The 72,089-nt window shown below is 44.6% G+C and overlaps 2 protein-coding genes across 2 annotated transcripts; both read right to left on the bottom strand.

Moving 5' to 3' along the window:
* Positions 1–35,386: 35,386 nt before the first annotated feature.
* On the bottom strand, positions 35,387–44,799 carry LOC106611567 (uncharacterized). The gene is made up of 7 exons (XM_045723611.2): positions 41,559–44,799; positions 40,863–41,150; positions 39,304–39,377; positions 38,852–39,076; positions 37,010–37,139; positions 36,754–36,907; positions 35,387–36,643 (listed from the first exon to the last, which is right to left on the bottom strand). Exons 1-7 carry the CDS (start codon positions 44,700–44,702, stop codon positions 36,402–36,404), a joined length of 4,257 nt encoding a protein of 1,418 aa, XP_045579567.2. The 5' UTR covers positions 44,703–44,799; the 3' UTR covers positions 35,387–36,401.
* Positions 44,800–47,131: 2,332 nt separating this feature from the next.
* LOC145880035 (kinesin-like protein KIF16B) lies at positions 47,132–65,508 on the bottom strand. The gene is made up of 6 exons (XM_082977703.1): positions 65,395–65,508; positions 64,496–64,547; positions 64,137–64,274; positions 62,361–62,443; positions 56,247–56,302; positions 47,132–47,308 (listed from the first exon to the last, which is right to left on the bottom strand). Exons 1-6 carry the CDS (start codon positions 65,470–65,472, stop codon positions 47,191–47,193), a joined length of 525 nt encoding a protein of 174 aa, XP_082833829.1. The 5' UTR covers positions 65,473–65,508; the 3' UTR covers positions 47,132–47,190.
* Positions 65,509–72,089: the final 6,581 nt, after the last annotated feature.

Below are 72,089 nucleotides of genomic sequence, written 5' to 3'. Positions count from 1 at the left end.
GGGTGCCTAAGCCAGCCGTCGGGCTTTCACGCCCTGGCTGGCTCAAGAGGTTTCCTTGCCTCGGTTGGCTTGGCGGCTTCCCATCCCACGTCACACTCCGCCGGATCTTCGGGCTCCTACTCTGCAGTGGGATCAACAGGCGTGTTGCCTCAGCCGGATCCTCGGGCTTCCACGCCCCACCCGGCTTGCTCAGCGCCCATGTACCGGACGGTTCGCCCAGGTGAGACACCGGGTGGCGCCCCAAGAGGGGGAGGTACCGTCACGTCTGCTCCCGCTCTTCCCTCCCCCTGGCGCTTGAGGGCGCTAGGTTGCCCTGCATCACGCACTCCTGCCATCCATCACGCACACCTGCCTTCCCTCGTCACGCACATCAGCGTTATTGGACTCACCTGGACTCACTTATCACCTGTTAATTTCCACCCCTATATTTGTCAGTTCCCCAGCTCTGTTCCCCGCTGCTGTATTGTATTATTTTTGGCTTTAATATTAGTTTGCTGACGCTGTTCCTGTCTTGTTCTATGTCCGTCTTTATTAAATGTTTTACTCCCCGTGCCTGCTTCATCTCTCCAGCGTCAATTCATGTGACAATTTTAAAGTAAACAAATTGACAACAGACTTTCAGCACGCTTATATGGAAGGACATTTAAATGTTTTTGCTTTTTTATTTAACCAGGCAAGTCAGTTAAGAACACATTCTTATTTTCAATGACACATAGGAACAGTGCCTTGTTCAGGGGCAGAACAACAGATTTTTACCTTGTCAGCTCGGGGATTCAATCTTGCAACCTTCCGGTTACTATTCCAACGCTCTAACCACTAGGCTACCTGCCACCCCATTCAACAAGCACAGCACGTACACAAATGACTGATGATTGGCGGAGAGAAATTGATGATAAAAAGATTGTGGGGTCTGTTTTGTTAGACTTCAGTGCGGCTTTTGACATTATCGATCATAGTCTGCTGCTGGAAAAATGTATGTGTTATGGCTTTACACCCCCTGCTATATTGTGGATAAAGAGTTACCTGTCTAACAGAACACAGAGGGTGTTCTTTAATGGAAGCCTATCCAACATAATCTAGGTAGAATCAGGAATTCCCCAGTGCAGCTTTCTAGGCCCCTTACTTTTTTAATTCTTTACTAATGACATGCCACTGGCTTTAAGTAAAGTGTGTCTATGTATGCGGATGACTCAACACTATACACGTCAGTTATTACAGCAACTGAAATGACTGCAAAACGTAACAAAGAGCTGAAGTTAGTTTCAGAATGGGTGGCAAAGAATAAGTTCGTCCGAAATATTTCAAAAACTAAAAGCATTGTATTTCGGACAAATCATTCACTAAACCCTAAACCTCACCTAAATCTTGTAATGAATGATGTGGAAACTGAGCAAGTTGAGGTGATTAAACTGCTTGGTGTAACCTTGGATTGCGAACTGTCATCAAAACATATTGATACAACAGTAGCTAAGATGGGGAGAAGTCTGTCCATAATAAAGAGCTGCTCTGCCTTCTTAACAGTACATTCAACAAGGCAGGTCCTACAGGTCCTGGTTTTGTCGCACCTTGACTACTGTTCAGTCGTGTGTTGTGAAATCTGTTGTGAATGTATTGTAATGTTTTTAAATTGTATAAACTGCCTTCATTTTGCTGGACCACAGGAAGAGTAGCTGCTGCTTTGGCGATCCATAATAAATACAGATACCTCCCATACGTATCTCTCACCCACTTCCACAATCCACAGTCTTTTCACAACTACCACACCATGGTTTTGTAAAGAACTCATTCTGGAATGATTATCATACAGAACAATCATTTATAGCTGTACAGATGTCCCATACATTCAGAATGTCCTATATACATCCCTCTACCACTCTCTCCTTTATTAATAGGCTGTTGAAGAGCATAATGGATTCTAAGTGCTTTAGGCCTCAGAAGACTGCCTGGCTCTGCTCTGCCCTTCCAGCCCTGATGTAAATTGCCTCCATACTTTTTAAGGATGTATCGTTATGTTAATACACCACCCCTCCACCCCTTCACCCCTCCACTCTGTGCCCTTTCAGTCTATCTATGTGTAAACACTATTATTCCATCCAATTGTCCTCTGCTTCTATTCAAGCCTGAGTGCCAAAAGAAAATGTCCTTTTTATGAAAATGTAATGGACATTTAATGGACCGTTTTCTTAGATGTTATCTAACTAATGGCATTACAGTAAACCACTGTAAAAGTAAGAGTCCATTCAAAACACACTCAATGTATGAATACCACTGGGCATACAGTACACTCAGTCTTCATTCAAAACAAAAATCATCCCACATAGAAATATGCACATTTGAAAAGTACGGGGTAGTTTAGTTCTTCTCACAAAACAATTTTCCATAATAGCTAATGTAAATACTACATTTTCAGTCTGCTGATGCCTAGAGAGCCTTATGGTGATATCACATTCCAATCCCCAGACATCACAGTCCCTTGGGCTTCAGAGAGCAGTGGCAGAAATGGCAGTGGTCCCTGAAGGACTCTCTCTCACGCACACAGACACATGCGCACACACTCTCTCTCCCCTCTTAAAGGCCCAGTGCAATGAAAAACGTGATTTTCCTGTTTTATATATTTTCCACACTATGAGGTTGGAATAATAATGTGAAAGTGTGAAACATATGGTAATGCCCTTTTAGTGTAAGAGCTGTTTGAAAAGGCCGCCAGCAATTTCTGCATGTTTTGGTGGGATGGAGTCTTGGCCTGCCTGGTGACATCATCATGTGGTAAATTAGTTAATAGACCAATAAGAAAGAGTTCCAAACCTCTGCCAATAAAAGCACATTTTCTGTTTTCTCCTCCCATCTCAGACCACTCTCAGACAGTCCTAGCTAAATTCTTGTTTGAGAAATTCCCCTTTGCTAAGAAGCTATTTTTGTTTATTTTTGACAATTTGAATTGAAAACAAATACAGTAAGGTACTTCATTGTTACCCAGAAATGATCTGATATTGAGATAAAGTCGGCTGCATTGGACCTTTAAGTATGTGCTAAGTAGCTCCAGCCAGTCACAGAGAGTCAACAGATGGTCTGACTGAATGCTGCCCTGCTCTGTCTCCTCCCCCAAGGCAGCAGCAGTCAAACGGAACCTGTGAAATCTGTCACAAACCATGGTGGCAAATGTCTCGCAGTTCCTACAAATGCTAATTCAACTCATGAGAGGTCCAACAAACGAGGAGGGTTGGAGGAAGTGTGGTCGACAGGGTTGGAGGGGACTCAGAGTTTATTCCAATTTAGAAAGGTACAAAACCATCCTTCTAAAAACGGCATTGAAATGTATCTGGCCTGAGGACAGACACAAATGAGCTGAGCTCAGAGGGATGTGGTGGTGGTGTGACATTCAGTGTGCCATTGTGACGTTCTCCTCAGAGACTACATTACATTAGAAGGGCGTAATAAAACCCTGCTCTGCTGGCTCACACTGGGTTCATTAGGGAAGAGTGCACAGAGCGGGAGAGAGAATGGTGCTTGCAACACCAAGTTAGTTGGTTCAATTCCTGGGACCACCTTACGAAAATATATGAAAGCACGCTTTCGGAACATACAATGACGCTTCTCATTTCTTCATTAGCACAGGCTGGACTCGCACTGTTACTCTGTCACGACATCACGCCAAAAATGAGCAATGTTTTTTAAGGCAGCAGTTGATGGATGAATCCTGTGAATAAAAACAGGTGAAGGAAGTCTAAATGTGTAAACACGGCATATCAAGCACACATCTCAACACGTTGTCTTCCCCTGACACTCAGATACTCACACACTCAGATACTCACACACTCAGACACTCACACACTCAGATACTCACACACTCAGATACTCACACACTCAGATACTCACACACTCAGATACTCACACACTCAGATACACACACACTCAGATACTCACACATTCAGATAATAACACACTCAGATACTCACACACTCAGACACTCACACACTCAGATACTCACACACTCAGACACTCACACACTCAGATACTCACACACTCAGACACTCACACACTCAGACACTCACACACTCAGATACTCACACACTCAGATACTCACACACTCAGATACTAACACACTCAGATACTCACACACTCAGATACTCACACACTCAGATACACACACACTCAGATACTCACACACTCAGATACTCACACACTCAGATACACACACACACACTCAGATACACACACACACTCAGATACTCACACACTCAGATACTCACACACTCAGATACTCACACACTCAGATACTCAAACACTCAGATACTCACACAGATACTCACACACTCAGATACTCACACACTCAGATACACACACACTCAGACACTCACACACTCAGATACACACACACTCAGATACTCACACACTCAGATACTCACACACTCAGATAGTCACACACTCAGATACTCACACACTCAGATACTCACACACTCAGATACTCACACACTCAGATACTCAATCACTCAGATACTCACACAGATACTCACACACTCAGATACTCACACACTCAGATACACACACACTCAGATACTCACACACTCAGACACTCACACACTCAGATACTCACACACTCAGATATTCACACACTCAGATACTCACACACTCAGATACACACACACTCAGACACTCACACACTCAGATACTCACACACTCAGATACACACACACTCAGATACTCAGACCCTCAGACACTCACACATTCAGACACTCAGATACTCACACACTCAGATACTCACACACTCAGATAAACACACACTCAGATACACACACTCAGATACTCACACACTCAGATACTCACACACTCAGATACTCACACACTCAGATACTCACACATTCAGACACTCACACACTCAGATACACACACACTCAGATACACACACACTCAGATACTCAAACACTCAGATACTCACACACTCAGATACACACACTCAGATACTCACACACTCAGATACTCACACACTCAGATACTCACACACTCAGATACTCACAAACTCAGATACTCACACAGTCAGATACACACACACACTCAGATACTCACACACTCAGATACTCAAACACTCAGATACTCACACACTCAGATACACACACTCAGATACTCACACACTCAGATACTCACACACTCAGATACTCAGACACTCAGATACTCACACACTCAGATACTCACACACTCAGATACTCACACACTCAGATACTCACACACTCAGATACACACACACTCAGACACTCACACACTCAGATACACACACACTCAGATACTCACACACTCAGATACTCACACACTCAGATACTCACACACTCAGATACTCACACACTCAGACACTCACACAATCAGATATTCACACCCTCAGATACACACACACTCAGATACTCACACACTCAGATACTCACACACTCAGATACTCACACACTCAGACACTCACACACTCAGATACTCACACACTCAGATACTCACACACTCAGATACTCACACACTCAGATACTCACACACTCAGATACACACAGACTCAGATACTCACACCCTCAGATACACACACACTCAGATACTCACACACTCAGATACTCACACACTCAGATACTCACACACTCAGACACTCACACACTCAGATACTCACACACTCAGATACTCACACACTCAGATACTCACACACTCAGATACTCACACACTCAGATACTAACACACTCAGATACTCACACACTCATATACTCACACACTCAGATACACACACACTCAGATACTCACACACTCAGATACACACACACACTCAGATACACACACACACTCAGATACTCACACACTCAGATACTCACACACTCAGATACTCACACACTCAGATACTCACACACTCAGATACTCACACACTCAGATACTCACACACTCAGATACTCACACACTCAGATACACACACACTCAGATACTCACACACTCAGATACTCACACACTCAGATACTCACACACTCAGATACTCACACACTCAGATACTCACACACTCAGATACTCACACACTCAGATACTCACACACTCAGATACACACACACTCAGATACTCACACACTCAGATACTCACACACTCAGATACTCACACACTCAGATACTCACACACTCAGATACTCACACACTCAGATACTCACACACTCAGATACTCACACACTCAGATACTCACACACTCAGATACTCACACACTCAGATACTCACACACTCAGATACTCACACACTCAGATACTCACACACTCAGATACTCACACACTCAGATACTCACACACTCAGATACTCACACACTCAGATACTCACACACTCAGATACTCACACACTCAGATACTCACACACTCAGACACTCACACACTCAGATACACACACACTCAGACACTCACACACTCAGATACTCACACACTCAGATACCACACACTCAGATACTCAGACCCTCAGACACTCACACATTCAGACACTCAGATACTCACACACTCAGATACTCACACACTCAGATAAACACACACTCAGATACACACACTCAGATACTCACATACTCAGATACTCACACACTCAGATACTCACACACTCAGATACTCACACATTCAGACACTCACACACTCAGATACACACACACTCAGATACTCACACACTCAGATACTCAAACACTCAGATACTCACACACTCAGATACACACACTCAGATACTCACACACTCAGATACTAAAACACTCAGATACTCAGACACTCAGATACTCACACACTCACACACTCAGATACTCACACACTCAGATACTCACACACTCAGATACTCACACACTCAGATACTCACACACTCAGATACACACACACTCAGATACTCACACACTCAGATACTCAAACACTCAGATACTCACACACTCAGATACACACACTCAGATACTCACACACTCAGATACTCACACACTCAGATACTCAGACACTCAGACACTCACACACTCACACACTCAGATACTCACACACTCAGATACTCACACACTCAGATACTCACACACTCAAATACTCACACACTCAGATACACACACACTAAGACACTCACACACTCAGATACACACACACTCAGATACTCACACACTCAGATACTCACACACTCAGATACTCACACAGATACTCACACACTCAGATACTCACACACTCAGATACTCACACACTCAGATACTCACACAGATACTCACACACTCAGATACTCACACACTCAGATACACACACACTCAGATACTAACACACTCAGACACTCACACACTCAGATACTCAAACACTCAGATACTCACACAGATACTCACACACTCATATACTCACACACTCAGTTACACACACACTCAGATACTCACACACTCAGACACTCACACACTCAGATACTCACACACTCAGATACTCACACACTCAGATACTCACACACTCAGATACACACACACTCAGACACTCACACACTCAGATACTCACACACTCAGATACACACACACTCAGATACTCAGAACCTCAGACACTCACAGATTCAGACACTCAGATACTCACACACTCAGATACTCACACACTCAGATAAACACACACTCAGATACACACACTCAGATACTCACACACTCAGATACTCACACACTCAGATACTCACACACTCAGATACTCACACATTCAGACACTCACACACTCAGATACACACACACTCAGATACTCACACACTCAGATACTCACACACTCACACACTCAGATACTCACACACTCAGACACTCACACACTCAGATACTCACACACTCAGATACTCACACACTCAGATACTCACACACTCAGATAAACACACACTCAGATACACACACTCAGATACTCACACACTCAGATACTCACAAACTCAGATACTCACACATTCAGACACTCACACAGATACTCACACACTCAGATACTCACACACTCAGACACTCACACACTCAGATACTCACACACTCAGATACTCACACACTCAGATACTCACACACTCAGATAAACACACACTCAGATACACACACTCAGATACTCACACACTCAGAACTCACACACTCAGATACTCACACATTCAGATACTCACACATTCAGACACTCACACAGATACTCACACACTCAGATACTCACACACTCAGATACTCACACACTCAGATACACACACACTCAGATACTCACACACTCAGACACTCACACACTCAGATACTCACACACTCAGATACTCACACACTCAGATACTCACACACTCAGATACACACACACTCAGATACTCACACACTCAGATACTCACACACTCAGATACTCACACACTCAGATACTCACACACTCAGATACTCACACACTCAGATACTCACACACTCAGATACTCAAACACTCAGACACTCACACACTCAGATACTCACACACTCAGATACTCACACACTCAGATACACACACACTCAGACACTCACACACTCAGATACACACACACTCAGACACTCACACACTCAGATACTCACACACTCAGATACTCACACACTCAGATACTCACACACTCAGATACTCACACACTCAGATACCACACACTCAGATACTCACACACTCAGATACTCACACACTCAGATACTCACACACTCAGATACTCACACACTCAGATACTCACACATTCTCACATCACTCAGATACTCACACACTCAGATACTCACACACTCAGATACTCACACACTCAGATACTCACACACTCAGATACTCAGATACTCACACACTCAGATACTCACACACTCAGATACTCACACACTCAGATACTCACACACTCAGATACTCACACACTCAGATACTCACACACTCAGATACTCACACACTCAGATACTCACACACTCAGATACACACACACTCAGATACTCACACACTCAGATACTCACACACTCAGATACTCACACACTCAGATACTCACACACTCAGATACTCACACACTCAGATACTCACACACTCAGATACTCACACACTCAGATACTCACACACTCAGATACTCGACACTCACACACTCAGATACTCACACACTCAGATACTCACACACTCAGATACTCACACACTCAGATACTCACACACTCAGATACTCACACACTCAGATACTCACACACTCAGATACTCACACACTCAGATACTCACACACTCAGATACTCACACACTCAGATACTCACACACTCAGATACTCACACACTCAGATACTCACACACTCAGATACTCACACACTCAGATACTCACACACTCAGATACTCACACACTCAGATACTCACACACTCAGATACTCACACACTCAGATACTCACACACTCAGATACTCACACACTCAGATACTCACACACTCAGATACACACACACTCAGATACTCACACTCACACACTCAGATACTCACACACTCAGATACTCACACACTCAGATACTCACACACTCAGATACTCACACACTCAGATACTCACACACTCAGATACTCACACACTCAGATACTCACACACTCAGATACTCACACACTCAGATACTCACACACTCAGATACTCACACACTCAGATACTCACACACTCAGATACTCACACACTCAGATACTCACACACTCAGATACTCACACACTCAGATACTCACACACTCAGATACTCACACACTCAGATACTCACACACTCAGATACTCACACACTCAGATACTCACACACTCAGATACACACACACTCAGATACTCACACACTCAGATACTCACACACTCAGATACTCACACACTCAGACACTCACACTCACACACTCAGATACTCACACACTCAGATACTCACACACTCAGATACTCACACACTCAGATACTCACACACTCAGATACTCACACACTCAGATACTCACACACTCAGATACTCACACACTCAGATACTCACACACTCAGATACTCACACACTCAGATACTCACACACTCAGACACTCACACACTCAGATACACACACACTCAGACACTCACACACTCAGATACTCACACACTCAGACACTCACACACTCAGACACTCACACATTCAGACACTCAGATACTCACACACTCAGATACTCACACACTCAGATAAACACACACTCAGATACACACACTCAGATACTCACACACTCAGATACTCACACACTCAGATACTCACACACTCAGATACTCACACACTCAGATACTCACACATTCAGACACTCACCCAGATACTCACACACTCAGATAAACACACACTCAGATACACACACTCAGATACTCACACACTCAGATACTCACACACTCAGATACACACACACTCAGATACTCACACATTCAGACGCTCACACACTCAGATACTCAGATATTCAGACACTCACACACTCAGATATTCAGACACTCACACACTCAGATATTCAGACACTCACATACTCAGATATTCAGACACTCACACACTCAGATACTCAGACACTCACACACTCAGATACTCATACACTCAGATACTCACACACTCAGATACTCACACACTCAGATACTCACACACTCAGATACTCACACACTCAGATACTCACACACTCAGATACTCACACACTCACACACTCAGATACTCACACACTCAGATACTCACACACTCAGATACTCACACACTCAGATACTCACACACTCAGATACTCACACACTCAGATACTCACACACTCAGATACTCACACACTCAGATACTCACACACTCAGATACACACACACTCAGATACTCACACACTCAGATACTCACACACTCAGATACACACACACTCAGATACTCACACACTCAGATACTCACACACTCAGACACTCACACACTCAGATACTCACACACTCAGATACTCACACACTCAGATACTCACACACTCAGATACTCACACACTCAGACACTCACACACTCAGATACTCACACACTCAGACACTCACACACTCAGATACTCACATTCTCACATACTCAGATACTCACACACTCAGATACTCACATACTCAGATACTCACACACTCAGATACTCACATTCTCACACAATCAGATACTCACACACTCAGATACTCACACACTCAGATACTCACACACTCAGACACTCACACACTCAGATACTCACACACTCAGATACTCACACACTCAGATACTCACACACTCAGATACTCACACACTCAGATACTCACACACTCAGATACTCACACACTCAGATACTCACACACTCAGATACTCACACACTCAGACACTCACACACTCAGATACTCACACACTCAGATACTCACACACTCAGATACTCACACACTCAGATACTCACACACTCAGATACTCACACTCACACACTCAGATACTCACACACTCAGATACTCACACACTCAGATACTCACACACTCAGATACTCACACACTCAGATACTCACACACTCAGATACTCACACACTCAGATACTCACACACTCAGATACTCACACACTCAGATACTCACACACTCAGATACTCACACACTCAGATACTCACACACTCAGATACTCACACACTCAGATACTCACACACTCAGATACTCACACACTCAGATACTCACACACTCAGATACTCACACACTCAGATACTCACACACTCAGATACTCACACACTCAGATACTCACACACTCAGATACTCACACACTCAGATACTCACACACTCAGATACTCACACACTCACACACTCAGATACTCACACACTCAGATACTCACACACTCAGATACTCACACACTCAGATACTCACACACTCAGATACTCACACACTCAGATACTCACACACTCAGATACTCACACACTCAGATACTCACACACTCAGATACTCACACACTCAGATACTCACACACTCAGATACTCACACACTCAGATACTCACACACTCAGACACTCACACACTCAGACACTCACATTCTCACACACTCAGATACTCACACACTCAGATACTCACACACTCAGATACTCACACACTCAGACACTCACACAATCAGATACTCACACACTCAGATACTCACACACTCAGATACTCACATTCTCACACACTCAGATACTCACACACTCAGATACTCACACACTCAGATACTCACACACTCAGACACTCACATACTCAGATACTCACACACTCAGATACTCACACACTCAGATACTCACACACTCAGATAAACACACACTCAGATACTCACACACTCAGATACTCACACACTCAGATACTCACACACTCAGACACTCACACACTCAGACACTCACACACTCAGATACTCACACACTCAGATACTCACACACTCAGATACTCACACACTCAGATACTCACACACTCAGACACTCACACACTCAGATACTCACACACTCAGACACTCACACACTCAGATACTCACATTCTCACATACTCAGATACTCACACACTCAGATACTCACATACTCAGATACTCACACACTCAGATACTCACATTCTCACACACTCAGATACTCACACACTCAGATACTCACACACTCAGATACTCACACACTCAGACACTCACATACTCAGATACTCACACACTCAGATACTCACACACTCAGATACTCACACACTCAGATACTCACACACTCAGATACTCACACACTCAGATACTCACACACTCAGATACTCACACACTTAGATACTCACACACTCAGATACACACACACTCAGATACACACACACTCAGATACTCACACACTCAGATACTCACACACTCAGATACTCACACACTCACACACTCAGTTACACACACACTCAGATACTCACACACACAGATACTCTGACACTCAGATACTCACACACTCAGATACTCACACACTCAGATACTCACACACTCACACACTCAGTTACACACACACTCAGATACTCACACACTCAGATACTCAGACACACACACACTCAGATACTCACACACACACATACTCAGACACTCACACACACACATTCACACACTCAGATACTCACACACACACATTCACACACTCAGATACTCACACACACAGATACTCCCACACTCACACACTCAGATACTCACACACTCGCCACTCACCACTCAGATACTCACACACTTAGATATTCACACACAGACACACTGAGATCAGACACTCACTCACACACTTAGACACTCAGACACTCAGACACTCACATTCTCACACACTCAGATACTCACACACTCAGATACTCACACACTTAGATATTCACACACGGACACACTGAGATCAGATACACACTCAGACACTCAGATACTCATACACTCACACACTGAGATCAGATACTCACACACACACTCAGACCATCACACACTCACACACAAGATACTCTGACACTCACACACTAAGACACAATATACTCAGACACAAGATACTCAGTCACTCATACATTTACACGCTAACACACTCACATCAGATACTCACACACTCACACACTCAGATACTCACACACTCAGATACTCACACACTCAGATACTCACACACTCAGATACATACACACTCAGATACTCAAACACTCAGATACTCACACTCAGATACTCACACACTCAGACACTCACACACTCAGATACTCACACACTCAGATACTCACACACTCAGATACACACACACTCAGACACTCACACACTCAGATACACACACACTCAGACACTCACACACTCAGATACTCACACACTCAGATACTCACACACTCAGACACTCACACATTCAGACACTCAGATACTCACACACTCAGATACTCACACACTCAGATAAACACACACTCAGATACACACACTCAGATACTCACACACTCAGATACTCACACACTCAGATACTCACACACTCAGACACTCACACATTCAGACACTCACCCAGATACTCACACACTCAGATACTCACACACTCAGATACTCACACACTCAGATACTCACACACTCAGATACTCACACACTCAGATACTCACACACTCAGATACTCACACACTCAGATACTCACATTCTCACACACTCAGATACTCACACACTCAGATACTCACACACTCAGATACTCACACACTCAGACACTCACACACTCAGATACTCACACACTCAGATACTCACACACTCAGATACTCACACACTCAGATACTCACACACTCAGATACTCACACACTCAGATACTCACACACTCAGATACTCACACACTCAGATACACACACACTCAGATACTCACACACTTAGATACTCACACACTCAGATACACACACACTCAGATACACACACACTCAGATACTCACACACTCAGATACTCACACACTCAGATACTCACACACTCACACACTCAGTTACACACACACTCAGATACTCACACACACAGATACTCTGACACTCAGATACTCACACACTCAGATACTCACACACTCAGATACTCACACACTCACACACTCAGTTACACACACACTCAGATACTCACACACTCACACACTCAGTTACACACACACACTCAGATACTCACACACACACATACTCAGACACTCACACACACACATTCACACACTCAGATACTCACACACACACATTCACACACTCAGATACTCACACACACAGATACTCCCACACTCACACACTCAGATACTCACACACTCACACACTCAGATACTCACACACTTAGATATTCACACACAGACACACTGAGATCAGACACTCACTCACACACTTAGACACTCAGACACTCAGACACTCACATTCTCACACACTCAGATACTCACACACTCAGATACTCACACACTTAGATATTCACACACGGACACACTGAGATCAGATACACACTCAGACACTCAGATACTCATACACTCACACACTGAGATCAGATACTCACACACACACTCAGACCATCACACACTCACACACAAGATACTCTGACACTCACACACTAAGACACAATATACTCAGACACAAGATACTCAGTCACTCATACATTTACACGCTAACACACTCACATCAGATACTCACACACTCACACACTCAGATACTCACACACTCAGATACTCACACACTCAGATACTCACACACTCAGATACATACACACTCAGATACTCAAACACTCAGATACTCACACTCAGATACTCACACACTCAGACACTCACACACTCAGATACTCACACACTCAGATACTCACACACTCAGATACACACAGTCTCACACAATCAGATACTCACACACTCAGATACTCACACACTCAGATACTCACACACTCAGACACTCACACACTCAGATACTCACACACTCAGATACTCACACACTCAGATACTCACACACTCAGATACTCACACACTCAGATACTCACACACTCAGATACTCACACACTCAGATACTCACACTCTTAGATATTCACACACTCAGATACTCACACACTCAGATACTCACACACTCAGATACTCACACACTCAGATACACACACACTCAGATACTCACACACTCACACACTCAGATACTCACACACTCAGATACACACACACTCAGATACTCACACACTCAGATACTCACACACTCAGATACAGAACCACTCAGATACTCACACACTCAGATACTCACACACTCAGATACTCACACACTCAGATACACACACACTCAGATACTCACACACTCAGATACTCACACACTCAGATACTCACACACTCAGACACTCACACACTCAGACACGCACATTCTCACACACTCAGATACTCACACACTCAGATACTCACACACTCAGATACTCACACACTCAGACACTCACACACTCAGATACTCACACACTCAGATAAACACACACTCAGATACTCACACACTCAGATACTCACACACTCAGATACTCACACACTCAGACACTCACATTCTCACACACTCAGATACTCACACACTCAGATACTCACACACTCAGATACTCACGCACTCAGACACTCACACACTCAGATACTCACACACTCAGATACTCACACACTCAGACACTCACATTCTCACACACTCAGATACTCACACACTCAGATACTCACACACTCAGATACTCACGCACTCAGACACTCACACAATCAGATACACACAAACTCAGACACTCACACACTCAGATACTCACACATTCAGACACTCACACACTCAGACACTCACACATTCAGACACTCAGATACTCACACACTCAGATACTCACACACTCAGATAAACAGACACTCAGATACACACACTCAGATACTCACACACTCAGATACTCACACACTCAGATACTCACACACTCAGATACTCACACACTCAGATACTCACACATTCAGACACTCACCCAGATACTCACACACTCAGATAAACACACACTCAGATACACACACTCAGATACTCACACACTCAGATACTCACACACTCAGATAAACACACATTCAGATACTCACACATTCAGACGCTCACACACTCAGAGACTCAGATATTCAGACACTCACACACTCAGATATTCAGACACTCACACACTCAGATATTCAGAAACTCACATACTCAGATATTCAGACACTCACACACTCAGATATTCAGACACTCACACACTCAGATACTCATATACTCAGATACTCACACACTCAGATACTCACACACTCAGATACTCACACACTCAGATACTCACACTCAGATACAGACACACTCAGATACTCACACACTCACACACTCAGATACTCACACACTCAGATACACACACACCCAGATACTCACACACTCAGATACTCACACACTCAGATACTCACACACTCAGATAAACACACACTCAGATACTCACACACTCAGATACTCACACACTCAGATAAACACACACTCAGATACTCACACACTCAGATACTCACACACTCAGATAAACACACACTCAGATACTCACACACTCAGATACTCACACACTCAGACACTCACACACTCAGATACTCACATTCTCACACACTCAGATACTCACACAATCAGATACTCACACACTCAGATACTCACACACTCAGACACTCACACACTCAGATACTCACACACTCAGACACTCACACACTCAGATACTCACATTCTCACATACTCAGATACTCACACACTCAGATACTCACATACTCAGATACTCACACACTCAGATACTCACATTCTCACACAATCAGATACTCACACACTCAGATACTCACACACTCAGATACTCACACACTCAGACACTCACATACTCAGATACTCACACACTCAGATACTCACACACTCAGATACTCACACACTCAGATACTCACACACTCAGATACACACACACTCAGATACACACACACTCAGATACTCACACACTCAGATACTCACACACTCAGACACTCACACACTCAGATACTCACATTCTCACATACTCAGATACTCACACACTCAGATACTCACATACTCAGATACTCACACACTCAGATACTCACATTCTCACACACTCAGATACTCACACACTCAGATACTCACACACTCAGATACTCACACACTCAGACACTCACACACTCAGATACTCACACACTCAGATACTCACACACTCAGATACTCACACACTCAGATACTCACACACTCAGATACTCACACACTTAGATACTCAGACACTCAGATTCTCACACACTTAGATATTCACACACTCAGATACTCACATACTCAGATACTCACACACTCAGATACTCACACACTTAGATACTCACACTCTTAGATATTCACACACTCAGATACTCACACACTCAGATACTCACACACTCAGATACTCACACACTCAGATACAGACACACTCAGATACTCACACACTCACACACTCAGATACTCACACACTCAGATACACACACACTCAGATACTCACACACTCAGATACTCACACACTCAGATACAGAACCACTCAGATACTCACACACTCAGATACTCACACACTCAGATACTCACACACTCAGATAAACACACACTCAGATACTCACACACTCAGATACTCACACACTCAGATACTCACACACTCAGACACTCACACACTCAGACACGCACATTCTCACACACTCAGATACTCACACACTCAGATACTCACACACTCAGATACTCACACACTCAGACACTCACACACTCAGATACTCACACACTCAGATAAACACACACTCAGATACTCACACACTCAGATACTCACACACTCAGATACTCACACACTCAGACACTCACATTCTCACACACTCAGATACTCACACACTCAGATACTCACACACTCAGATACTCACGCACTCAGACACTCACACAATCAGATACTCACACACTCAGATACTCACACACTCAGATACTCACATTCTCACACACTCAGATACTCACACACTCAGATACTCACACACTCAGATACTCACACACTCAGACACTCACATACTCAGACACTCACACACTCAGATACTCACACACTCAGATACTCACACACTCAGATAAACACACACTCAGATACTCACACACTCAGATACTCACACACTCAGATACTCACACACTCAGACACTCACACACTCAGACACTCACACACTCAGACACTCACACACTCAGATACTCACACACTCAGATACTCACACACTCAGATACTCACACACTCAGACACTCACACACTCAGATACTCACACACTCAGACACTCACACACTCAGATACTCACATTCTCACATACTCAGATACTCACACACTCAGATACTCACATACTCAGATACTCACACACTCAGATACTCACATTCTCACACACTCAGATACTCACACACTCAGATACTCACACACTCAGATACTCACACACTCAGACACTCACATACTCAGATACTCACACACTCAGATACTCACACACTCAGATACTCACACACTCAGATACTCACACACTCAGATACTCACACACTCAGATACACACACACTCAGATACTCACACACTTAGATACTCACACACTCAGATACACACACACTCAGATACACACACACTCAGATACTCACACACTCAGATACTCACACACTCAGATACTCACACACTCACACACTCAGTTACACACACACTCAGATACTCACACACACAGATACTCTGACACTCAGATACTCACACACTCAGATACTCACACACTCAGATACTCACACACTCACACACTCAGTTACACACACACTCAGATACTCACACACTCACACACTCAGTTACACACACACACTCAGATACTCACACACACACATACTCAGACACTCACACACACACATTCACACACTCAGATACTCACACACACACATTCACACACTCAGATACTCACACACACAGATACTCCCACACTCACACACTCAGATACTCACACACTCACACACTCACACACTCAGATACTCACACACTTAGATATTCACACACAGACACACTGAGATCAGACACTCACTCACACACTTAGACACTCAGACACTCAGACACTCACATTCTCACACACTCAGATACTCACACACTCAGATACTCACACACTTAGATATTCACACACGGACACACTGAGATCAGATACACACTCAGACACTCAGATACTCATACACTCACACACTGAGATCAGATACTCACACACACACTCAGACCATCACACACTCACACACAAGATACTCTGACACTCACACACTAAGACACAATATACTCAGACACAAGATACTCAGTCACTCATACATTTACACGCTAACACACTCACATCAGATACTCACACACTCACACACTCAGATACTCACACACTCAGATACTCACACACTCAGATACTCACACACTCAGATACATACACACTCAGATACTCAAACACTCAGATACTCACACTCAGATACTCACACACTCAGACACTCACACACTCAGATACTCACACACTCAGATACTCACACACTCAGATACACACACACTCAGACACTCACACACTCAGATACACACAAACTCAGACACTCACACACTCAGATACTCACACATTCAGACACTCACACACTCAGACACTCACACATTCAGACACTCAGATACTCACACACTCAGATACTCACACACTCAGATAAACAGACACTCAGATACACACACTCAGATACTCACACACTCAGATACTCACACACTCAGATACTCACACACTCAGATACTCACACATTCAGACACTCACCCAGATACTCACACACTCAGATAAACACACACTCAGATACCACACACTCAGATACTCACACACTCAGACACTCACACAATCAGATACTCACACACTCAGATACTCACACACTCAGATACTCACATTCTCACACACTCAGATACTCACACACTCAGATACTCACACACTCAGATACTCACACACTCAGACACTCACATACTCAGATACTCACACACTCAGATACTCACACACTCAGATACTCACACACTCAGATACTCACAAACTCAGATACTCACACACTCAGATACTCACACACTCAGATACTCACACACTCAGATACACACACACTCAGATACTCACACACTTAGATACTCACACACTCAGATACACACACACTCAGATACACACACACTCAGATACTCACACACTCAGATACTCACACACTCAGATACTCACACACTCACACACTCAGTTACACACACACTCAGATACTCACACACACAGATACTCTGACACTCAGATACTCACACACTCAGATACTCACACACTCAGATACTCACACACTCACACACTCAGTTACACACACACTCAGATACTCACACACTCACACACTCAGTTACACACACACACTCAGATACTCACACACACACATACTCAGACACTCACACACACACATTCACACACTCAGATACTCACACACACACATTCACACACTCAGATACTCATACACACAGATACTCCCACACTCACACACTCAGATACTCACACACTCACACACTCAGATACTCACACACTTAGATATTCACACACAGACACACTGAGATCAGACACTCACTCACACACTTAGACACTCAGACACTCAGACACTCACATTCTCACACACTCAGATACTCACACACTCAGATACTCACACACTTAGATATTCACACACGGACACACTGAGATCAGATACACACTCAGACACTCAGATACTCATACACTCACACACTGAGATCAGATACTCACACACACACTCAGACCCTCACACACTCACACACAAGATACTCTGACACTCACACACTAAGACACAATATAGTCAGACACAAGATACTCAGTCACTCATACATTTACACGCTAACACACTCACATCAGATACTCACACACTCACACACTCAGATACTCACACACTCAGATACTCACACACTCAGATACTCACACACTCAGATACATACACACTCAGATACTCAAACACTCAGATACTCACACTCAGATACTCACACACTCAGACACTCACACACTCAGATACTCACACACTCAGATACTCACACACTCAGATACACACACACTCAGACACTCACACACTCAGATACACACAAACTCAGACACTCACACACTCAGATACTCACACATTCAGACACTCACACACTCAGACACTCACACATTCAGACACTCAGATACTCACACACTCAGATACTCACACACTCAGATAAACAGACACTCAGATACACACACTCAGATACTCAGACACTCAGATACTCACACACTCAGATACTCACACACTCAGATACTCACACATTCAGACACTCACCCAGATACTCACACACTCAGATAAACACACACTCAGATACACACACTCAGATACTCACACACTCAGATACTCACACACTCAGATACTCACACACTCAGATAAACACACATTCAGATACTCACACATTCAGACGCTCACAGACTCAGACACTCAGATATTCAGACACTCACACACTCAGATATTCAGACACTCACACACTCAGATATTCAGAAACTCACATACTCAGATACTCACACACTCAGATACTCACACACTCAGACACTCAGATATTCAGACACTCACACACTCAGATATTCAGACACTCACACACTCAGATACTCACACACTCAGATACTCACACACTCAGACACTCAGATATTCAGACACTCCAACACTCAGATACTCACACACTCAGATACTCACACACTCAGCCACTCAGACACTCAGACACTCACACACTCAGACACTCACACACTCAGATACTCACACACTCAGATACTCACACACTCAGACACTCAGATACTCAGACACTCACACACTCAGATACTCACACACTCAGATACTCACACACTCAGCCACTCAGATACTCAGACACTCACACACTCAGACACTCACACACTCAGATACTCACACACTCAGATACTCACACACTCAGACACTCAGATATTCAGACACTCACACACTCAGATACTCACACACTCAGATACTCACACACTCAGACACTCAGATATTCAGACACTCACACACTCAGATATTCAGACACTCACACACTCACATATTCAGACACTCACACACTCAGATACTCATATACTCAGATACTCACACACTCAGATACTCACACACTCAGATACTCACACTCAGATACAGACACACTCAGATACTCACACACTCACACACTCAGATACTCACACACTCAGATACACACACACCCAGATACTCACACACTCAGATACAGAACCACTCAGATACTCACACACTCAGATACTCAGACACTCAGATACTCACACACTCAGATAAACACACACTCAGATACTCACACACTCAGATACTCACACACTCAGATACTCACACACTCAGATACTCACACACTCAGATACTCACACACTCAGATACACACACACTCAGATACTCACACACTCAGATACTCACACACTCAGATACTCACACATTCAGACACTCAGATACTCACACACTCAGATACACACACACTCAGATACACACACACTCAGATACTCACACACTTAGATACTCACACACTCAGATACTCACACACTCAGATACACACACACTCAGATACTCACACACTCAGATACTCACACACTCAGATACTCACACACTCACACACTCAGTTACACACACACTCAGATACTCACACACACAGATACTCTGACACTCAGATACTCACACACTCAGATACTCACACACTCAGATACTCACACACTCACACACTCAGTTACACACACACTCAGATACTCACACACTCAGATACTCTGACACTCAGATACTCACACACTCAGATACTCACACACTCAGATACTCACACACTCACACACTCAGTTACACACACACTCAGATACTCACACACTCACACACTCAGTTACACACACACACTCAGATACTCACACACACACATACTCAGACACTCACACACACACATTCACACACTCAGATACTCACACACTCAGATACTCACACACTCAGATACTCACACACTCAGATACTCACACACTCAGATACTCACACACTCAGATACTCACACACTCAGATACTCACACACTCAGATACACACACACTCAGATACTCACACACTCAGATACTCACACACTCAGATACTCACACACTCAGATACTCACACACTCACACACTCAGTTACACACACACTCAGATACTCACACACTCAGATACTCAGACACTCAGATACTCACACACTCAGATACTCACACACTCAGATACTCACACACTCACACACTCAGTTACACACACACTCAGATACTCACACACACAGATACTCTGACACTCAGATACTCACACACTCAGATACTCACACACTCAGATACTCACACACTCACACACTCAGTTACACACACACTCAGATACTCACACACTCACACACTCAGTTACACACACACACTCAGATACTCACACACACACATACTCAGACACTCACACACACACATTCACACACTCAGATACTCACACACACACATTCACACACTCAGATACTCACACACACAGATACTCCCACACTCACACACTCAGATACTCACACACTCACACACTCAGATACTCACACACTTAGATATTCACACACAGACACACTGAGATCAGACACTCACTCACACACTTAGACACTCAGACACTCAGACACTCACATTCTCACACACTCAGATACTCACACACTCAGATACTCACACACTTAGATATTCACACACAGACACACTGAGATCAGATACACACTCAGACACTCAGATACTCATACACTCACACACTGAGATCAGATACTCACACACACACTCAGACCCTCACACACTCACACACAAGATACTCTGACACTCACACACTAAGACACAATATACTCAGACACAAGATACTCAGTCACTCATACATTTACACGCTAACACACTCACATCAGATACTCACACACTCACACACTCAGATACTCACACACTCAGATACTCACACACTCAGATACTCACACACTCAGATACATACACACTCAGATACTCAAACACTCAGATACTCACACTCAGATACTCACACACTCAGACACTCACACACTCAGATACTCACACACTCAGATACTCACACACTCAGATACACACACACTCAGACACTCACACACTCAGATACACACAAACTCAGACACTCACACACTCAGATACTCACACATTCAGACACTCACACACTCAGACACTCACACATTCAGACACTCAGATACTCACACACTCAGATACTCACACACTCAGATAAACAGACACTCAGATACACACACTCAGATACTCACACACTCAGATACTCACACACTCAGATACTCACACACTCAGATACTCACACATTCAGACACTCACCCAGATACTCACACACTCAGATAAACACACACTCAGATACACACACTCAGATACTCACACACTCAGATACTCACACACTCAGATACTCACACACTCAGATAAACACACATTCAGATACTCACACATTCAGACGCTCACAGACTCAGACACTCAGATATTCAGACACTCACACACTCAGATATTCAGACACTCACACACTCAGATATTCAGAAACTCACATACTCAGATACTCACACACTCAGATACTCACACACTCAGACACTCAGATACTCAGACACTCACACACTCAGATATTCAGACACTCACACACTCAGATACTCACACACTCAGATACTCACACACTCAGACACTCAGATATTCAGACACTCGAACACTCAGATACTCACACACTCAGATACTCACACACTCAGCCACTCAGATATTCAGACACTCACACACTCAGACACTCACACACTCAGATACTCACACACTCAGATACTCACACACTCAGACACTCAGATATTCAGACACTCACACACTCAGATACTCACACACTCAGATACTCACACACTCAGCCACTCAGACATTCAGACACTCACACACTCAGATACTCACACACTCAGATACTCACACACTCAGATACTCACACACTCAGACACTCAGATACTCAGACACTCACACACTCAGATACTCACACACTCAGATACTCACACACTCAGACACTCAGATATTCAGACACTCACACACTCACATATTCAGACACTCACACACTCAGATACTCACACACTCAGATACTCACACACTCAGATACTCACACACTCAGATACTCACACTCAGATACAGACACACTCAGATACTCACACACTCACACACTCAGATACTCACACACTCAGATACACACACACCCAGATACTCACACACTCAGATACAGAACCACTCAGATACTCACACACTCAGATACTCACACACTCAGATACTCACACACTCAGATAAACACACACTCAGATACTCACACACTCAGATACTCACACACTCAGATAAACACACACTCAGATACTCACACACTCAGATACTCACACACTCAGATACACACACACTCAGATACTCACACACTCAGATACTCACACACTCAGATACTCACACATTCAGACACTCAGATACTCACACACTCAGATACACACACACTCAGATACACACACACTCAGATACTCACACACATAGATACTCACACACTCAGATACACACACACTCAGATACACACACACTCAGATACTCACACACTCAGATACTCACACACTCAGATACTCACACACTCACACACTCAGTTACACACACACTCAGATACTCACACACACAGATACTCTGACACTCAGATACTCACACACTCAGATACTCACACACTCAGATACTCACACACTCACACACTCAGTTACACACACACTCAGATACTCACACACTCACACACTCAGTTACACACACACTCAGATACTCACACACACACATACTCAGACACTCACACACACACATTCACACACTCAGATACTCACACACACACATTCAGACACTCAGATACTCACACACTCAGATACACACACACTCAGATACACACACACTCAGATACTCACACACTTAGATACTCACACACTCAGATACACACACACTCAGATACACACACACTCAGATACTCACACACTCAGATACTCACACACTCAGATACTCACACACTCACACACTCAGTTACACACACACTCAGATACTCACACACACAGATACTCTGACACTCAGATACTCACACACTCAGATACTCACACACTCAGATACTCACACACTCACACACTCAGTTACACACACACTCAGATACTCACACACACAGATACTCTGACACTCAGATACTCACACACTCAGATACTCACACACTCAGATACTCACACACTCACACACTCAGTTACACACACACTCAGATACTCACACACTCACACACTCAGTTACACACACACACTCAGATACTCACACACACACATACTCAGACACTCACACACACACATTCACACACTCAGATACTCACACACACACATTCACACACTCAGATACTCATACACACAGATACTCCCACACTCACACACTCAGATACTCACACACTCACACACTCAGATACTCACACACTTAGATATTCACACACAGACACACTGAGATCAGACACTCACTCACACACTTAGACACTCAGACACTCAGACACTCACATTCTCACACACTCAGATACTCACACACTCAGATACTCACACACTTAGATATTCACACACAGACACACTGAGATCAGATACACACTCAGACACTCAGATACTCATACACTCACACACTGAGATCAGATACTCACACACACACTCAGACCCTCACACACTCACACACAAGATACTCTGACACTCACACACTAAGACACAATATACTCAGACACAAGATACTCAGTCACTCATACATTTACACGCTAACACACTCACATCAGATACTCACACACTCACACACTCAGATACTCACACACTCAGATACTCACACACTCAGATACTCACACACTCAGATACATACACACTCAGATACTCAAACACTCAGATACTCACACTCAGATACTCACACACTCAGACACTCACACACTCAGATACTCACACACTCAGATACTCACACACTCAGATACACACACACTCAGACACTCACACACTCAGATACACACAAACTCAGACACTCACACACTCAGATACTCACACATTCAGACACTCACACACTCAGACACTCACACATTCAGACACTCAGATACTCACACACTCAGATACTCACACACTCAGATAAACAGACACTCAGATACACACACTCAGATACTCAGACACTCAGATACTCACACACTCAGATACTCACACACTCAGATACTCACACATTCAGACACTCACCCAGATACTCACACACTCAGATAAACACACACTCAGATACACACACTCAGATACTCACACACTCAGATACTCACACACTCAGATACTCACACACTCAGATAAACACACATTCAGATACTCACACATTCAGACGCTCACAGACTCAGACACTCAGATATTCAGACACTCACACACTCAGATATTCAGACACTCACACACTCAGATATTCAGAAACTCACATACTCAGATACTCACACACTCAGATACTCACACACTCAGACACTCAGATATTCAGACACTCACACACTCAGATATTCAGACACTCACACACTCAGATACTCACACAATCAGATACTCACACACTCAGACACTCAGATATTCAGACACTCGAACACTCAGATACTCACACACTCAGATACTCACACACTCAGCCACTCAGATATTCAGACACTCACACACTCAGACACTCACACACTCAGATACTCACACACTCAGATACTCACACACTCAGACACTCAGATATTCAGACACTCACACACTCAGATACTCACACACTCAGATACTCACACACTCAGCCACTCAGATATTCAGACACTCACACACTCAGACACTCACACACTCAGATACTCACACACTCAGATACTCACACACTCAGACACTCAGATATTCAGACACTCACACACTCAGATACTCACACACTCAGATACTCACACACTCAGACACTCAGATATTCAGACACTCACACACTCAGATATTCAGACACTCACACACTCACATATTCAGACACTCACACACTCAGATACTCATATACTCAGATACTCACACACTCAGATACTCACACACTCAGATACTCACACTCAGATACAGACACACTCAGATACTCACACACTCACACACTCAGATACTCACACACTCAGATACACACACACCCAGATACTCACACACTCAGATACAGAACCACTCAGATACTCACACACTCAGATACTCAGACACTCAGATACTCACACACTCAGATAAACACACACTCAGATACTCACACACTCAGATACTCACACACTCAGATAAACACACACTCAGATACTCACACACTCAGATACTCACACACTCAGATACACACACACTCAGATACTCACACACTCAGATACTCACACACTCAGATACTCACACATTCCGACACTCAGATACTCACACACTCAGATACACACACACTCAGATACACACACACTCAGATACTCACACACATAGATACTCACACACTCAGATACACACACACTCAGATACACACACACTCAGATACTCACACACTCAGATACTCACACACTCAGATACTCACACACTCACACACTCAGTTACACACACACTCAGATACTCACACACACAGATACTCTGACACTCAGATACTCACACACTCAGATACTCACACACTCAGATACTCACACACTCACACACTCAGTTACACACACACTCAGATACTCACACACTCACACACTCAGTTACACACACACTCAGATACTCACACACACACATACTCAGACACTCACACACACACATTCACACACGCAGATACTCACACACACAGATACTCCCACACTCACACACTCAGATACTCACACACTTAGATATTCACACACAGACACACTGAGATCAGACACTCACTCACACACTTAGACACTCTCACACTCAGATACTCACACACTTAGACACTCTCACACTCAGATACTCACACACTCAGACACTCACACACTCAGATACTCACACACTCAGACACTCAGATATTCAGACACTCACACACTCAGACACTCACACACTCAGATACTCACACACTCAGATACTCACACACTCAGACACTCAGATATTCAGACACTCACACACTCAGATACTCACACACTCAGATACTCACACACTCAGACACTCAGATATTCAGACACTCACACACTCAGATATTCAGACACTCACACACTCAGATATTCAGACACTCACACACTCAGATACTCATATACTCAGATACTCACACACTCAGATACTCACACACTCAGATACTCACACACTCAGATACTCACACACTCAGATACTCACACACTCAGATACAGACACACTCAGATACTCACACACTCACACACTCAGATACTCACACACTCAGATACACACACACTCAGATACTCACACACTCAGATACTCACACACTCAGATACAGAACCACTCAGATACTCACACACTCAGATACTCACACTCAGATACTCACACACTCTGGCACTCACACACTTAGATACTCACACACTCACACACTCAGATACTCACACATTCAGATACTCACACACTCAGATACTCACACACTCAGATACTCACACACTCAGATTCTCACACACTCAGATACTCAGACACTCAGATTCTCACACACTCAGATACTCAGACACTCAGACACTCAAACACTCACACGCTCTGACAATCAGACATTCAGATACTCACACACACACATTCACACACTCAGATACTCACACACACACATTCACACACTCAGATACTCACACACACAGATACACACACACTCAGACCCTCACACACTCAGACACTCAGACACTCACACACTTAGATATTCACACACTCACACACAAGATACTCAGACACTCACACACTCAGACACAAGATACTCAGTCACTCATACATTTACACACTCAGACACTCAGATCAGATACTCACACTCTCAGATACTCACACACTCAGATCAGATACTCGCACACTCAGAAACTCACACACTCAGATACTCACACACTAAGATACTCACACACTCAGACACTGAGATCAGATACTCACACACTCAGATCAGACACTCAGACACTCAGACACTCGGATACTCACACTCAAACACTAACATTTAGATACTCACACACACAGATACTCACACACACACACACACAGACACTGAGATCAGATACTCACACACTCAGATACTCACACACTCACACACTCAGATACTCACACACTCACACACTCACACACTCAGATACTCACACACTGACAATCAGATACTCTGACAATCAGACATTCAGATACTCACACACTCAGACACTTACACACTGAGATCAGACACTCACACACTCAGACACTTACACACTGAGATCAGACACTCACACACTCAGACACTTACACACTCAAAGACTCAAACACTCTTACGCTCTGACAATCAGACATTCAGATACTCACACACACACATACTCAGACACTCACACACACACACATTCACACACTCAGATACTCACACACACACACAGTCACACACTCAGATACTCACACACACAGATACACACACACTCAGACCCTCACACACACACACACACACACACACCCTCACACACTCAGACCCTCAGACACTCACACACTCAGATACTCACACACTCAGATACTCACCCACTCAGACACTCACACACTCAGACACTCACACACTCAGATACTCACACACTCAGATACTCACCCACTCAGACACTCACACACTCAGACACTCACACACTCAGATACTCACACACTCAGATATTCACACACAGACACACTGAGATCAGATACTCACTCACGCACTCAGATACTCACACACTGAGATACTCACACACTGAGATACTCACACACTCAGACACTCACACACTGAGATCAGATACTCACACACTCAGATACACACTCAGACACTCACATTCACACACGTTCAGTGCAACTTTGACGCTCCTTCTGTGTTAAAGTAGAACTGTGAAGAACTCGCCACTGAAAACAGAACAAAGAATACAGCTATTATACTGTAGATAATTCAACTAGTTTTAATATTCTCCAGTATATGTCTTACTGAATTTAGCCTTTCTATATCCATTGGCTAATTGAGCAACAACAGAAATAGCCCTACAGCCTTTATACGTTTTTGCATTACTTGGATTGTGTACATCTTGGTTAATTTATTTTGCCCTCTAAGGATAGAGTGATCAAGTGAGCTCAACCTCAGAAATCTGACTGAAGACTGACAGCTCCGTTTATGACTAAATTAAGAGGTAAACAAACTATGAATAATGAGCACAGATAAACTCAAACAATACATAGCTTTATACATAGACTTAGTTTGACTTCTCATCTTTGTATCTGCTCCATTATAGCATCTCTGACAGCATGGGCAATGCTATTGAGGCTATCTCCATTTTAAAGTAGTCCATTTCTTATTCTACTACTTCTATGAATTGGTAAACTAACTTTAAGGGAGCATACTGCCAACTGGAGTGTGTTGTTTGAACAGGTATAAAGGTTGATGACTTATTGACACCTGCAGGTATGGAATGTTAACTTGAGAGTATAATTAATTGGCTGATCCCTCCTGATGATCTGAATGGAATTATATGATCCTTCCTTAACCCATAGGAAGTCCCATCCAGTTGACTACTTCAAAATGGTTTAAGTCCTCAATGGCACTGCCCATGCTAAAAGGTGTTTTGGGGCACTAGAGTTGTCTAAGTCTATGGCATTAGAATACAAAGCCTTGAGAGGACATTACATTCACAGGTAAGGCTAAATACACTGAGAACTGACAGCTTTGTTTATGACTAAATTGTGAAGGGAACAAACTGTGTTCAGATTCACAACACTAATACTGGAGGCCAGGCAGAGAAATCCAACAACGGTAAGCATTAGAATTCAGAGCTTGACCTATGAATATCTCCATGCCTGATGCCTATGCTAAGAATGAGTGTCTGCATCCCAAATAGCCCCCTATTCCCTGTCTAGTGCTCTACTTTTGACCAAGGCCTGCATCCAGTGTCTCCTATATAGGGTGTATTTGGGATGCATCCAGTGTTTCCTAAACCCTAGTCTCGCTCGAAGTTGCCTGGGGTGGAGGTAACCTAAACCCTGACTGTGGCCCGTACGGCTCAGCCATCTATTACAGAAAATAATAATGACACACAGTGAACACATACAGGGGACAGGGACAGGGGACAGGAAAAAGGGGGCATGGGGCAGGCGAAAAAGGTAAAGGGGACAGGGGGACATGGGACAGAGAAAGAGGGGACATACAGTGAGGGAAAAAAGTATTTGATCCCCTGCTGATTTTGCACGTTTGCCCACTGACAAAGAAATGATCAGTCTATAATTTTAATGGAAGGTTTATTTGAACAGTGAGAGACAGAATAACAACAAAATCCAGAAAAACGCATGTCAAAAATGTTATTTATTTTTGACAACCAAGATTACATTTTCTGTAGGCTGGAGGAATGATCTGTTAGCACCAAAACTTGGCGCTGACCAGGCTAGGCATGGACATTTAGCCTACAACACGTTTAAACTTTTGGTCCGGTCGAAGATTCGGTCAGTGCCATTATTGATGGTATGATTGATACAGTGCATTATGATACAGAACCGTCTGAACTTTATGACCCAAACAAAACCACTATTTATTTTATTTTGAGATACCAAGATGACAACCACTGAAAGATTAGACACTTTTTGACACAGATATTTATTTTTTCTTCCATGAATGTTCAAAGCAGCACAGTTACAAAGAAAAACTTTGAAGGTCTTAGGTTGATATGGCAGAAGAGAACACGAGGGGTTATTGAAGATGAAATGTTAGAGTGACAGAACAGTCCTTCTCTCCCTCATCTCACTGCTTCTCTACTAAGAGATGGTGTGCCAAATGGCACCCTATTTCCTATGTAGTGCACTACTTTTGATCAGGGACTATAGGGCAGTAGTGCACTAGATTGGGAATAGGTTGCCATTTGGGACATAAAGGGGGGAGAGAATGATCAATGATTATTTTTCAATCACAAATCTCAACTGGTTTGTTAGATGGACCTTCATAAAGTGTGTGTGAGGTGAAGTCTAATTCAGAACGGAATGAACTTACGCTGTGTTTTCAATTACAGACTCCACTTTATAGGCTTATCTACTAGAGGACAGAGTCTCCTCTCTCATCTACAGTATATTAACAACCCCTTTCAGGACCTGTACAAATATTTGCAATACATTAGCCCCCCTCCAATATAGCTTCAGAATTTAGAAATGAGCCGGGGGCGAAGAAAATGAAACCATAATTCAAACTTTCCCTTGCACGTTGTTAGAGCATGGATCTACATTTTAATACGCAACATTAGGTTATGATTTCTTTTTTCTTCTCATCCTTTTGGTGTTTGATACAAAAGAGGGATGAAGGGGATGGAGATGACAAAATACACAACGAAGGACAGATGGATGGCTTGAGTGCACTAATGAAATGTCTTTCAGCACTCAGGAGAGAAAGAGGAAGAAAACGGAGAGGAAGAGAAAGGAGAGGAAAAGAGGACGAGAGAAAGTAGAGAGCCTTTTAGACGGACTGAGACCTGTAAAGAGTTGTGATACATCTCGTGTACATTCACAGCGTGGTCTAATCTGATGGGGAGAACATGGTCCCCCCCAAATGACACCCTATTCCCTACATCAGGGTTTCCCACAATCCTTCCTCTGGACCACAAGGGGTGCACATGTTGGTTTTTGCCCTAGCACTACACAGCTGATTCAAATAACCAACTCATCAATCTTTGATCATTTGAAAGGACAATGGACTCAGAAGTTACTAAAAAAAAAATGGGTCAATTAGGAACATTTAAAAGGGCAGTGAATTTGGGGGTAGCCCCGACCCAAACCCAGAAACTGTCAAGCCAACATTAACCGTATGCAAAGAGGTTTGGCTCTCTTGGGGTAATGGTTAAGGTGTTGGCTTAATGGTCGCTGGACCTGGGTTTGAGTCCTGGTCAGGGCTACCCCCGAATTCACAAAAACATACTTCATTGGTTGGTTTAATCAACTCACCCATTAACTGTGCCTAATTGACACATTTTTAGCTATAACTTCAAGTCTGTTGGAGTGGATCAGTTTGAACAAAGCGAGGTGTAGAATCACTTATTTAATAGTATTCCCTTCCAAATAGGCTTTGTGCGATTGAGTCGCAGAGTTATGCCTCCCCTGGCTTAGGCAATCTCCCTGCCAAACACACACGCACAAACCAGACATTGATTGTGTCAATCGCAGAACATTTCCTAGGATTCCTACCTGCAGGAAAACTAGTGGACATTGCTGGAAACACCAGTAAAAGCATAGTGCCGCAAAATTGCCCCAAACCTCCCGTCCCTATGCACATACCCTTTTCTCCCCATCATCCCATTCAGACTAGGAGAGAAGAAAGGAAGAGAAAGCAGGATTTATTGCACTCTGCTGCTGCTGGGCCTGTAATTTAGCAGGCTGTATTGGAGCACAGTCAGTCCTGATCTCAGTGTACGTGCACTCAGCCTGTCAGCTTCTAAATTAGTTTGACCTCAAATTCTTCTCAGATGGACCATGATGATCAGCTGTTAAACCAACATCTTCATCAGTTTTTATCCACTACAAAAGGCCTATCCATTGGTGTAGCGCAATGTTCACTGGAAAAGGAAAATCTATTGGGTATTGGGTGTAGGAGTTGGGAAATAGCAGTTAAGAGGTTCACCTTGACCTCAGGCACTTAAACAGGTGTGTGTGGTGCCGAGCTTGGAGTAGAATACTGATTTACCCTAGGCTGGGTCCTGAGGGACAAGAGGAAGCAAGTTACTGACAGAGTTATCACAGAGCGAGAGAGCACAAGTGAAGAAACAGAGACAGCCAGACAGATGGAGAGAGAGATGAGACAGAATTTGTGTGAAAGACAGGAAAACAAAGGGAAATTAGATCATGGCGCCAAAGAGAGATTCAAAGAATGAACAGCGTCAGCCAAATTCTAAAGAGTTCCAACCCTTCACACAAGAGTCTACTATAAACAATTGACTGACAAATCAAAAAATAATTACTTTTATTAGTTTACAAACAAAAAACAGCCTTGCCACCTGCAGCATTGTAAACATGATCATTTTAATACATAATTTACAGCGAGTGTCAAATTATGACAGGCAAATATTCCAAATATATTTAATTCAATTGCATGACTTTATTTGGTATAAAACACATTCATCGTTTACACGTCCATAAAACAAACATTTTAATATTTAACACTGGTCTATTTTGTGGTCAAATGTGCAAATATGCATAAAAAGCTTACCCTGCAATTATTTGTGCCCTTCACATCTTCCCTTAATGGCTTACATTCTGTAGAATCAAGTGTCCTGTGTTCCCTCCATAGTGTGAACAAAAACAGCATGAACAGACTAACACACAGCATGGAACAGAAGAGACAAACAAATAAATATAGTGCATTTCAATAAGACTTAAAAAAGGTATACTGCGAAATGACGTGGCCACAAGCAGCTCCGCAAATATTGAGATGTGCGAGATGCAGGAATTCGCTCTCAGTCACACACAGTATCTGCTCATGCACATGTGTTCGCTGGTAGCTAGGACACCAAGACAGCGGAGAAGTTGAGCCTCGCGCTTCAATGCTCTCAGTTTTTGCGGAAATTGACCCACTATGGACCACTACTATGTCATGTTGCTGAGTCTCTTTAAATGAACGTGAAAGTAAGTGGAACATTTGATTTAGAAATTGCCTAGAAATATGTGCATGGAAACATTCACCAAAACTTAAACACATCAATGTATTACTATACTCTATGGGCCTGTTCCCTGGACTATAAGGAATAAGGAGATCGTCTTTTGAGCCTGCTGTTAAGTCCATGACTAGGCTTAGTCTGTGTTCGGGAAACTGGCCCTAAATAGTTTAATGCTAGCGATATTCTCCATTGTTTGTTTGAGATACATTGGACCCTTGACTGCCACTCAGTGAGCAAACACACACCTTGCTGTCCTCTCGATGCGAGTTAGGACCGGACAGAACTGGTACCTGTCTAAGCTGTAGTTCATTATGTTCTGTCCAGTCCTCTAGTCCTTGATCAGTGACCATTCAGACGTTTGACAAGTGATTAATCAGACAGGCGGCCTCGGAGGAGCAGCTGAAATGTAATTTCCATACTTCAGCCTGCTGCAGAGGACATGAATTAGAGGCAGCAGACAGGACACTAGCTCCAACTACCACCCCTACCGCACTTCCATCAGCTTCAGCACCTCTTTCAGGGTGAACTACAGGCCTCTCTTTCCTGGTTCTCCAGTCCTGAGACAGGATGATGTCCAGCCTGGTTGCCCCACCTAAGACCATACAGAAATAAGTTGTTAAACTGTTTTCGTTGATTAATTTAAATAAACTGTATCCATATGTGTGGTTGAATTGTGTTTTTCAATGGTTAAATACATCATACCTTCATCCCCGGCTCCATCTCCACCCACACTGGTCGAGCACCCAACCCCGTCTCGGACTATCACACAGCGGACGTCGGAGAGGCAACGGAGGGTCACCCCCTTGAACTGGGCCTGGCGGGACAGCAGGGGGACGGGGTGGAACACTGTATCCTCCTAAGTGAACGAGTGAGTGAGTGCTTTGCGCATGGCATCCTCCTGCATAAATTAATGAATGTATTAATTTATTAAGAAATGTATTTGACATAGTTAATGTACCTGCACCAGTCCCAGGTGTGTGTCTGTGAGGAGGAGCTGGGCCCAGGGGTCAGGTCTGGGGTCAGGGGTCGTTATCACACCAACGCTGGTGTAAAGCAGCAGTCTAACCTGTCCCAGATGAGGCTTCTGTCTGAAAAGACTAAAACATTTTAGATAGATAATCTACTTTGTGCATGACACAAGTAATTTTTCCAAGAATTGTTTACAGACAGATTATTTCACTTATAATTCAATGCATCACAATTCCAGTGGGTCAGAAGTTTAAATACACTAAGTTGACTGGGCCTTTAAACAGCTTGGAAAATTCCAGAAAATGATGTCATGGCTTTAGAAGCTTCTGATAGGCTAATTGACATCATTTGAGTCAATTGGAGGTGTACCTGTGGATGTATTTCAAGGCCTACCTTCAAACTCAGTGCCTCTTTTCTTGACATCATGGGAAAATCAAAAGAAATCAGCCAAGAACTCAGAAAAAAAGATTGTAGACCTCCACAAGTCTGGTTCATCCTTGGGAGCAATTTCCAAACACCTGAAAGTGCCACGTTCATCTGTACAAACACCATGGGACCACATAGCCGTCATATAGCTCAGGAAGGAGACGCGTTCTGTCTCCTAGAGATGAACGTACTTTGGTGCGAAAAGTGCAAATCAATCCCAGAACAACAGAAAAGGATTTTGTGAAGATGCTGGAGGAAACAGGTACAAAAGAGTCTATATCCACAGTAAAACGAGTTCTATATCGACATAACCTGAAAGGCCGTGAAGCCACTGCTCCACAACCATCCATAAAAAAGCCAGACTACGGTTTGCAACTGCACATGGGGACAAAGATCGTACTTTTTGGAGAAATGTCCTCTGGTCTGATGAAACAAAAATAGAACTGCTTGGCCATACTGACCATCATTATGTTTGGAGGAAAAAGGGGGATACTTGCAAGCCGAAGAACACCATCCCAACCGTGAAGCACGGGGGTGGCAGCATCATGTTGTGGGGGTGCTTTGCTGCAGGAGGGACTGGTGCACTTCACAAAATAGATGGCATCATGAGAGAGGGAAATTAGGTGGATATATTGAAGCAACATCTCAAGAAATCAGTCAGGAAGTTAAAGCTTGGTCGCAAATGGGTCTTCCAAATGCACAATGACCCCAAGCATACTTCCAAAGTTGTGGCAAAATGGTTTAAAGACAACAAAGTCGAAGTATTGGAGTGGCCATCACAAAGCCCTGACCTCAATCCTACAGAAATGTTGTGGGCTGAACTGAAAAACCGTGTGCGAGCAAGGAGGCCTACAAACCTGACTCAGTTACACCAGCTCTGTCACGAGGAATGGGCCAAAATTCACCAAACTTATTGTGGGAAGATTGGAGAAGGCTATCCGAAATGTTTGACTCAAGTTAAACAATTTAAAGGAAATGCTACCAAATACTAATTGAGTGTATGTAAACTTCTGACCCACTGGGAATTTGATGGAAGAAATAAATCACTGTACTATTATTCTGACATTTCACATTAAAATAAAGTGGGGATCGTAACTGACCTAAGACCGGGAATTTTTACAAGTATTAAATGTCAGGAATTGTGAAAAACTGAGTTTAAATGTATTTTGCTAAGGTTTATGTAATCTTCCGACTTCAACTGTGTGTGTGTGTGTGTGTGTGTGTGTGTGTGTGTGTGTGTGTGTATAGATATATATCCTATCGATCGATTCCCTGAAACAGACACTGAATAGAAGAAATAGAGCTGTAATATCTGAGCTATCCTTTCAAGAACAGGAAATACTACTACCTGGCCATGGTCTTGTGGAACTGGCCAGACAGCCTGAGACCACCACTACTACCATACCGGTTCATGTTGCCGTGGACGAGGTAGACCAGGTCAGCTAGGGTCTTGTGGAACTGGCCAGACAGCCTCAGTTCAGCATTCAGCAGTAGGTCAGGTGCCTGTGCCTTCCAGTCTAGAGACAGAACCATCAGGTTCTCCACCAGGAGGGGGTGTTGGGACACTCGCTGGTCCCCAGGACAGAGGACCCCAAGCAGGGTGTGGGTGAGGGCCTGGGTGAGGGTCTGGCTGTGGAAGTATAGGGTGCAACTGAAGCTTAGTTTAAAAAAAGACATCTATATTTAAGCAACATTTCTTAGTAAACTACTTTACAATCTACTTATATTCAAGTGCTGGCCTATCTGGAAAAAAATGTGACCGTTTGATTGGCGATCATTCTTGATCCACTGTTGGCTCCAAGCACCCATTCATTTGTTTAGAGGATAAGAGTTAAGCACCTTGGTTCTGTCCTTTACCTGTGGGTGTAGAGAGTGAGGACACACTCCTCACTGGAGGCCTTGAGACGCAGGCTCTGACCGCAAAAACCCACCTAGATGGATGGATAAATGAATAGATGAACAGATGGATATAAACTACATGAGCAAAAGTATATGTGGACACCTGCTCGTCAAACATCTCATTCCAAAATCATGGCCTCGATTTTATACACCTGTCAGCAACGGGTGTGGCTGAAATTACCAAAACCACTCATTCGAAGGGGTGTCCACATACACTACCGTTCAAAAGTTTTGGGTCACTTACAAATGTCCTTGTTTTTGAAAGCAAATTTTTTGTCCATTAAAATAGCATCAAATTGATCAGAATTACAGTTTAGACATTGTTGTAAATGACTTATGTAGCTGGAAACGCCTGATTTTTAATGGAATATCTACATAGGCGTACAGAGGCCCATTATCAGCAACCATCACTCCTGTGTTCCAATGGCACGTTGTGTTAGCTAATCCAAGTGTACCATTTTAAAAGGCTAATTGATCATTAGAAAACCCTTTTGCAGTTATGTTAGCACAGCTGAAAACTGTTGTGCTGATTAAAGAAGCCTCACAAGTCCTCAACTGGCAGCTTCATTAAATAGTACCCGGAAAACACCAGTCTAAACGTCAACAGTGAAGAGGCGACTCCGGGATGCTGGCCTTCTAGGCAGAGTTCCTCTGTCCATTATCTGTGTTCTTTTACCCATCTTAATCTTTTCTTTTTATTGGCCAGTCTGAGATATGGCTTTTTCTTTGCAACTCTGCCTAGAAGGCCAGCATCCCGGAGTCACCTCTTCACTATTGACATTGAGACTGGTGTTTTGCGGGTACTATTTAATGAAGCTTCCAGTTGAGGACTTGTGAGCCGTCTGTTTCTCAAAGAGACACTAAATGTACTTGTCCTCTTGCTCAGTTGTGCACCGGGGCCTCCCACTCTTTCTATTCTGGTTACAGCCAGTTTGTGATGTTCTGTGAAAGGAGTAGTACACAGGGTTGTACGAGATCCTCAATTTCTTGGCAATTTCTCACATGGAATAGCCTTCATTTCTCAGAACAAGAATAGACTGATGAGTTTCAGAAGGAAGTTCATTGTTTCTGGCCATTTTGAGCCTGTAATCGAACCCACAAATATTGATGCTCCAGATACTCAACTAGTCTAAAGAAGACCAGTTTTATTGCTTCTTTAAAATCAGCACAACAGTTGTCATATGCTAACATAACTAGAAAAGGGTATTCCACAAAAAAAATTAAAGCCATTTCCAGCAACAATAGTAATTTACAACATTAAATGTTTACACTGTATTTCTGATCAATTTGATATTATTTTAAATGGACAAGACAATGTGCTTTTCTTGGAAAAAAAAAGACATTTCTAAGTGACCCCAAACTTTTCAACGGTAGTGTATATAGTGAATATATAGAAAAATCTGGATGCTGATAAAGAAAAATCTTAGTAGGTACAAAGAAAAATGATTTAATTGGTAGAACAATAACATTTATATAATATAATTTTTTTCTTATAAAAAACAAAAAAAACAGCCTACCAGGATCTCCTTAACCTGTAGCAGGGGGAGGTGGTGGAACACTGTCAGAGAAGTGGTCTGATCGGGCATGTCAGGGTCAAAGGTCAGGGCGTAGAGGCAGGACTCCAATAGGAGAACAAGGGCGAGGTGTGGGTGGGGCTGGCTGCAGTTAGCCACGCCCAGCCAGTAGAGAGCCAGTAGTCTCCGTGAGGTAAAGACTGAGGGGAGGACGGACTGGAGACAGCCCAGGAGGGTGGATACGGGAAGGGACTGGAGTTTAACCAGAGCCCCTGGGAACTCCACCAGGCTCTGAGAGAAAGAGAAAATGGTTTACTTTATTAAAGCAACATTACATATGTGCGTTCAGTTCGATTCAACATTTGCTACGTTGCTTGACGTTTGCACTGAACAACGCGTTTACCCAAAACTATGCACATCGTTCTTCAGCAGCCTTCGCGGTGTGGTCAGATCAATATGGGTGTGACCATTTGAAATCGTAAAACTCGTGCAGAAAACACCATATACAACCTCCCTCGGGGCCACCATAATTACACTGTTCTGGTCGTTAAATACAGTGCCATCTCCATTGAATTAAACGTTGTAAACCGTTTTGTCGTAGTGAACGCACTCACGGTATCAATAGCATCAAAGGCTGAATTATTTAATCACAATTTACAATTATTATATATGGGTTTAAAAAAGAAAAAGAAAACGCACCCCATAATACACCTGAACATCATCAGTCCTCTGATTCCCATGCCCAGGAATAAAGATATTCTCTGGGGATGTGGAACTGGTGTTGTTATGCTGCTCTGGAGGGGCCTGTGACTTGGTGCTCTTGGCTCCACAAGTGACACACCGTTGGTCCTCCAAAGGACCAGATCGAGATCGTGATGGCCACAGCGCCTCCTTGGTTATACTCTGTTCCTCTGACTTAACTAGAACTTCCTCTCTGCCCTCCTGCTCTGATGTACACTCCAGTTCTCTGATGGGACTTGGTTCTTCTGAATTAGCTATAGCTTCACCTCCACCCTTGTGCTCCGATGTAAACTCCAGTTCTGTGATGGGACTCTGTTCCTCCGACTTAGCTAGAGCTTCCTCTCCACCGTCGTGCTCTGATGTATACTCCACTTCTCTGATGGGACTTGGTTCTGACTTAGCTAGAGCTTCCTCTCTGCCCTTGTTCTCTGATGTACACGCCAGTTCTCTGATGGGGCTCTGTTCCTCCGAAATAGCTAGAGCTTTCTCTCCGCCCTCCTGCTCCAATGTACACTTTAGTTCTCTGATGGGACTTGGTTCTTCTGACTTAGCTAGAGCTTCCTCTCTGCCCTCCTGCTCTGATGTACACTCCAGTTCTCTGACAGGACTCTGTTCCTCCAACTTAGCTAGAGCGTCATCTCCACCATCGTGCTCTGTTGTACACTGTTGTTCTCTGATGGGACTCCGTTCCTCCGACTTAGCTAGAGCTTCCTCCCCACCCTTGTTCTCTGATGTACACGCCAGTTCTCTGATGGGACACTGTTCCACCGACTTATCTTCCTCTTTGGCCTCCTGCTCCGATGTACACTCCACTTCTCTGATGGGACTTGGTTCTTTTGACTTAGCTAGAGCTTCCTCTCCACCCTTGTTCTCTGATGTACACGCCAGTTCTCTGATGGGAATCTGTTCCTCCGAAACAGCTAGAGCTTCCTCTCCGCCCTCCAATGTACACTCTAGTTCTCTGATGGGACTTGGTTCTTCTGACTTAGCTAGAGCTTCATCTCCACCATCGTGCTCTGTTGTACACCGTTGTTCTCTGATGGGACTCCGTTCCTCCGACTTAGCTAGAGCTTCCTCTCTGCCCTCCTGCTCTGATGTACACTCCAGTTCTCTGACAGGACTCTGTTCCTCCAACTTAGGTAGAGCTTCCTCTCTGCCCTCTTGCTCCGATGTACACTCCACTTCTCTGATGGGACTTGGTTCTTCTGACTTAGCTAGAGCTTCCTCTCCACCCTTGTTCGCTGTTGTACACGCCAGTTCTCTGATGATACTCTGTTCCGTCGACTTAGCTAGAGCTTCCTCTCCACCCTCGTGCTCTGATGTACACGCCAGTTCTCTGATGGGGATCTGTTCCTCCGAAATAGCTAGAGCTTCCTCTCCTCCCTCCTGCTCCAATGTACACTTTAGTTCTCTGATGGGACTTGGTTCTACTGACTTAGCTAGAGCTTCCTCTCTGCCCTCCTGCTCTGATATACACTCCAGTTCTCTGATGGGACTTGGTTCTTCTGACTTAGCTAGAGCTTCCTCTCCATCCTCGTGCTCTGATGTACATGCCAGTTCTCTGATAGTACTCCGTTTCTCCGACTTAGCTAGAGCTTCCTCTCCATCCTCGTGCTCTGTTGTACACTGTTGTTCTCTGATGGGACTCTGTTCCTCCAACTTAGCTAGAGCTTCCTCTCTGCCCTCTCGCTCCGATGTATACTCCACTTCTCTGATGGGACTTGTTCTTTCTGACTTAGCTAGAGCTTGCTCTCCATCCTGGTGCTCTGTTGTACACTGTTGTTCTCTGATGGGACTCCGTTCCTCCGACTTAGGTAGAGCTTCCTCTCCACCCTTGTTCTCTGATGTACACGCCAGTTCTCTGATGGGACACTGTTCCTCCGACTTATCTTCCTCTTTGACCTCCTGCTCCGATGTACACTCCACTTCTCTGATGGGACTTGGTTCTTTTGACTTAGCTAGAGCTTCCTCTCCACCCTTGTTCTCTGATGTACACGCCAGTTCTCTGATGGGAATCTGTTCCTCCAACTTAGGTAGAGCTTCCTCTCTGCCCTCTTGCTCCGATGTATACTCCACTTCTCTGATGGGACTTGGTTCTGACTTAGCTAGAGCTTCCTCTCTGCCCTTGTTCTCTGATGTACACGCCAGTTCTCTGATGGGGCTCTGTTCCTCCGAAATAGCTAGAGCTTTCTCTCCGCCCTCCTGCTCCAATGTACACTTTAGTTCTCTGATGGGACTTGGTTCTTCTGACTTAGCTAGAGCGTCATCTCCACCATCGTGCTCTGTTGTACACTGTTGTTCTCTGATGGGACTCCGTTCCTCCGACTTAGCTAGAGCTTCCTCCCCACCCTTGTTCTCTGATGTACACGCCAGTTCTCTGATGGGACACTGTTCCACCGACTTATCTTCCTCTTTGGCCTCCTGCTCCGATGTACACTCCACTTCTCTGATGGGACTTGGTTCTTTTGACTTAGCTAGAGCTTCCTCTCCACCCTTGTTCTCTGATGTACACGCCAGTTCTCTGATGGGAATCTGTTCCTCCGAAACAGCTAGAGCTTCCTCTCCGCCCTCCAATGTACACTCTAGTTCTCTGATGGGACTTGGTTCTTCTGACTTAGCTAGAGCTTCATCTCCACCATCGTGCTCTGATGTACATGCCAGTCCTCTGACAGGACTCTGTTCAAACTTAGCTAGAGCTTCCTCTCCACCCTCCTGCTCCGATGTACAAGCCAGTTCTCTGATGGGACACTGTTCCTCCGATATAGCTTGAGCTTCCTCTCCGCCCTCCTGCTCCAATGAACACTCCAGTTCTCTGCTGGGACTTGGTTCTTCTGACTTAGCTAGAGCTTCCTCTCTGCCCTCCTGCTCCGATGTACAAGCCAGTTCTCTGATGGGACTCTGTTCCTCTGCTCTCCAATCCACTTCTTTACCTGTGTTCCGTTTATTTGCAAATTCTATGGTGTTGTGGGCTGGGTACAGGCTCGTTACTGTGCTGAGGACAGTGTTGTGAACTAGGGGCTGTTTTATTTCTGGTGTTGTGGTCAATAGCTTTCTGCTGGAGTCCAGTTGACGCCACTGGCTGAAGAACCTGTGTGAGCTCATTGTGAATGATCCCGAAGTCTTGAGTTAGCTCTGTGCTGATGTGATGCACAAAGGGCAGCTCACTGACCATAGAGAACACCTGACTGTCTCGGACCAGGGAGTACACGTGACTCTCTCTGACCAATGAGAAGACCTGGCTATCTTTGACAACCGACAGCACCCGACTTTCCCCCACAATGGAGACAACCTGACTGGACCAGTTGGAGCTGGCTCCTCCCCCAGCTCCAGGCTGCAGACTGCCAGCCCCTCCCCCAGCTGCAGGCTGCAGAACTCCTGTACCGTCCCAGATCTGCTGCAGGATCCTGGGGGTGGAGCTGCGAAGGAGACAGCCTATGTCCGGAAACATCCAGGAGAGCCCCCTGCTGACCAGAGAACCCATCCCAGAGAGCTCTTCCCCCAGAAAGTCTAGCTCCTGCTCCGCTCCAATCCCAGAGATCGGGCATACCCTTCTAACCACAGCACTTAGTCCAGAGACGGAGAACTGGTTCTCCTCCTCCAGCTCCTCTTTCCGCTCCTCCTCCTCCCTAAACACCCTGCTAACTAGAGCGCCCAGCCTGAAGTTCTGCTCCACCTCTTCCCTCCTAGCCCCAGCCTCCCCCTCCTTGTTGTTCTCCCTGTGGCCCTTCACCGTCGTCCTGGATCGATCCATCATGACACGACTGAACTGGCCCTCCAAAGCCTCTAGCGGTAGACCGCGTACTGCCTGGCTGCGTCTGTGTCTGTCCTGCCGAGTGGTAGTGTGTGTTGCCTGGCTGTCATTGTGTGTGTCAATCTGAGACAGAGAGGCAGTGTGTGTTGCCTGGCTGTGATTGTCGAGCTGAGACACAGAGGGAGTGTGTGTGTCAAACCGAGAGAGAGAGGTCTGTGTGTATGTTGAGCTGCTGCTGGCCTGTGGGAGGTGGGCACGGTCCGTTCGTTCCTCTGTCCACCAGTCTATTCCTCCTCCGTCTCCTCTCTGCAGATAGGATACAGCAGTGCCTAATGAGGTCCCTGCAGGGCCACGGTAGCGGGCTCCGGCCCTGGACAGGTCCCTTCTGCAGCAGTCAGTTGCCAGGACCCCTCCCAGGACCCTGCAGCCATCAGGTAGGCCTGACAGGACACCTGGGCTCTTGTTAGCAGGCCCCGGTAGCCCCTCCGGCCCAACGGTACATACATCAGCCTGCTGGACCAAGAGGACAGGTGTCTGCTGGAGGGCCCGGTTCCTTTCCTTGTCTCTTGCCCCAGGTCCAGACCAGGCCTCCTCACCCCAATAGAGTCCTCCCTCTTCCCTCGCTCTACGCAGAGCTCCCTCCAGCCACCTATCAGACACTCCCACCCCAGACCCTGATTGATGACATGAATCCCACTCTTCCACCTCTCCTTCCAATCCCTGCTGCAGGCTGTCCCGTTCCAAGGCAGTGGGAGTGAGGTCGGAAGTGAGAGTAGGAGTCCCTGTCCGGTGGACTGGGGAGGCCCTGGCCCTCCTCTGGCTCTCTTCATTAGTAATACTGCAGGGCCGTTCACGGCCCTCAGCCGCACCGAAGCTCCACCTGTTTACCCCAGCATGCAGAGAGGAGACGGCCTGCAGATGCTGAGGGGCTCCGGCTCCAATCTGAAGAGGTACAGCATAACACGCTGAAGGATGACGAGAGACAGAGACAGGAGCCTCCATAGGCATGGCCTCTGTCTGGGTGAGAGAGAAAAACATGATAAATAACTTCTGCTTCATCTTTCAAATTTTTTAAACAAGTCATTCCTCATATAACCAGGTAGCCTGTTTGTTTTTAATAGAAATTGTTCATTCAAAAGTAAAAGGACTGGTAAGAAAGCCAATGAAAAAAATAACCTTTTCAAGTATTTAAAGCATGTCTGTTTTCTTCTGTAGAAAAAACATTAATCAAAGCATTAACAAGCCAATGGAGTGAGGATCAGAGAGAGGGGGGGAGCAGGAGAGAGAGACAGGGAGAGATGTAAACACACTAACGTCTTGCTTTGTGTACAATGTGCTTTCACAAAACGCTAGTCGTTTTCTCTGAGGTGGGCTCTGAAAACCCTGCAGGAAGGTAATGGGTTTGAAATATGTGCATATTAAACAAAGAAAACAAGCCAAGGGAACAGGCATTTCATGCTCCATAAAAGTCTGTATTAGGCTGTGTGTGCGTGCGTGAATGCATTAGGCCGAGGCAGGGGACAGGAGTAGCCATTATATTATTATCTAACAATTTGCAAAGAAGAAGCTGTGAAATCCGACCTGACTAGAGCTGAGATGGCGACGTTCAGAGCACTCACATACACATGGAATAAAGCAATGTATTGGGCATGCTGTGGAGATAGAAACGCAGCCTACACCATAGTCTGACAGTTAAACCCACTTCACATGTTGTCTATCTTAAACACTTAATCTCCATTTTACCTTTTTGTTAGAAACATTTAGCAAATTTGCCCCATTGTTAGTTAGTAAAAGGTTTACCCATCCACTAGCACAGTATCCATCTATGCATGTACGTGTTTATATCACTGTGTGTGTACGTACCATAACCGTACAGGTCTGTAGTTGAGGAGAGTGCACAGAGCTCCTCTGTTGTCTAGACTCTCCATTCTCTCCTGCTACAGCGAACACATCCATCCTGTTGGTGGAGAAGGAGGTAGCCATATAATCAAGAATTAGAACACTAGAAATCATCCATATTGGTAAAGTAATTTAATAGGATCTCGATAAGGCAGCGGTTAAGCCAGAGGACATGGATCCCTCTCTCCCTCTCTAGATCAATAGACTCTGGGTACTGACTCCTAAACTTGGGATAGGGTTAATTATCAGGTATCCTATTGAAATATTGAGTGCTTAGGTTTAGAGGGTCTACACCAGAAGTTAATGGTTATCTGTAGGAGGAAGGTATAATAGTGTGTGCAATTAAGCTTGGAATGTGCTGAGTGCAGGGAAAGTGATCACGTGGCAGTCACTGATAAGGGGAGAAGGCCATGGATTAGTGATGAAGGGGGTCGAGGTCAGGTCACGTTAAGGGAGAAAGAAAAGTTTACGGGCAAATTTAGTTTCCTGCCTAGCAGTAGTAGAAATTGACTCAACTCAGCCTAGGAGAAAGGGTTAAATATTAGTGCTTGGGTGAACAATGTCTTTGTCTAATGCAGCTGTATTGATCCTCTGGGAAGAATAAACTTGGTTTAAGCTTTCATAGGTTCTAATTTGAGTAAAAACTTGACGGACACTAACAATATATAAAAGACGAGAGGGATGGAGGTTCAGAGCAAATTGGGTTTATCCCGCTGGCAGTAACCTTTTTTTTTCTCCAAAAGCCATTTAAATTATTTTCATGCTGTGACACAAGAGACTCATGCACAGACACACACACACACACACACACACACACTAATACAGTAATACATTTAGCCCTCGCTAAGTCTGCTGTCAGATATCTTCCCGAGCTGTATATTTGGTTTCGCTCGGTGTTCTCCTCCCCCCCACACTCCCAGATAGAGGTCGCGTCACAAATAGCACCCTGGTTCCTGTATAGTGCACTACTTTTGACCAGGGCACATAAGAAATAGGGTGCCATTTGGGACGCAGACCCAGTATTGTACTTTATGTTAATCCTCCAATCTACACACGCACAGTCATTCTGCTTCACTTCACAGCTAGTTGAGTGTCTCATAATCCTTATCCAGACATTGGGGCTGTTTGCTATTCAAATCGAATAGCGCGCGAGCACGCGTGCGGCACGTTTTACTATACGTCCTCACAAGAATCGTAAACCAAAAAAAAATATCTAAAAAGTGTGGACATTTTGCCTGTCCTCACTTGTAAAAAGGCTATTTTAGGTTTAAAGGTTAGAATTAGGGTTAGGGAAAATAGTATTTTGAATTGAAACAGATAGTTGGTCCCCAAAACATCCTCACAAGTACAGCAAGACAGTTAAACACACATGCACGTGTGTATGTATGTATGTATGTATGTATGTATGTATGTATGTATGTATGTATGTATGTATGTATGTATGTATGTATGTATGTATGTATGTATGTATGTATACACACACACACAAATATGTATAAATATACACTGCTCAAAAAAATAAAGGGAACACAAACAACACATCCTAGATCTGAATGAATGAAATAATCTTATTAAATACTTTTTTCTTTACATAGTTGAATGTGCTGACAACAAAATCACACAAAAAGAATCAATGGAAATCCAATTTATCAACCCATGGAGGTCTGGATTTGGAGTCACACTCAAAATTAAAGTGGAAAACCACACTACAGGCTGATCCAACTTTGATGTAATGTCCTTAAAACAAGTCAAAATGAGGCTCAGTAGTGTGTGTGTCCTCCACGTGCCTGTATGACCTCTCTACAACGCCTGGGCATGCTCCTGATGAGGTGGCGGATGGTCTCCTGAGGGATCTCCTCCCAGACCTTGACTAATGCATCCGCCAACTCCTGGACAGTCTGTGGTGCAATGTGGCGTTGGTGGATGGAGCGAGACATGATGTCCCAGATGTGCTCAATTGGATTCAGGTCTGGGGAACGGGCGGGCCAGTCCATAGCATCAATGCCTTCCTCTTGCAGGAACTGCTGACACACTCCAGCCACATGAGGTCTAGCATTGTCTTGCATTAGAAGGAACCCAGGGCCAACCGCACCAGCATATGGTCTCACAAGGGGTCTGAGGATCTCATCTCGGTACCTAATGGCAGTCAGGCTACCTCTGGCGAGCACATGGAGGGCTGTGAGGCCCCCCAAAGAAATGCCACCCCACACCATGACTGACCCACTGCCAAACCGGTCATGCTGGAGGATGTTGCAGGCAGCAGAACATTCTCCACGGCGTCTCCAGACTCTGTCACGTGCTCAGTGTGAACCTGCTTTCATCTGTGAAGAGCACAAGGCGCCAGTGGCGAATTTGCCAATCTTGGTGTTCTCTGGCAAATGCCAAACGTCCTGCACGGTGTTGGGCTGTAAGCACAACCCCCACCTGTGGACGTCGGGCCCTCATACCACCCTCATGGAGTCTGTTTCTGACCATTTGAGCAGACACATGCACATTTGTGGTCTGCTGGAGGTCATTTTGCAGGGCTCTGGCAGTGCTCCTCCTTGCACAAAGGCGGAGGTAGCGGTCCTGCTGCTGGGTTGTTGCCCTCCTACGGCCTCCTCCACGTCTCCTGATGTACTGGACTGTCTCCTGGTAGCGCCTCCATGCTCTGGACACTACGCTGACAGACACAGCAAACATTCTTGCCACAGCTCGCATTGATGTGCCATCCTGGATGAGCTGCACTACCTGAGCCACTTGTGTGGGTTGTAGAGTCCGTCTCATGCTACCACTAGAGTGAAAGCACCGCCAGCATTCAAAAGTGACCAAAACATCAGCCAGGAAGCATAGGAACTGAGAAGTGGTCTGCGGTCCCCACCTGCTGAACCATTCCTTTATTGGGGGTGTCTTGCTTATTGCCTATAATTTCCACCTGTTGTCTATTCCATTTGCACAACAGCATGTGAAATTTATTGTCAATCAGTGTTGCTTCCTAAGTGGACAGTTTGATTTCACAGAAGTGTGATTGACTTGGAGTTACATTATGTTGTTTAAGTGTTCCCTTTATTTTTTTGAGCAGTATATATATACACACTTGAAGTTGGAAGTTTACATAAACTGAGTTTAAATGTATTCAACTAAAGTGTTTCACAATTCCTGACATTTAATCCTAGTAAAATTCCCTGTCTTTGGTTTGTTAGGATCACCACTTTATTTTAAGAATGTGAAATGTCAGAATAATATAGAATTATTTATTTCAACTTTTATTTCTTCCATCACATTCCCAGTGGGTCAGAAGTTTAAATACACTCAATTAGTATTTGGTAGCATTGCCTTTAAATAGTTTAACTTGGGTCAAATGTTACGGGTAGCTTCACACAATAAGTTGGTTGAATTTTGGCCCATTCCTCCTGACATAGCTGGTGTAACTGAGTCAGGTTTGTAGGCCTCCTTCGCTCGCACATGCTTTTTCAGTTCTACCCACAAATGTTCTATAAGATTGAGGTCAGGGCTTTGCGATGGCCACGCCAATAGCTCGACTTTGTTGTCCTAAAGCCGTTTTACCACCTCAAGATGCCATCTATTTTGTGAAGTGCACCAGTCCCTCCTGCAGCAAAGCACCCCCACAACATGATGCTGCCACCTCTGTGCTTCACGGTTGGGATGGTGTTCTTCGGTTTGCAAGCCTCCCCCTTTTTCCTCCAAACATAACAATGGTCATTATGGCCAAACAGTTCTATTCTTGTTTCATCAGACCAGAGGACATTTCTCCAAAAAGTACAATCTTTGTCCCCATGTGCAGTTGCAAACTGTAGTCTGGATTTCTTATAGCGGTTTTGGAGCAGTGGCTTCTACCTTGCTGAGCGGCCTTTCAGGTTATGTCGATATAGGACTCGTTTTACTGTGGATTTAGATACTTTGTACCCGTTTCCTCCAGCATCTTCACAAGGTCCTTTGCTGTTGTTCTGGGATTGATTTGCACTTTTCGCACCAAAGCACATTAATCTCCAGGAGACAGAACGCGTCTCCTTCCTGAGCGGTATGACGGATGCGTGGTCCCATGGTGCGTACTATTGTTTGTACAGATGAACGTGGTACCTTCAGGCGTTTGGAAATTACTCCCAAGGATGTACCAGACTTGGAGTTCTACATTTTTTTTTTCTCTGAGGTCTTGGCTGATTTATTTAGATTTTCCCATGATGTCAAGCAAAAAGGCACTGTGTTTGATAGTAGGCCTTGAAATACATCCACAGGTACACCTCCAATTGACTCAAATGATGTCAATTAGCCTATCAGAAGCTTCTAAAGCATGACAATTTTCTAGAATTTTTCAAGCTGTTTTTCAAGCTAAAGGCCCAGTCAACCTAGTGTATGTAAACTTCTGACCCACTGGAATTGTGATAGTGAAATAATCTGTCTGTAAACAATTGTTGGAAAAATGACTTGTGTCATGCACAAAGTAGATGTCTTAATCGACTTTCCAAAACTATAGTTTGTTAACAAGAAATGTGTGGAGTGGTTGAAAAACGAGTTTCAATGACTCCAACTATATCTCTATCTATCTATCTATCTATCTATATATATATATGAGTCTCTCGATATACTGTACACGCACACACCTCATTTTAGAGCAGCCAAAACTATCCCAGTCTTCTCAGTCCATTATCTGTTAAGCAGGGTGTACACTAAATGATTTTGGCCATGATTTAGCTGTCCCAGACAAATGTTTTGAGATTGGGGGGGGGGGGGGGGGGGGGGGGAATCCCCATGTCGTCGCTTACACTGGGCGTGCGACCGACACTCGTTTAATTTGAGCAGGTCAAAGATGTAATCGGAGGGCTCTGAAGTTCACAAGCAATGTTATTCAATTCAAAATGTTGGCCAGATACTTGAACTCTGTATGGCAAGCGTAAATGTCTGACTGAACGTTTATGAGGCTACCATTCTTGTCGACAGGGCTGTAGTGGAGCAGGTTCAGAGATTCAAGTTCCTTGGTGTCCACAACACCAACATGGTCCAAGCATACAAAGACAGTCGTGAAAGTCGTGAAGAGGGCATGACCAAACCTACTCCCCCTCAGGAGACTGAAAAGATTTGGCATGTGTCCTCAGATCCTCCAAACGGTTCTACAGCTGCACCATCGAGAACATCCTGACTGGTTGCATCACTGCCTGGTATGGCAATTGCTCAGCCTCCGACCGCAAGGCGCTACAGAGGGTAGTGCGTACAGCCCAGTACATCACTGGGGCCAAGCTTCCTGCCATCCAGGACCTCTTTACCAGGCGGTGTCAGAGGAAGGCCCTAAAAATTGTCAAAAACTCCAGCCACAGAGCCTCCTGGGTGGCGCAGTGGTCTAAGGCACTGCATCGCAGTGCTAGCTGTGCCACCAGAGATTCTGGGTTCGAGTCCAGGCTCTGTTGCAGCCGGCCGCGACCGGGAGGCCCATGGGGCGACGCTCAATTGGCCCAGCGTTGTCCGGGTTAGGGAGGGTGTGGCCGGCAGGAATATCCTTGTCTCATCGCGCACTTGCGACTCCTGTGGCAGGCCGGGCGCAGTGACCAGGTTGCCAGGTGTATGGTGTTTCCTCCGACACATTGGTGCGGCTGGCTTCCGGGATGGATGTGCATTGTGTCAAGAAGCAGTGCGGCTTGGTTGGGTTGTGTTTCGGAGGACGCATGGCTCTCAGCCTTTGTCTCTCCCGAGTCCGTACGGGAGTTGCAGCGATGAGACAAGACTAACTACCAATTGGATACCACGAAATTGGGGAGAAAAAAAAGGGGTAATTAAAAAAAATACAAATAATTATCCAGCCACCCTAGACTGTTCTCCCTGCTACCGTATGGCAAGCGGTACCGTAGAGCCAAGTCTGGGTCCAAGAGGCTTCTAAACAGCTTCCCTTCCACCCCCAAGCCACAAGACTCCTGAACATCTAATCAAATGACCCCCCTCCCCCCCTCTTTTTTATACCACTGCTACTCTGTTGTTATAATCTATGCATAGTCACTTTAATAACTTTACCTACATGTACATATTACTTCAACTAACCGGTGCCCCCTCACATTGACTCTGTACCGGTACCCCCCTGTATATAGTCACCCTATTGTTATTTTACTGCTGCTCTTTAATTACTTGTTACTTTTGTTTCTTATATGTATTTTTTTTAACTGCATTGTTTTTTTGTAGTTTTTATTTATTTCACCTTTATTTAACCAGGTAGGCCAGTTGAGAACAAGTTCTCATTTACATCTGCGACCTGGCCAAGATAAAGCAAAGCAGTGTGACAAAAAAACAACAGAGTTACATGTGGGATAAATAAGCATACAGTCAATAACACATAAGTAAGCATTTCACTGTAAGGTCCCCACCTGTTGTATTTTCACACATGTGACTAATAAAATTTGATTTGAGCCACAGCTCATAGCTATGTTAAATCTAATCACATTTTTGCGAAACAACATTATCGAGAATCCTCACGATCAAGTTAAGAATCTCGTAGTGTGCGACACCCGTCTGTGCTACATAGCTTAGTCTGCGCACCATTACGTTGGCAAGACAAAAAAAAAAAGAAAAAGTGGTTTAATGTGAGAAACTGTCCACCTGGCTTTAGAGTGTGTGGTAACTATGGTGGCTGCATGTTGTCGTATCTGTGTTTTAGCTTTGTTTTGTCTGTCTGCTATCTTTCAGTGTTAGAGACATCTCTAACACTGATGGTTGTATCTTATCCCTCTGAATCCCACTAGGATATACGACCTCTGAACTTCTCCAAGATTGCATTCTCAATATCACCCACTAGCACGAGGGGATATCCATCTCATCTGACTAGCTCGTTCTCTCCATCTCCTGTCTTCTATCTTTGTCTCCTTCCCTCCCCCTCCATCTTTTCTCCTCACATTCCCTCGCAGACCCTCCCTCCACCACATCTCCCTCCCTCCATCCATCCATCTCCCTCAATCCCCTCTCCAAATCATATCTTCTGTCTAAAGCCTGCAGGAGAGTGCTGTGCCGCTGTTAGGGGACGTTGTCTTGCGGAGTAAATTACAAGTCAGACAGGAGTAGTAGCTGTAACACCAGATCACACAACCAGGCCTAGGAGCCAAGGAACAGGCCTACTGTGATCACCCCCACACAGAGGCTGAGAGAAGCCTGCTGTGTCCTACTCCATCAGTGGTCTACAGGAGTGTGTATGTGTGTGTACGCTCCCCACTTACACTTCAATTGGAGGGAGCAGTGACAAATGGGTTTTATTTGGTCTTCATGCCAGACTGACCAACACTAGGCAACAAGCAACACCGAGGAGGACCACAATGTAAATAATCCTCTGCCTTAATGGTGTTCTGATCCTCAATTTTTTATTTATTTATGTAACGTCATCTCCGACTGGAGAAGCCTACTGGTTTCTAGTGCAGTCAAAAATCATATTGCACAACAGCTGATGAAACTACCACCTGTCTTTACCATTTTAAATGGAAAACCGTTACAGTAAGGTATCTAATTGTTACCAAGAAATTAGAATACCCATCCAATGACATGTTTGTGTAGTTGCAATATTATGGGAGTGGAGGGGGGGGTTCATGGGTGCGTGCGTGTGTGCATGCATGCGTGTTAACCTGTTAGGGCTAGGGGGCAGTATTGACACGGCTGGATAAAAAAAAACATACCCGATTTAATCTGGTTACCACTCCTACCCAGTAACTAGAATATGCATATACTTATTACATATGGATAGAAAACACCCTAAATTTTCTAAAACTGTTTGAATGGTGTCTGTGAGTATAACAGAACTCATTTGGCAGGCAAAACCCTGAGACATTTTCTGACAGGAAGTGGATACCTGATGTGTTGTATTACCTTTAAACTTATCCCATTGAAAAACAGGGGCTGAGGAATATTTTGGCACTTCCTATTGCTTCCACTAGATGTCACCAGCCTTTACAAAGTGTTTTGAGTCTTCTGGAGGGAGATCTGACCGAACAAGAGCCATGGAACGATGATGGCCCATTAGACACCTGGCGCGCGAGTTCATGTTGGGTACCCTCGTTCCAATACGTTATAAAAGAGTATGCATTCGTCCACCTTGAATATTATTCATGTTCTGGTTAAAAAAGGCCCTAATGATTTATGCTATACAACGTTTGACATGTTTGAACGAACGGAAATATATTTTTTCCCCTCGTTCATGACGAGAAGTCCGGCTGGCTTAGATCATGTGCTAACAAGACGGAGATTTTTGGACATAAATGAGCTTTTTTGAACAAAACTACATTCGTTATGGACCTGTGATACCTGGAAGTGACATCTGATGAAGAGAATCAAAGGTAATGGATTATTTACATAGTATTTTCGATTTTAGATCTCCCCAACATGATCTCCCCGCAGTGCTCAGATTATTGCAAAGTGTGATTTCCCAGTAAGGTTATTTTTAAATCTGGCAAGTTGATTGCGTTCAAGAGATGTAAATCTATAATTCTTTAAATGACAATATAATATTTTACCAATGTTTTCTAATTTTAATTATTTCATTTGTGGTACTGACTTGACTGCCTGTTATTGGAGGGAAACGATTTCCTCAACATCAATGCCATAGTAAAACGCTGTTTTTGGATATAAATATGAACTTGATAGAACTAAAAATGCATGCATTGTCTAACATAATGTCCTAGGAGTGTCATCTGATGGAGATTGTAAAAGGTTAGTGCATCCTTTTAGCTGGTTTTATGGTTTGTGTGACCGTCTTTGAATTGACAAAACATTACACACAACTCTTGTAAATGTACTGTCCTAACATACTCTAAATTTATGCTTTCGCCGTAAAACCTTTTTGAAATCGTAAAACGTGGTTAGATTAAGGAGATGTTTATCTTTCAAAGGGTGTAAAATAGTTGTATGTTTGAAAAATTTGAATTTTGACATTTATTTGGATTCAAATTTGCCGCTCTTGAAATGCACCTGCTGTTGATGGAGTGCACCACGGGTGGCACGCTAGCGTCCCACCTAGCCCATAGAGGTTAACTCACCCAGGATGGAAAAGCCTGGAGAAGTCGGTCAAGGAAAGGCTGGAGAGAAGGCCACTCTGGGAGAAAACATAAGATACACAGTATTACACACACACACTTTCACTAGTAAAAACAACTGGATGTTGCAAACATAAGAGGTCCCACCAAAGGACTTTATGGACATAATGGAAACTAAGCTCCAAATGGTTTTGAAAACATGGAGACATTGAACATGCTGTTCCTGATCTATACACTTGTCGTCCTTCCAAAGACCGGGCAATTACAGTGCTTAGTGAAAGTCAACAATTAAAAAAAGATTACATTAGATATTTTCCTACCAATCTAGTCCACATTTTCTAAGTGAAAGAAAATGTATTGAAATTCTTTCAAATCATTAAAAAGTTGTCTATATTTTTCAGCAGGACAATCAAACTAATTCCAAAGTCAGACCAGAATGGCTTTCCAATAGGTGTTGATTGTTCCAGTCTCAGTCCTGAATTAAATTTGCTTGAAAAGCAGAGACAAGTTTAAATCAAAGTTTATGCATCGAATACAACAGTGAAATGCTTACTTAAATACATTCTTGGATAAGGGTTTGTAAGAAAAATAAAGTGTTATGAAATGATTTACTAAAATAAACTGAAGTAAATAAAAAAGGTAAAGTGACTAAGCATAGATAAACAGAGTAGCAGCAGCATAACAAATGATGGGGGGGGGGGGGGGGGGTGTCTAGGGTGGCTAGAGTCTGGAAATTTTTAGGGTCTTCCTTCCTCTGACACCAGTATAGAGGTCCTGGATGGCAGGAAGCTTGGCCCCAGTGATGATGTACTGAGTTGCCATACCAGGCAGTGATGCAACCAGTCAGGATGCTCTCGATGGTGAAGCTGTAGAACCTTTTGAGGATCTGATGACCCATGTCAAATCTTTTCAGTCTCCTGAGGGGGAATACGCGTTGTCGTGCCCTCTTCATGACTGTCTTGGTGTGTTTGGACCATGATAGTTTGTTGGTGACATGGACACCAATGAACTTGAAGCTCTCGACCTGCTCCACTACAGCCCTGTCGATGAGAATGGGGACGTGCCCGGCCCTCGTTTTCCTGTAGTCCACAATCATCTTTGTCGTGATCACGTTGAGGGAGAGGTTGTTATCCTGGCACCACACTGCCAGGTCTATAGGCTGTCTCATCGTTGTCAGTGATCAGGCCTACCACTGTTGTGTCGTCGGCAAACTTAATGATGTTGGAGTTGTGCTTGGCCATGCAGTCATGGTTGAACAGGGAGTACAGGAGGGGACTGAGCACGCGCCCATGAGGATCAGCGTAGCAGATGTGTTACCTACCCTTACCACCTGGGGGTGGCCCGTCAGGAAGTCCAGGATCCAGTTGCAGAGGGAGGTGTTTAGTCCCAGGGTCCTTAGCTTAGTGATGAGCTTTGAGGGCACTATGGTGTTGAACACTGAGCTGTAGTCAATGAATAGAATTCTCACGTAAGTGTTCCTTTTGTCCAGGTGGGAAAGGGCAGTGTGGAGTGCAATAGAGACTGCATCATCTGTGGAGGTGGTATGCAAATTGGAGAGTTTAGGTTTCTGTGATAATGGTGTTGATGTGAGATATGACCAGCCTGTCAAAGCACTTCATGCTACAGACGTGAGTGCTACGGGTTGGTAGGCATTTAGGCAGGTTGCCTTCATGTTCTTGGATACAGAGACTATGGTGGTCTGCTTGAAACAGGTTGGTATTACAGACCCGGTCAGGGCCAGTTTGAAAATGTCAGTGTAGACACTTGCCAGTAGGTCAGCGCATGCTCGGAATACACGTCCTGGTAATCCGTCTGGCCCTGCAGTCTTGTGAATGTTGACCTGTTTAAAGATCTTACTCACATCGGCTACGGAGACCGTGATCAGTCATCTGGAACAGCTGGTGCTCTCATGCATGCTTCAGTGTTGCTTGCCTCGAAGCGAGCATTTAAGTAATTTAGCTCGTCTGGTTCGCTTGTGTCACTCGGAAGCTCGCGGCTGTGCTTCCCTTTATAGTCTAATAGCTTGCAAGCACTGCCACATCCGACGAGTGTTGGAGCCGGTGTAGTACGATCCAATCTTAGTCCTATATTAACGCTTTGCTTGTTTGATGGTTCATCGGAGGCCATAGCGGGATTTCTTCAAAGCTTCCGGGTTAGAGTCCCGCTCCTTGAAAGCGGCAGCTCTACCCTTTAGCTCAGTGTGGATGTTGCCTGTAATTTTTGTCATGACTTCTGGTTGGGGTATGTATGTACGTACAGTACAGACCGCCACAGACAGACCGCCACCTCTTGTCTTAGAGGCAGCTGTTCTATCTATGCCGATGTATGGAAAACCCAGCCAACTGTATGTTATCCATGTCGTCGTTCAGCAACGACTCGGTTAAACAGAAGATATTACAGTTTTTAATGTCCCGTTGGTAGGTTAGTCTTGATCAGAGCTCATCGATTTTATTATCCAATGATTGCACGTTGGCTAATAGGACTGATGGTAGAGGCGGATTACCCACTCGCCTTCGGATCCTTACAAGGCATCCCAAACTACGTCCCCGATATCTCAGTCTCTTCAAGCGATTGACAGGGATTTGGGCCTCGTCCCGGTGTCTGAAGTAAATCTTTGCGTCGACTCTTTAAAGAAAAAAATCTTTGTGCGAGGGGAGTTATCGCTGTCCTGATATCCCGAAGCTCTTTTCGGTCATAAGAGACGTTGGCAGAAACATTATGTACAAAGTTAAACACAATAGCACAATTGATTAGGAGCCCCTAAAATCAGCAACCATGTCCTCCAGGGCCATTGCTGCCCAATGATTCACAAGCAAATGTATTGAGCAATTGGACTGAATCTTATATGTTTACCTAAGAGTTGATACAATCTCATTCAATAGGATTTACAGATGTAATGGCTTCCAAAAGGTGCTTACAGCAAGTATTAACTAATAATTGTTGGTATAGAAACTCTTGCATCAGTCACTGGCTTCATGAAATATACTCTACATTAAAAGGACTTAACAACCTGGAACTCTACCATTACCTGCTGAACCTGCCTCAGTAAATGGATGTCAGCGTCCCAAATGGAACCCTATTCCCTACAAAGTGCCCTATGGTCCCTGGTCAAAAGTAGTACACTATAAAGAGCACTGAGCCTGGAACCTGCCAGTTACAGCCCATTATCCAAAGAAGCAGTTCGGTAACACTTTACAGTACTTAAAACCAGCAGGTATATAATGCATTTTAATTCAGTTAGACTAGACTTGTCATAAGCATACAATATATGACCCCCTTATGTCTTACAATCATCATGATCCTGACTAAATACCAGCCACCTTGAGAGCATATTATATGCCTTATTATAAGACATTATAAATAAATACTTGTTGATAACAAGCTATGAAGTATTATGCCAGCAGGTGTTACCAGAAGTGCTTCACATCTCTGTGTGTGTGTGTGTGTGTGTGTGTGTGTGTGTGTGTGTGTGTGTGTGTGTGTGTGTGTGTGTGTGTGTGTGTGTGTGTGTGTGTGTACAGACATGGTAAAGTAGGAGGAGATACAGTATTTACAGTGATAGCTTAGAGGAAGTGGAAGATGCATTTCTTTGAAGATGTGTTTTTTCCTTGTTTGATATATATCCGACGGCACAGCACTAATTATGACTCCGAGATGAAGAATTGCAAATGACTTTACGTACTGGGTTAGATAAACTTGAGCAGAAATCACAAGCTAACTGATCTATAACAGGAAAGTTAGGGAAATGTAAGGTTATGTTCTGGGCTGGAGTTTACTCTGGTCTGGAAATAAGAGTTGATTGGGTTGCAAGGACTGATTTCCCAAAAATATTAATACAAAACTAGCCCTGGAATAAAGAGCATGCTAAATGTAAATTGTCTATTGAAAGTGTTTTTTAGTCCAGGGATAGGCTTAGTCGGTGTCCGGGAAACTGGCCCCAAGAGAATAAGAGTGGTTGTGGTGTGGTCTGGGGGGGGGTTGGGTTAGTAAGAGTGGTTGTGGTGTGGTCTGGGGGGGGGTTGGGTTAGTAAGAGTGGTTGTGGTGTGGTCGGGGGGGGGGGTTGGGTTAGTAAGAGTGGTTGTGGTGTGGTCTGGGGGGGGGTTGGGTTAGTAAGAGTGGTTGTGGTGTGGTCTGGGGGGGGGTTGGGTTAGTAAGAGTGGTTGTGGTGTGGTCTGGGGGGGGGGGGGGGTTGGGTTAGTAAGAGTGGTTGTGGTGTGGTCTGGGGGGGGGGGTTGGGTTAGTAAGAGTGGTTGTGGTGTGGTCGGGGGGGGGGGGGGTTGGGTTAGTAAGAGTGGTTGTGGTGTGGTCGGGGGGGGGGGGGGGTTGGGTTAGTAAGAGTGGTTGTGGTGTGGTCTGGGGGGGGGGGGTTGGGTTAGTAAGAGTGGTTGTGGTGTGGTCGGGGGGGGGTTGGGTTAGTAAGAGTGGTTGTGGTGTGGTGGGGGGGGGGGTTGGGTTAGTAAGAGTGGTTGTGGTGTGGTGGGGGGGGGGGTTGGGTTAGTAAGAGTGGTTGTGGTGTGGTCTGGGGGGGGTTGGGTTAGTAAGAGTGGTTGTGGTGTGGTCTGGGGGGGGTTGGGTTAGTAAGAGTGGTTGTGGTGTGGTCGGGGGGGGGGGGGTTGGGTTAGTAAGAGTGGTTGTGGTGTGGTCTGGGGGGGGGTTGGGTTAGTAAGAGTGGTTGTGGTGTGGTCTGGGGGGGGTTGGGTTAGTAAGAGTGGTTGTGGTGTGGTCTGGGGGGGTTGGGTTAGTAAGAGTGGTTGTGGTGTGGTCTGGGGGGGGTTGGGTTAGTAAGAGTGGTTGTGGTGTGGTCGGGGGGGGGGGGTTGGGTTAGTAAGAGTGGTTGTGGTGTGGTCGGGGGGGGGGGGGGGGTTGGGTTAGTAAGAGTGGTTGTGGTGTGGTCGGGGGGGGGGGGGGTTGGGTTAGTAAGAGTGGTTGTGGTGTGGTCTGGGGGGGGGGTTGGGTTAGTAAGAGTGGTTGTGGTGTGGTCTGGGGGGGGGGGTTGGGTTAGTAAGAGTGGTTGTGGTGTGGTCGGGGGGGGGTTGGGTTAGTAAGAGTGGTTGTGGTGTGGTCGGGGGGGGGGTTGGGTTAGTAAGAGTGGTTGTGGTGTGGTGGGGGGGGGGGTTGGGTTAGTAAGAGTGGTTGTGGTGTGGTCTGGGGGGGTTGGGTTAGTAAGAGTGGTTGTGGTGTGGTCTGGGGGGGGTTGGGTTAGTAAGAGTGGTTGTGGTGTGGTCGGGGGTTAGTAAGAGTGGTTGTGGTGTGGTCTGGGGGGGGGTTGGGTTAGTAAGAGTGGTTGTGGTGTGGTCGGGGGGGGGGGTTGGGTTAGTAAGAGTGGTTGTGGTGTGGTCGGGGGGGGGGGGGTTGGGTTAGTAAGAGTGGTTGTGGTGTGGTCGGGGGGGGGGGTTGGGTTAGTAAGAGTGGTTGTGGTGTGGTCGGGGGGGGGGGTTGGGTTAGTAAGAGTGGTTGTGGTGTGGTCGGGGGGGGGGGGGGGTTGGGTTAGTAAGAGTGGTTGTGGTGTGGTCGGGGGGGGGGGGGTTGGGTTAGTAAGAGTGGTTGTGGTGTGGTCTGGGGGGGGGGGGTTGGGTTAGTAAGAGTGGTTGTGGTGTGGTCTGGGGGGGGGGTTGGGTTAGTAAGAGTGGTTGTGGTGTGGTCGGGGGGGGGTTGGGTTAGTAAGAGTGGTTGTGGTGTGGTCGGGGGGGGGGGGGGGGGGGGTTGGGTTAGTAAGAGTGGTTGTGGTGTGGTCTGGGGGGGGTTGGGTTAGTAAGAGTGGTTGTGGTGTGGTCGGGGGGGGGGTTGGGTTAGTAAGAGTGGTTGTGGTGTGGTCTGGGGGGGGTTGGGTTAGTAAGAGTGGTTGTGGTGTGGTCTGGGGGGGGGTTGGGTTAGTAAGAGTGGTTGTGGTGTGGTCTGGGGGGGTTGGGTTAGTAAGAGTGGTTGTGGTGTGGTCGGGGGGGGGTTGGGTTAGTAAGAGTGGTTGTGGTGTGGTCGGGGGGGGGGGGGGTTGGGTTAGTAAGAGTGGTTGTGGTGTGGTCGGGGGGGGGGGGGGTTGGGTTAGTAAGAGTGGTTGTGGTGTGGTCGGGGGGGGGGGGGGGGGTTGGGTTAGTAAGAGTGGTTGTGGTGTGACTCACCTTGTGTTGCTCTCTGAGATGTTCAGCTTCATTAGGATGGTTGAAACGGAATATAGTCCCTCTCCCTAACTGGATTACTGCACCTGAAACCAACCAGACAGAGACAAACATGCTCAATGTAAATGGAACATAGTTATAACGTGAACAAAGTTTTACACTGATGGTTGGTTTCCTGGACAAAGATAAAAAACTTAGTCCTGGACTAAAGAGAATCTCTATTGAAATAGATTTTTAGTCCAGGACTAAGCTTGATCGGTGTCTGGGAAACCAGCCCTGAGTTGAGTGCTGTGGCAGTGGACGGTTGGTAATTAGAACAGTATTAAAAGCTGATAAAGTGGGTTCAGTTTTAGTGGGAGGCGCACAACACATCTCTCCCAAATGTTGTTAAGATTAAAGTGCTGCCTCTTCACCTCTTCTCATGGTATCCACTTCAAATTCCTGCATTGTGTCTCCCTCTGAAGCATTCAGTGTTACCAGTCAGGAGTGGCTGTGAACCACGCTCACATCCCTTCTCCACAGGGCAGATGACATTTATTTTACTAAACATTTGTGGGTGAGAGGCCTTGGAAAAAGCCCTGAACAAAGCTCCAGGCCTCTCCGGTCAATTGGCAGATGGTGGTGATAGCAGAGTGGGGTCTGAAGTAGAGACCAGGATCAACCTTTACAGAAAAGTGGGAATAGAGCCAGTCAGGCAGGCAGAGAGCTGAAGAGCTAACTTTGGCCCCGATAGAAAAACCCACTATTCAGTTAGCTCTGCCAGGTCTGTCTGCCTGTAAGCTTTTTTCCAATCGTAGCCTCGCTTACACCAACCGGCTCTGGCTCAGAAATATAAAGAACAGCTGTGCGTGTGCGTGTGTGTGTGAGTGAGAGGATAGAGGAGAAAGAGTGAGAGTCCCAGCACCCCACATCAAAAGGTCCCTGCAACTACTCCTTCATAGCCATTTCAATTGACCCAATAGCCCCTCCGAAGCAACTGCATCTCAGGCCATTTTCTACACAACAAATGATAGTAATTTCTGCTCCTGTTGCAGCTCAGGTGCATTGTCACTCGTCAGAAGCTATTAATCGAAGCAAGATTAGTATTTTCTGCACAGAAAGAAGGAGAGAGCGAGCGTGCATGTGAGACCTGGAGAAAATCTTTTAAGTGTGAGCCTGCTAGATATATAAGCCCCAATACCAGCCTCTATTCCATAGCTTTACAACACATCCTAGAGTTTTTCTAGCCTATTACCTTCGGTAAATCACCCAGCCGGGGTCTTGACGAAAGCCAATCATGTCAGAGAGATTGTGTACTTCATGGCAATATATTCACTTTACCGCGGCAAAGGACTGAGAAAATGAGTAAAACTTTTTCTGTTTATTTGTCAAGTTGCCTGAAAGTTAAGAGTTGTGTTGTCTAGTCCCAAAGTAAGAAGGGGAAAGATGTCTTCCAAGTCCACACAGGCTCATTGAAAGAGATGCGCCGGTTTAGATTATAGGTACAACTGTCCCAGCGCCCCGGTTGGAGGACGGAAATGACCAACTGTCCCAGCGCCCCGGTTGGAGGACGGAAATGACCAACTGTCCCAGCGCCCCGGTTGGAGGACGGAAATGACCAACTGTCCCAGCGCCCCGGTTGGAGGACGGAAATGACCAGTCGCAAAGTTTGTGAGCCTCAAAGCTTGTGCCTCCAACTCCCAGGGTCAGAGAGAGGATTTTGTACACATTATCCTGCAGAGTCTCTACACACACTCACACACGACCGGGAGATGAGAGATGACACACACAGCTTCTTACCCTGTGTCAGCTGACAGGGCAGGGTCGTCTCCAGTTGGTTGACAGAGCACAGTGCCCCCGTCTGGGGGATCAGAGTCACAACTCCATCACGGTTCTCAAACACACAGTGTTCATCCAGCAGACCAGCACCATGTAGCACTGCAGGGAAGAAAGGGAGAGAAGCGGTCAGAGGTTGATGTAGAAAAAGCGTGAGTTTAAGGGGGTCAGTTGAGGTGAGGCTCAGAATCACTTATCTAGATCATATAATGATCAGTGTAAGACACAGGAAAATGAGTGTCTAATGCTCTGGAATAACACTAAACTCACATGAACCCCAAGCAACAGCCCACAGCAGATATCCTGTCTGCCTACTGACTCACCAATATCCGGATTGGATGAAGCCTCGTCTCGACCCACCAGCGTCCTGCCCTCCTGCAATCAGATCACAAGGCCAATGCCATTAGGTCTGCCTGATGGTAAGCTGATTTGCTCACGGGAGAATCCAAATCTAAGGATGCATCCCAAACGGCACCCTATTCCGTATATAGTGCACTACTATAGCCCTGGTCAAATGGAGTGCACTTTAAAAGGGAAGAGGGTGACATTTGGTATGTAGACTAAGAGACCAGTAGTGAATAAACTAATATGGATTTTCCACATTTAGCAGTAGTTTTAAAACAAGCTACACTATTGGCTAGTACCACAGACCCACTGAGAAAGTACACCGAGTGTACAAAACATTAGGAACACCTGCTCTTTCCATGACAGACTGACCAGGTGAAAGCTGTGATCCCTTATTGATGTCACTTGTTAAATCCACTTCAATCAGTGCAGTTGAAGGGAAGGACAGAGGTTAAAGGATTTTTAAGCCATGAAACAATTGAGACATGGATTGTGCATCTTTGCCATTCAGAGGGTGAATGGGAAAGACAAAATATTTAAGTGCCTTTGAATGTGCTATGGTAGTAGATGCAAGGCACACCAGTTTGTATCAAGAACTGCAACGCTGCTGGGTTTTTCACGCTCAACAGTTTCTCATGTCTATGAAGAATGGTCCACCACCCAAAGAACATCCAGCCAATGACAACTGTGGGAAGCATTGCAGTCAACATGGGCCAGCATCCCTGTGGAATGCTTTCGACACCTTGTAGAGTCCATGCCCTGACAAATTGAGGCTGTTCTGAAGGCACAAGGGAGTGCAAATCAAAATTTGGAAGACGTTCCTAAAGTTTTATACACTCAGTGTATACAGTATACTCTATGTATTTGTCTTACTCACTTTTAAATGATAGAGAATGATGCCATTGCTGAGAAGATCATCATCGATGCCGATTAGGTGAGGTAGTTTGGAGTCCATGACCACGCCTATACCCTGCTTCCTCAGAGCTACAGTCCCCTCCTATATAGTACCAGACACAGAACAGGGTAGTACTACTATTATGATAACATGTTAACATGTTAACTCAGCACTACGCCTATACCCTGCTTCCTCAGAGCTACAGTCTCCTATATAGCAGGAGATTAACAGACAGGTGAGGTAGAAGTCCAACACTGTCTTCTCATACACACCAACGTTCAAAGGTTTGGGGTCACTTAGAAATGTCCTTGTTTTTGAAAAGCACATTTGTCCATTAAAATAACATCAGAAATACAGTGTAGACATTGTTAATATTGTAAATGACTATTGTAGCTGGAAACGCCTGATTTTTAATGGAATATCTACATAGGCGTACAGAGGCCCATTATCAGCAACCATCACTCCTGTGTTCCAATGGCACATTGTGTTAGCTAATCCAAGTTTATCATTTTAAAAGGCTAATTGATCATTAGAAAACCCTTTTGCAATTATGTTTGCACAGCTGATAACTGTTGTACTGATTAAAGAAGAAATAAAACTGGCCTTATTTATTTCACCTTTATTTAACCAGGTAGGCTAGTTGAAAACAAGTTCTCATTTGCAAATGCGACCTGGCCAAGATGAAGCAAAGCAGTTCGACACATAACAGTCTTACACATGGAATAAACCAACATACAATAGACTAGTTCAGTATCTGGAGCGTCAGCACACAGTCAGTCAAAGACACACAGAATCAGAGACACTCAGGGTCATAGACAGTTACAGTCAAAGACAGTTCGATTACAAGCTCAAAATGGCCAGAAACAAAGACATTTCTTCTGAAACTTGTCCGTCTATTCTTTCTGAGAAATGAAGGTTATTCCATGCGAGAAGTTCTTTCAAAAACAAGGACATTTCTAAGTGACCCCAAACTTTTGAACAGTAGTGCATGTATGATCATACATAAATCAGAGACAGACAGTCATACATAGTCAGACACATACAGCACACTTCTTTCTGTATGTTGTAAAAGCGTTACATGGTCGCTGCCCAAATCATTGCATACCGCAGAAAATACACGAGAGTTCAGGGGCCTTGCTTTAAAGTTAACCATTTTCACTGTAGTGTCTAAAATGTCTTTCAAGCTGTCAGGCATTTCCTTGGCAGCAAGAGCCTCGGTGGATGCTGCAGTGTACCCACGTGCATTACCACTCCACTATTTTGTGGCTTTTGTGCCATCACAGTACATATACCAACATCTTGACCACCAAAGTCCATTTGATGTCACAAAGCTGTCCAGTACTTTAAAAAATATCCTCTCCTGTTGTCCTGGTTTCCAGTGGTTTGCAGAAGAGGATGTCTTCCTTAATTGATCCCCCATAAACGTAACGGACATATACCAGGCGCAGTGCCAAGCCCGCCACGTCTGTTGACTCATTCAGCTGTAACGCATAGAATTCACTGGCTTGTATGCGACGCAGTAATTGTTTCAAAACAGCTCCTGCCATGTCACTGATGTCGTGAAACATTTTTTTGATTAAGGCATTGTCTGTATAGTTTTTTGGGCCATTTCCCCCAGCATTGTCCCAGCCATATCCGTGGCAGCAGGAAGAATTAAGTCCTCCACAATAGCATGGGGCTTGCCTGACCTAGCCACTCGGTAGCTCACCATATAAGACGCTTCTAGACCCTTCTCATTCATGGTATCTGTTGCTTTTATACATCTTACTACTCAAGTCTTAATTTTCACTCAAACTTCCGTGGCTTATTTTTCAAATTGGCATGTTTTGTTTCTAAATGTCTGCGCAAGAGTGAAGGTTTCATCGAGTTGTGAGATTGTTATATGTGCAAAAGTACTGACTGTGTTTGAGGAAAGGCACTACTTCCAATATAAGTGAACCCCAAATCAATGTAGTTCTCATCATATTTGCGCCTCTTCGATGGTCCAACGTCCCGGTCTGTTGCGGTGCTTTCCCGGGTAAGCGAGCAGTATCTTCTGCTGCATCAGATTCACAACTGTCAGTCTCCATGCTAGCTGGGCTAACAACAAATGTAGAATTACTGATGCTAGCATTGGATGTGCTCGTGGAAGCAGAACTTGTGTCGTCGACAGGTGCAGGTGTAGTACTGCGGGTAGTAGCAGTACTATCAGTAGAGCTGGTATGTGTCTCTATACTGTTTTAAAACATTAAGCGATTTTCGCGCAAACGGAATGAGCAGCAGCTACGTTTGGCTACATACGGACCGTTAGTGGAATTCCCACCAGAGACAGACATTATGTACTGTATATTATTCATTTTATGTGTTTCCTGTTTGGACCCCAGGAAGAGTAGACGTTGCCTTGGCAGCGATTTTGTTACTCTAAACACACCCTCCAAACCCCATCCACCTCTTCTGAATATAAAAGGTATAGCGTGCCTTCAGAAACTACTCACACCCCTTGATGTTTCCACATCTTGTTGTTACAGCTTGAATTTCAAATGTATATATTGAGATTGTCACTGGACTACACAAAATACCCCATAATGTCAAAATGGGATTATGCTTCAGAACTGTTTACAAATTAATAAAACATGAAAAGCTTAAATGTCTTGAGTCAATAAGCATTCAACCTATGTTATGGCAAGCCTAAATAAGTTAACGAGTAAAAATTTGCTTAAGTCACAAGTTGCATGGACTCACTGTGTTCATGATTTTTGAATGATTACCTGATCTCTGTACCCCAGACATACAGATAATTGTAAGGTCCCTCAGTTGAGCAGTGAATTTCTAATAAAGATTCAACCAAAGACCATGGAGGTTTTCCAATGCCTCGCAAAGAGCACCTATTGATAGATGGGTAAAAATAAAAAAAATACCAAAGCAAACAGTATATTAATTATTATTCCATGGTCTATCACTACACCCAGTCACTAAAGATACAGGAGTCCTTCCTAACTCAGTTGTCGGAGAAGAAGGAATCTGCTCAGGGATTTCACCATGAGGCCAATGGTGACTTTAAAACAGTTACAGAGTTTAATGGCTGCGATAGAAAACTGAGGATGGATCAACATCGTTACTCCACAATACCAGGGAAAGGAAAGGGAAAGGGGGAAACCTAGTCAGTTGTACAACAATGCATTCAACTGAAATGTGTCTTCCGTATTTAACCCAACCCCTCTGAAGCAGAGGTGTGGGGGGCTGCCATAATCGACATTCAAGTCGTCGGCGCCCGGGGAACAGTGGGTAAACTGCCTTGCTCAGGGACAGAAGGACAGATTTTTGCCTTGTCAGCTTGGGGATTCGATCCAGCAACCTTTCAGTTACTGGCCCAATGCTCTAACTACTAGGCTAATATCCTAAATGACACTGAAAAGGAAGCCTGTACAGAATAAAAATATTCCGAAAACATACATCCTGTTTGAAATAAGGCACTAAACTGCCAAAAATGTGGCAAATAAATGTACTTTATGTCCTGAACACAAAGCGTTATGTTTGGGGCAATTCTAACATCAATGAGTACCACTTCATATTTTCAAGCATGGTGGTGGCTGCAACAAGAGTATGCCCGTCATCAGGAAGGACTAGGGAGTTTTTATTTTTATAAAAATAATCTGAATAGAGCTAATCACAGGCAAAATCCTAGAGAAAAACTTAGTTCAGTCTGCATTCCAACCGACACTGGGAGACAAATTCACCTTTGAGCAGGATAGTAACCTAAAACAAGGCAAAAAAAAAAGACACGAGTTGCTTCAAGACAACATTGAATGTTCCTGAGTAGCCAAGTTAAAACTAACTTAATACGGTTTGAAAAGCTAAGGCAAGACCTGAAAATGGCTGTCTCGCAATGATCAATAACCAACTTAACAGAGAACGAAGAATTTCAGGTATGGAACGCTCTTACAGACTTACCCAGAAAAACTCACAGCTTTAGTCTATCATGTATTGACTCAGGGGTGTGAATACTTATGTAAATAAGATATTTCTGTACAAAAATGTCTAAAAACATGTTTTCACTGTCATTATGGGGTAGTGTGTAGATGGGTGAGAAACAAAAAGCTTGCTATTTTGAATTCAGGTTGTAACACCACAATGTGGAATAAGTCAAGGGGCAGGAATACTTTCTGAAGGCACTGCATGTTGCCCTCCTCGTAATCAAATCGTATTTGTCACATGCACCGAATACAACCTTACAGTGAAATGCTTACTTGTAAGCCCTTTATAGAACAAGTTATCTTTCAATGCACCATCTTCATGAGGAAAGGTTGAAGGATCGGGTGAATATGAATCATTATTGAACAATTTCATGGCCGTATCAACCATTTTCCTTTCTGAACATTTTTATTTATTTATTTATTCATTCATTCACACAGAAACCTCCATGTCAAACACTGACTAATAGAAGGGTTTTTAACATCCATACTCCACGAGTCTGATTAATGCGACCCTATAGTTAGTGTGAGTGTGTGTGTGATGAATGCTGCCCTTATAGTGCTGACATTCACATTAGAGGCAGTCACACCCCCACGTTAGCCTTTGGTCGCATCAGAAACTCAAAAGTCAGCCTCAAATCAATGAATGTTCAGGTGGAAAAATCCATGACGCTTGTCCAGAAATCCCTGCTAAATATGCATTTCAGGTTTCTGCACGTCAGAAGAGGGTGATAAGAGGCAGGATAAATGGAATTGATCTGTGGAAGACATTTTCAACGTTTTAGTACAGAGAGCTACAATTCTACATTTCCATCGGCGATCTGTCTGCTTCACTGCCCACAGTACGGGAGCTTGGCTAATATCAGGAAACTGTCCTGAGAGAGGGAGTCGACATTCGTGCGCACACACACACACTGCTCATAAAAATAAAGTGAACACTTAAACAACACAATGTAACTCCAAGTCAATCACACTTCTGTGAAATCAAACTGTCCACTTAGGAAGCAACACTGATTGACAATAAATTTCACATGCTGTTGTGCAAATGGAATAGACAACAGGTGGAAATTATAGGCAATAAGCAAGACACCCCCAATAAAGGAGTGGTTCTGCAGGTGGGGACCACAGACCACTTCTCAGTTCCTATGCTTCCTGGCTGATGTTTTGGTCAATTTTGAATGCTGGCGGTGCTTTCACTCTAGTGGTAGCATGAGATGGAGTCTACAACCCACACAAGTGGCTCAGGTAGTGCAGCTCATCCAGGATGGCACATCAATGCGAGCTGTGGCAAGAAGGTTTTCTGTGTCTGTCAGCATAGTGTCCAGAGCATGGAGGCGCTACCAGGAGACAGGCCAGTACATCAGGAGACGTGGAGGAGGCCGTAGGAGGACCGCTACCTCCGCCTTTGTGCAAGGAGGAGCAGGAGGAGCACTGCCAGAATCCTGCAAAATGACCTCCAGCAGGCCACAAATGTGCATGTGTCTGCTCAAACGGTCAGAAACAGACTCCATGAGGGTGGTATGAGGGCCCGACGTCCACAGGTGGGGGTTGTGCTTACAGCCCAACACCGTGCAGGACGTTTGGCATTTGCCAGAGAACACCAAGATTGGCAAATTCGCCACTGGCGCCCTGTGCTCTTCACAGATGAAAGCAGGTTCACACTGAGCACGTGACAGACGTGACAGAGTCTGGAGACACCGTGGAGAACGTTCTGCTGCCTGCAACATCCTCCAGCATGACCGGTTTGGCGGTGGGTCAGTCATGGCGTGGGGTGGCATTTCTTTGGGGGGCCGCACAGCCCTCCATGTGCTCGCCAGAGGTAGTCTGACTGCCATTACGTACCGAGATGAGATCCTCAGACCCCTTGTGAGACCATATGCTGGTGCGGTTGGCCATGGGTTCCTCCTAATGCAAGACAATGCTAGACCTCATGTGGCTGGAGTGTCAGCAGTTCCTGCAAGAGGACTGGCCCGCCCGTTCCCCAGACCTGAATCCAATTGAGCACATCTGGGACATCATGTCTCGTTCCATCCACCAACGCCACATTGCACCACAGGCTGTCCAGGAGTTGGCAGATGCTTTAGTCCAGGTCTGGGAGGAGATCCCTCAGGAGACCATCCGCCACCTCATCAGGAGCATGCCCAGGCGTTGTAGGGAGGTCATACAGGCACGTGGAGGCCACACACACTACTGAGCCTCATTTTTAGTTGTTTTAAGGACATTACAAAGTTGGATCAGCCTGTAGTGTGGTTTTCCACTTTAAATTTTGAGTGTGACTCCAAATCCAGACCTCCATGGGTTGATAAATAATCAATGGAAATCAAATGTGTGATTTTGTTGTCAGCACATTCAACTATGTAAAGAAAAAAGTATTTAATAAGATTATTTCATTCATTCAGATCTAGGATGTGTTATTTTAGTGTTCCCTTTATTTTTTTGAGCAGTATATATATATACACATATATATATACACACATATATACACATATATATACATATATACATATATATACATATATACATACATATACATAAAATACACATATACATATATATATATATAATACACACACATACATATACACACATACACATACACATACACATACATACATAAAATACAAGTCACCAGTGTTATGACTATTGACATTGATGAAATGGCACCAGACATTAAAAACAGAGCAGACTTCCCACCTTGGGTTCAAGGCTAAACGGCCTTTTTCTTTC

Source organism: Salmo salar, chromosome 01 (assembly GCF_965601325.2).
Source record: "Salmo salar chromosome 01, fSalSal1, whole genome shotgun sequence".
NCBI lineage: Eukaryota > Metazoa > Chordata > Actinopteri > Salmoniformes > Salmonidae > Salmo > Salmo salar.
The sequence above is the reverse complement of the archived record's forward strand: the minus strand, read 5'-3'. Positions and strand labels throughout refer to the sequence as shown.

What these genes read in the sequence shown, in the direction of transcription:
- LOC145880035 (XM_082977703.1), bottom strand. Translation starts at nt 65,472, where the DNA reads ATGGACTCCAAACTACCTCACCTAATCGGCATCGATGATGATCTTCTC. An exon ending in GCCCTGTCAGCTGACACAGG is followed by an intron (nt 62,444 to 64,136) that starts GTAAGAAGCTGT and finishes GGTTGGTTTCAG; the next exon opens with GTGCAGTAATCCAGTTAGGG. An exon ending in ATCTCAGAGAGCAACACAAG is followed by an intron (nt 56,303 to 62,360) that starts GTGAGTCACACC and finishes GTTTTCTCCCAG; the next exon opens with AGTGGCCTTCTCTCCAGCCT.
- LOC106611567 (XM_045723611.2), bottom strand. Translation starts at nt 44,702, where the DNA reads ATGAGCTCACACAGGTTCTTCAGCCAGTGGCGTCAACTGGACTCCAGC. An exon ending in ATGTTCAGGTGTATTATGGG is followed by an intron (nt 41,151 to 41,558) that starts GTGCGTTTTCTT and finishes TCTTTCTCTCAG; the next exon opens with AGCCTGGTGGAGTTCCCAGG. An exon ending in CACACCTGGGACTGGTGCAG is followed by an intron (nt 36,908 to 37,009) that starts GTACATTAACTA and finishes TCGTTCACTTAG; the next exon opens with GAGGATACAGTGTTCCACCC.